The sequence below is a fragment of the Anguilla rostrata genome, chromosome 6 (assembly GCF_018555375.3).
Source record: "Anguilla rostrata isolate EN2019 chromosome 6, ASM1855537v3, whole genome shotgun sequence".
Lineage (NCBI taxonomy): Eukaryota > Metazoa > Chordata > Actinopteri > Anguilliformes > Anguillidae > Anguilla > Anguilla rostrata.
Window position 1 is genome coordinate 24407963 of NC_057938.1, and position 72089 is coordinate 24480051.

The 72089-nt window shown below is 39.3% G+C and overlaps 3 protein-coding genes across 4 annotated transcripts in view; 2 read left to right on the forward strand and 1 right to left on the reverse strand.

Moving 5' to 3' along the window:
- Positions 1-8270, forward strand: part of ccnc (cyclin C) — a 10506-nt gene extending 2236 nt beyond the window's left edge. The window contains exons 3-12 of the mRNA XM_064339145.1: positions 638-722; positions 1308-1377; positions 1764-1815; positions 2190-2245; positions 3452-3487; positions 4737-4828; positions 4923-4990; positions 5502-5581; positions 5679-5797; positions 6365-8270. Coding sequence (XP_064195215.1) covers positions 638-722; positions 1308-1377; positions 1764-1815; positions 2190-2245; positions 3452-3487; positions 4737-4828; positions 4923-4990; positions 5502-5581; positions 5679-5797; positions 6365-6419 — 713 coding nt within the window. The 3' untranslated portion in view covers positions 6420-8270. The remainder of the gene's footprint in view (positions 1-637; positions 723-1307; positions 1378-1763; positions 1816-2189; positions 2246-3451; positions 3488-4736; positions 4829-4922; positions 4991-5501; positions 5582-5678; positions 5798-6364) is intronic.
- A 5012-nt stretch (positions 8271-13282) lies between these two features.
- faxca (failed axon connections homolog, metaxin like GST domain containing a) lies at positions 13283-27555 on the forward strand. Of its 2 annotated transcripts, XR_010330543.1 has the most exons (7): positions 13283-13818; positions 16689-16824; positions 17480-17676; positions 22186-22403; positions 23292-23408; positions 24261-26209; positions 26641-27555. XR_010330543.1 is itself a non-coding variant. In XM_064339146.1 (6 exons), the coding sequence occupies exons 1-6, from the start codon at positions 13559-13561 to the stop codon at positions 24548-24550; spliced, it is 1218 nt and encodes a 405-aa protein (XP_064195216.1). In that variant the 5' UTR covers positions 13283-13558; the 3' UTR covers positions 24551-27555. The 2 variants fall into 2 exon arrangements, 1 of the variants encoding a protein (XP_064195216.1); XM_064339146.1 differs by having other exon boundaries at positions 24261-27555.
- Positions 27556-30689: 3134 nt separating this feature from the next.
- On the reverse strand, positions 30690-38296 carry LOC135256896 (POU domain, class 3, transcription factor 2-like). The gene is made up of 2 exons (XM_064339148.1): positions 37359-38296; positions 30690-30905 (listed from the first exon to the last, which is right to left on the reverse strand). Exons 1-2 carry the CDS (start codon positions 38259-38261, stop codon positions 30894-30896), a joined length of 915 nt encoding a protein of 304 aa, XP_064195218.1. The 5' UTR covers positions 38262-38296; the 3' UTR covers positions 30690-30893.
- Positions 38297-72089: the final 33793 nt, after the last annotated feature.

Sequence of the window (72089 nt, forward strand, 5' to 3'; positions counted from 1 at the left end):
TGTGTTCCACACTTGTAGCTGGTCGTAACTGATCGGTGGCTGGTCAAAGCTGGTTATGGTGATACAGGAGGCTGGTGGTCAAACTGGTGAACTAGCTGACCATATAGACTGGTCAGCTGGCAAGCAGCTGATTGACCAAATAAAAGTGTTGAAAACACATCTTAAAACAGCCTGACCAGTTTAGGCTGGTTTAAGATGGAATTTTCAGCAGGGAGGATTTCCACATTGAAGAGTTTGGTTTTAAACTTATAGACACATTATGTTTTGTCCATTGTAGATTACACAAATAATAGCCTACATTATTTTGTTGATTTGTTTTAGAATATCAAATCATTTGCAAGAGGGACATTTGCAAATAGGTCTTGTTTATCAAATTAAGTAGGCTATAAGTTAAAGTATTTGGTGGGCTGCTGGCATTATTCATAAATTACATTCTTTATTTCTGCTTGAAGACAGTTTTGAAATTTCAGTTAAAGCCAACTCATTTAACTCACAAAAAGGGTACATGTTTTCAAATTGCTAATCACAAAAGTTTTTCACAGAATTGCAAAGCTCAAAAGGCACTCGCATACCTGTAGAGGCTTGCTTATGCATTTAGTTTGAGAAGTGTGTAGTTTGACTTGTCTTCCTGCTACAGTAATACAGGCCTTGGGGGAACACCTGAAGCTCAGGCAGCAAGTAATTGCCACAGCAACAGTATATTTCAAGCGCTTCTATGCCAGGTAAGTGATCAGTGTTATGACTGCAGACCAGTGTCAAGTGCACATTTTAAATAATTTATCTCACTATGTGGTGATAGAAATTGTACATTTTGCATACCCCTGAGAATTTTCTGCAAAGCATGGCACTAACCAAAATGTAAAATCTTGGGAAAGTAGAATTGTGTTTTACATGGGCCTGTGCATAAAATGAATGGAGTTTACAGGCATGGTTTCAGGTTTCCACTGTCAACAAATGCAGCTGATTTCAGTTTGTAATTGACTCAGTTAAAAATTAAACGTTTTTCAATATAAATTATTTTCCATGTAGCACATATAGCACTGTACATGAAGTAATAAGTTTATTTGATCTAAATTCCTGGGATTTGAATAAGGAGCATTTTTTAGGGCATACACGGTGATTGTTGGCCTAATGTGGCTTTAAGATACTAAATCATCCATCGAAAGACTAAAAGTGTCTAAGAGCAATTAGTAGCTTGTTACAAAAAAGAGTTGACTATTTGGTTGGAACTAAAACCATTTGCACAGTGGGCCCCCAGGTCCAGGGTTTGCCAAGCCCTGATGTATTGGCTTGTGATTTGCCCGCAGGTACTCGCTGAAGAGCATAGACCCGGTCCTCATGGCCCCTACCTGCGTATTCCTGGCATCCAAAGTGGAGGTGAGAGAGGCGTGTGTCTTCACTCCAAACAGCTTTATTCTACTGCAGGGGTTCACGACTGCCAATCTGTTTAGGGAGCTTATGGCAACTTGTGCTATTAATTATGTGATTATCCCCAAATGCCTTTGATAAAGTCATTATGTGTCCATGGAAAAAAATCTTTTTCTGTGGTCCAGCATAGGAGCGACTGAGCTTTGACATATAGAATAAAAAAAAAAAAAAAAAAATCCAGAATAATTGTGTTTGAATATAACCCAACATACACAGCATCCATTCAGGAATGGGTAATTGTACTGCTCTACCATCAATTCAGAATTGGAGTTTGTACTCTATTTATTTAATGTTCTTTCTGCTGATGAAAGATGCTGGCTTTTCATTCTCTCCAGGAATTTGGTGTGGTCTCCAATACTCGGCTGATCTCAGCGGCTACATCTGTGTGTAAGTTATGACACCGCATTTTATGTCGTCATCATTTCAGTGTAAACCAATTACATTTTTTAATTGAAGAAAATTTACATCAGCTTCATGAGTATTCAAAAAATAATCCACCTGAGGAGCTCTTTGAAATCAGGGGAACGTGTAAATGGAAAAAGAAATTTAAGGAACTCGCTTACGGTTTTATTTGAAGTAGTTTTTGTTTTGATGAAAGCTTTCAGAAGTCAAAATGTTTTTTTATTTAATAAAAAAGGGAACTTTTGATTGTAATGTGAAGCTGTCCTGATATAACTAGGGCAATTGTGGTCTGATTTCCAAACCATATGAATGCGCACTTTTGTGTGTACCCATTTTAAATCATGACTTTTTCTTTTCAGTGAAAACAAGATTCTCCTATGCTTTCCCCAAGGAATTTCCTTATAGAATGAACCATGTAAGTATACACCCCAAAGACTGTCTGTGTCCATGTATTTTGAAATCAGTTTGTGTTTTGATTTTGTTTGTTGTATTTTTTCATCTGATCAAATTAAAATGTTTTGCTTTTCGTTGTGAAGCACTTTGAGTTGCTTGTTTCACTGCATGAAATGAGCTCTACAGATTATTACTATGTGAAATGCACACTGCATGTAAAAAGCAAACATGCACACAGACTGTGATGTACAACCTGCACTGGGGTTAAACTGGTAATGTGCGTTAGATTTGACTCGTAGATAATAATGGGAGATATTACTGTATGCTTAAATTAAGTAACAATGAGTCTCTGTACAGTATGCTCATTAGCACTTCCATCAAGCTTGTATGGATGGAAAGTACTGTAAATTCCGGAATCGTTACCTTAGACACTCATATTAGTTATTAATATAATTATCGTAATTAGGGCCTTGTGACTCACAAGTAGAGCCGAGCCTACAGGAACAGACACGTACGTGACAGTTTCCACAGTGTCAGTGTCCATAATGCGACGGTCCGCTGTGTCAGTGTAACACAGGCGTGTTAAACTGCTATCCCAGAGGGCAATGGTGCCTGGGGCTTTCAGTCAGAAGCCACTTTGGGCCTTGGAAGCAAGCTGTGGACTCCAGCCAATCAGGGACTTAATTTAATCTCTCGAATGTGAAAAACCAGCACGTACTTCAGCCCAACGGTAGTCTGATGCCCTTGGGCTGGCGCGTCGGTCACAGTGTGTGGGTGTGGAAGAGATGGGGTTTTGGGGTCTAGAGGGCGGCCATTTGGGCTCCGGTGCCCCGCGTTGTTTACAGGGTGCTGAGAGAGTCTCAGGGCTGTGGGAAGTGATGTGCAGACAGGATGCCAGCTCTCCCCTTCACGGGCTGAATTTTTGTCATCTTTTTGCGAAGCAATTTGCTGTCCGGGGAGACGTGAGAGAGGCCGGCGTGCTGTTTATTTTTGGTTTCCATTAAGGCAGTTGAACCGCGTTGGTAGGTTGGCATGACATCACTGTGCTAGTTGTGTTGCCCGTTATTCATAGCCTGCGGTGGACGTAGAACAGTTAAAGAAGATTCTCCCTGGAGCTCCCCATGTAGAAAAACATTCTGCTCTGACATCCACACCTACTTTTCTGTACAGGAGGTGAGGGAAGGGGTGTCTTACAAGTTGAGAGCTAACCTACAATTTTTGTTTTCAGATATTAGAGTGCGAGTTCTACTTGTTGGAGCTCATGGTGAGTACAGCAAGAGTTGGAACTGTTTTGTCCTCTGTCTTCGCTCAGAGAACAAAATGGACTGAACTCATTTCGTGCTATAGGCTCTCTGTATGCCTGAGTTTGCCTTCTGTCAGTTTATACAGGTCGTGGGCTTTTCAATATCGGGTTACCACATTTTTCCATGCATACTGACCTGTCCTCTGTGGAAATTGCACAGGGCCTAATTGAAGTCATGTCACTGCGACTGCTCATTCACACATATAATTGACCAGTAATTGTGATCCAACCTGACTGGATAATAACAAATCTCCTGATGATATTTAAGTCTGCAGAAGTTCTTCTGCTAACCAGTGCTGTTCATACTTTGGCTAGAGTGTCACCATTTGAAAGTGGTATGGGCCCAGTATGAAGTCTGGGATCCTAGGCATTCCAGGTACCACCCATTTGAAAGGGAATTTATCCCATGTTTATAGTCTATCACCATTCAGGTTGTCTTGCTTGTAACAGTGTAGAAAGCATTGCTTTCTGGGAAAATGAGGCAGTGATGTTAAGAAAATAATGGGTCACCATGTGTGTTGTGTAAAATGTAGCTTGATGTTGTCTTTGTGGTATAAAGGGCTTAAAGCAGGGGTCCCCAGTCTCATCTGATAAAAGGGCCAGTGTGAATGCAGGTTTTTGTTTTAGCCCAGCACTACGATACCCGATTAAACTAATCGTGGTCTTCAATCATGACCTTGGTGAATAGTATCGAGTGTCTTCGTGCTGGGTTAATACAAAACCCTGCTCTCACACCTGCTATTTTCAGGTAAGATTGGGGACCCCTGGCTTAAGGCATTGGTACTCAAATCTGCCCCTAGAATTCAGATCTGGCCCTGGTATTCTTTTCTCACATAATTAACTGAACAATTAGTGCTACTGGTTGGCCAGACTGTCTTCACCCCTGACTCCCAGGTGAAGGGAGGGTGGAAAACCAGCAGTTCTTGGCCCTTGAGGTCTGTGATTTGACTAACAATGCCTTAAGGTATCTCAGGCAGTATGATTTTAGTAGAGTGCAAATGCAGCTATTCATGCCTTTTTCCATAGCTCCTCATGTTATGTTATGTTATAAGTTCACAGACCTCGGCTGCTTCAGAATGATGTCTGATAATTTTTTTACGTCTGATAAAGTATCACTACTTGCAGAAAAATGGCTTAAAGATGAAATGTTGAGGGGTTGCATTGGTCTCTTGAAGTTGACTGACTGACTGGTTGTGTTGCCCTCTCGCAGGACTGCTGCTTGATCGTGTACCACCCCTACAGACCGCTGCTGCAGTACGTGCAGGACATGGGGCAGGAGGACATGCTGCTGCCACTGGCATGGTGCGGTAACGTTGCGGCGCTTCCGCACGTCGCGTGATGTCATCAGCGCGCGCCGCCGGTCGCCTCACGCCTGTCCGTTTGTCTCTCTCTGCAGGAGGATTGTGAACGACACGTACAGGACCGACCTGTGCTTGCTCTACCCGCCCTTCATGATAGCCCTCGGTAAGATCCCTGTCCGTTTGCACAGTCTGTGTGTTTTATGGGGTTTGTTCAGCGAATGCGCAAAGTCTAGTAGAAGTGTAAATCAGAAAAAAAGGATGCTACCTTGCATTCATTAACCATTATTCTCCCTTAATTATTCAGGCCTTTGACTGAGCTCCACTATTACTGTTTTGCACTTTATTTTAAATTGTCTGCCCTCTTGACCTTATCTTGTTTTTCATTTTACGTGTTATTTTATTTCTACCCTGTTTTATCTTTGCACTATTTTTAATATATTTATACTGTCTAATTGCTTTTTATCTTGCACTATTTTAATATACTTATACTGTTTAATTATTTTTAATTGTCTTGTTGTCCACTGTTTATTGATGTAAAGCACATTGAACTGCATTTAGTTGTATGAACTGTGCTATATAAATAAACTTGACTTGACTTAATCTCGAGACTGTGCTTTACCATGCCTATATAAGACTGTGTGATCATTTTTCTCCCAACTCGCCCTCCCCTCCAGCCTGCCTCCACGTAGCCTGTGTCGTACAGCAGAAGGACGCCAGGCAGTGGTTCGCCGAGCTTTCCGTGGACATGGAGAAGGTAAGACCGTGACATGGGATTCAAACCATTTGATTGGCTGCGTTTGAAGCGCCCGTGGAATGCGGAATGATGTTGACCCAGAGCCTTGTGGATGCAGATCCTGGAGATCATCCGCGTCATCCTGAAGCTCTACGACCAGTGGAAGAACTTTGACGACAGGAAGGAGATGGCGGCTGTCCTCAACAAGATGCCAAAGCCCAAACCTCCGCCAAACAGGTGGGGATTCTCCATTGCTTTACATTTAGCCTGGTACACCCTTATCTGCAGGGACTTCCAAAAGTACATGCAAAAAGAGATGGCGCTAAGCTGCTCGCTTCACAACCGTAGTAGCGGTCATTACATAAAGCTACGAGATGTTAATTGTTGGAGATTGAGAATGCAATGCCGTTCATGGTAAATGGACAGAAGCTTTGTCCCTGCAGGTTACAGCGCTCATCTATGTTGTTGCTTTTCTGTTTTTCAGAATCATTTTATCATGTTTTTACTTTTTCTCACAATTTTGAGTGGCCTGTCGCAATCAACAAGTGCAGCCAGCCACTGCTTATTTCATGCCTATTTACTGTGGTCTAAAATACAAAAATCCTGCTAACCTGTTGTCTCTGGCCTATGGTACTCTATGTTCACTGAGATTAGATTCACAGTTCGCATTCACATATTGAAATCCCGCCCCCAAAGTTTTAACTCCAGTTCCATTGGTCGATCTGCGATTGTGGGGAAAATCGGGGGTCCATGCTGAAATTCCGCTCTCACTGACGGGCCGTTTGTGATTATTCACGTTCGCAGCGAGAACGACCAGAGCTCCAACGGGACCCAGAACTCCTCCTACAGCCAATCGTAGGCGCCGCAGGGCTGGAAGCACAGGGACGGCGGGGCTGCGGACCGCTGGACACGCCCTTTTCCCAGAGGCCTCCTCCTGTGTGCACACCTGACCACGCCCCACCGTCTCCGCTTCAAAGCGCTGTAGCACGTGCACAATCCACGGGAGGCCACCCGACTCTCAGGCGACAGCCACTGACCAATGGGAAGCCCTCCGCCTCTGTGTGTTGCCAGGCTACTGCCAACGGAAGTCCTCTGACTCTGTGTTGCCTGGTTACCCATGTGCATTGGGAGGAAGTCGCAGTACACTGTGCAATGCTTTCGCAGGGGAGCACCTGTCTATGATCCTGACCTCCTTGAAAAGCCCCACAGAGCTGTAATTAGAGATCTTGGTTGATGGTGTGAATCTTTGTGCTAATGATGTTGAGGCAGTGTGTGGATTTGAAGTTGTGGGGTGGGTGTTATTGGTGGGGTGGGGCAAAGCTGTGTATGTGTGTGTGTGTGTGAGTTAGTCTGTCAATGAGTAAGTGAGTCAGTCAGTTAGTGAATAACGGGTTGGTTGTTGTGACTGCCTGTGTTATGATGTAAGTAGACATGCCTGTCCAGTCATGTGCGTGCGTGTGTGCATGGGTGGGGATTCATTGTGCTCTCAAGCCATGTGATTTTGACCATGGATTTCTGAGGTAAAGTGTAGTTTTAAAACAAAAATCTTTATTTACCGTCATAGCAAACTATTTTCCTTTTCCTCTGTTTGTAAATAGGTGTATTTTGATTGCTTTATTACTTTGTCCTCTATTGCATCTTGTTTTCAGAGCACAGTGCTAAAGAATCCAAAGTGTCCAGCTCAAGTGATCCCACAAATCATGAATTACAAGGTTTACCCACTGGACTCAAATGTTTTATCATGATTTTGGCTCCCCTTTTGGGCCACTACAGTGTTTATTTGATTTTATTTTAGTTAGAAAAAAATACCATAATGGAAATGTAATTATGGTAATCACTTTTACCAGTCGGAAGCAAAAAGGTGTTGAGTGCAACATAACAGTATGAGTGTCGCCTCTATCCAGTGTCAGCTGTCACTGTTGCCATGGCACTGGCCTATACCCCCCCCCCCCCCACCCTAATCCGACTGTAGAGAGAGAGCACATAGGTGCCGGCACAGGATAGCTGGCAGTATATGTTACTGTGACAGGTGTTTCCATGGCTCCCAAAGCAGCCTTAGTAATGACGTCTGCTGCCGATTATAAAACGATGAACTGTATTTTCACTTGCGACTGGCCATGCGCAGCAATGCGAATACAATGCTAAAATGGCGGCATTTGGGCCTATTCCAGTTTTCAGGCCTTTGCCACTGTTGGGAGAAGAGCCAGTCGCACGGCGCTTGCGTACCCCTGTCTGTGTGTACCAGGCGTTGCGCTGCTTTAGCGCGTAGGCTACGTTTCCCCGTACGCGTTTGAGATTTACGCGAGATGCAGGCAGGAATGGGTTTAAGTTACTCTCAAGTACTCTGATGTAAGAGGGAGTGCTTGAATGCCTTAACGAATAAAGCTGCTGGTTTTAAAAAACAAAAAAACAAAACTTGACAACGCTTGGCCTGCCCTGCCTCCGACAGGCAGACCCAGCGGGAATTGAGTACAGTCACGGACGGGAAGATTGTCACAAAAAACTTTGTTCTTCGTTGGGTTATTTTTGCGTTGCTTTTCAGTTTATCGACATCTTGGTTTCTCTCACGCACTTTTGCTTCTCTACAGTTTCATTTTAATTTGTGTGCACTCGTTCCAAGTACCACTTAAACATGAATTTAAGTATTACTTGAATTATTATTATTTTTTAATCTATGGTAATAAATGACCATTGTGGTAATTGAATGGCTGCTTGTGGGTTGGGTCCTTCATTTTGCTGACACCCACCTGGGTGTTAATTGGGTTTGCTATCCGCCCGTCAGCCGGGATGGAGACGAGGGGAGATATTGGACTTAAATAAACTTGGGGATGATTAAGCGGTAAGTGGAGAGTAAGTGTTACGGAAACTAACAACCGGCAAGTCACAACCTCATTTGAACTCCTTGCCCGAAAGATGACTTCAGTGTTGCATGATTAGATAATTGTTCCCACCTGTGTTTAAATGCACAGAGGCGCTGTTTCCCAAGATAGTCCAGTGCAGCGTCTCTAATGGCAGCTCGTTGTGCAACAGCCGCTATAATGAGGAGGCGGGAATTGTTGCTAAGGTAGGTAATCGGAAATGTAGCGATGACTGTGCCTGCTGGGAAATTTGGGAGCCTTTTAGAATTCCACTACTTTGTTTTTTTGCATTATTTATATCTTAAAGTCAATGAATGAAGCATCAGGGTTGCTGCCAGTAACCCCTGCAACTACACTTTAATGTAATGCAACAGATAACACTTGAGGTTTTAAAGGGAGGTGTGGGGAGAGAAGAGGTAGTGTTAAAGGATGCAGATACAGTCAATTCGCAACAAAAAAATTATTAGTGGTCTGACGTCAAATATGCGGGCGTCAATGTGTCATTTGATTACAATTCTTTGAAGTGCAAGTACAGGTTTTTATCTTCTATATTTATTTTTTACTATTTACATTTCCAGAATAACTTCGTTTCATAAGTACTTATGATTTTGTGTTTTATGTGTTATTGGTATTATGTTTTAGAGTGGCTATGTGAAAGCTAAATCATTCTTAATTGAGCTGCAAACTTTCTGAAGTTTGGCTTGCATGGAATTTCTAATTAGAAGTGTGGGTTTGCAGAAGCTATTCCCAATCAAGTGGCAGTCATATTTTGTCTTGAGATGGATCTCGATCAGTGAGACCTCCCTGGGGATAGGCTTGGGAATTCTGACCTTCCTTGAAGCCGAATCAGTCTTGTTGAGGTGTTCAGCATACCGGCCATTCAGTCACCATGGAGTTTCAACACCAGGGTCCACTCAGTCGTCAGGCCGTTTACCACCACAGGCAAATGTAGGGAAACCAATTGCATGAAATACAACATATAACATTGTAGGCAAAAGTGAGGATGCCCAAAAAGGCTCAAAAACATACGTAGTATGCCAGTCTCTCGAAGTGTGAGAAGTCAGCATGTGCGCCAATGTGTCCACACTGTCCGCTGCACATTTTCAATGAAAAAAAAAGATAAGAATTCATCTGTGTTCACTTTGTGCACATGCTTATACTCAGGAGGGCCTGCATGATTCATTTCGAGCAGCTGTGTGTGCAGCTGCATCAGGAAAGCGAATTCTTCCCTGTGAGCATGGTGATCTTTTACATCACCCCATAAAAACTATATCTGGTTGATTAGGACAGTCAGGTGATGGAGTAGAGTGCAGTACAGTGAACTGAAATGGTACACATTGATGTTGGCTGGTATCTCCGGGGAGGAGAAAAATGAACTTCCATATGTGCATGCTCAGTTTTCAGTAATAGGAAGGGAGACACACTCAAATGGAGGCTAGAAAAAACTAGATTGGAAGAAATTTTGGGAGGAACCCGGCCCCAACCTGAATTTATGTTGTAACCATGCAGCCATACATATATATATATATATATAAAACCCACAGCATATATTCATTGACTAGGCTAAGCTACCTTCCTTCCTCTGTGCCATAGCTCTGGAAAATGCCCTGGGCTGGGCTGATAAGCAAACATCTGGTCATGCTGGAAGTTATATTACTGCTATGAATAATAATAATAATAATAGTTGCGAACAGCACAATTGTTGCTGTCGTAATAGTGCCTCTGTGGGACCAAGTTGTGAAAGTGTCGGACTTCGGATGAAACAGCAGTGATCAGAAGAAAGTGCCACGCCAAGAAATGTCCCAAACACATTTTACAGCTAAAGGTGCACTAATTTGGCGAAAGTAGGTAAAGACAGAGATTGCCATTGCATCACAGATATTTCTTAGAATGGCTAATGTATAATATTTTCAAGGTAAAAATCCTGCATAGTATGCCTTTAATTAGCCCGAAAATGTACACCATCTGACGTGTTAGCTACATTTCTTGTTAAGCACATAAATGTCACTGTATGAAACATTTTATTATGACCTACAAGTGAACCAGTTTGGTGTGTACAGCCAATGAGCTAATTTAGCCGGAGTAACAGAGTAACTTTTGATAAACTGATAAACTAAAAAATCTGCAAACACACAGGCCCTCTAGGACTGGAATTAACCACCCCTGATTTATCCGATTTGCATGTTCTTAAAGATGATGAACCTCGATCAAATTCCGGGTCACATGAGGACCGAAAAGACGAGGACAGATAAAATAAGCAATTGGAATGAACCCTATTGGTCAGTCCCATTGGGATAGAAAGACACATCATATTGTTCTAGTTTGATGACGGTGTCAGAGATATGCACAGCTGATGATTGCAGTGTTCATTCTGTACAAACAAGTGGGCATAGCCTCAGAGTGTATGCCTGAACTGACGATAATCGGACAAAGTGTTTAGGACATACGCCTACTTCCTGTTTTTAGGGTGGTGTTTGCTGCTACATTTGAGTCTGTGTTGGCCATATTGGTTTAACTTTTTCAGGTTTTTAGAAATTATTTATAGGGTCACTGTCTGAGGAACAACAAACACTGTCCAGCAAAGCAAATTTTGTGCGAATTGAACAAAAAACCCAGAACTAGTTCACAAAAGTAGGTTTTCCAGAAAATTCAAACATGGTGGAAAATCCATCATGGAAGAAGTTTTGGGTTCTTGCAGCAAATTTATTTTCATGACTGTATGTCACATGGCATGGGAGGACCAGCCTTTTGAAAACAGCAAATTTGCCCTGATGGTGATGCACAGACTGATCAACCTGAAATTGGGGGAAAGGGATTAAGGCTTGGCCCTCTATTAGTATACCAACTTACACAACAACAAAAAAGAAGAAATCAGCCAAAATGGGTGCTGCCATAGACACCTACAACAGATGAATAATAATAAAACAATAACAACAGGATGCCACCCAGAATAAGAAGTAGAAAAAAATCTTGGCATGTGCAGTAAAATAGAAAAGACAGCGGTAGGAGGTTGGTGCCCTCTTGTGTTCATCTCACATCATGTCCGTCATCATACACTATTTGAGCTGGCCACAATAGGCTTGGAGGAGCGCACATATATGCTTATCAATTTCTTAGGAGGCCCCATGGTTATTTTACTGCCCTTAAAGTATCTGTATTCTGTATGTCAGTAACCGCCCTGCATAGAGCTACCAAATTTGGTAGATTGTAAATGTCACCCTCTAAGTCACCAAATCCCGTCCATGTTGTCATGTCCATGTTCTTAAAACCTTTCTTAAATTATTTTTAGTTTTGTTCTTAAAAATATTCAGATGAAAAACCAATATGGGATTCACGACAATGTGCAGACCTTTGTTCTTGTGCATATCTCAGGTGTATGAGGTGATGAATGCTGACTGCTTGTAAATTTTATGCGCAATCCTATTCGTGTGATTAAGGAAACAGGAATGAACAAATAAAGATAAATAAAAAAATATATGAATGCTGAAATGGAAAAGTTCTTACACACAGTTTACGATCATACACGTTTCGTGAATGAGCCCCATGATCTTCTCAGGTATTTTTTTTAGTCACGCAGAATCCAGTCCCATTAATTATTTACAATTTCTGCCAAGTGAGGCGTAGCTCCTGAACGCTGCATGTGATGTGAATGAGACAAAACTTTCACCAATGTATTTGGCTGATGGCCACGAGGGATTTTGACCACATTGTTTATGATCTATAGCGCAATCTTAAGGTAACACACATTTGTGTATTTATTTTGACCTAATTTTGGCAGTCTTTGGCTAAAATGTTGGGTCAACAGGGCTGAACTAGATGTACACAGTTGTTTAATGTCTGCCATAGTCGTTTTCCATGAATTAAAACAGTGCTTCCCAAACCTCTTCTCAGGTACCCCCAGCCGGATCCAGGTTTTTAATGTGTTCCACATCAAGTACACATGATGTGACTAATCAAACCCGTAATTAGCGGTATCAGGTGTGCTTGAAGAGGAACACACATCAAATACCTGGATCTGGTTGGGGGCACTCAAGGAGTGGTGTGGGAACCCCTGATTTAAAATAGCGCATTCCATGGCCAAAATAAACTCCGGTGGGGTAATATTCACGAAATATGACTTTGGAGTATGCTGCTGTAAACTATACTTCGGTCGGCCACAATGCACTTTTAAAAATTGTGGCAAACAACCTATGGGTAAAAAAGGATGTGAGGCATAGCCACTGAATAACGCGTGTCCTCTGGATTAAACTTACATTCTCATGTTTGTATGAACCCCACAAAGCATATCGAGTACACATAGTTGTTCTTTACAGTGCCACTATCAGATAAAGCATGTATTTTTCATAATATTCACCTCCTCACCTACTTGGCCTACATTCAAAATCGTCGCATTCCAAGATTGATCAGAGTCAGGGGTTTGGTGTTATTCATTACATCCTGACAAATGATACATAAGACTGCAGTTGTATAACATTTGCTCAATGCTGCTTAGACCCTTTTCATTGACTGATTTTGTTATCCTCCATTGCACTTACGCTGCTCAGTTGTTATCGTTATTTAAATTTACAGCATGACAGGTTAAATTGGTATAATATCAGTATCCATTGTGAACTTGCAGGAAAGGTTAGCGCTTTAGTATAATAACTACATCACCACCACCAACAACAACAGCAATAATAATAATAATAATAATAATAATAACGAGGTATTATGATTATTGGGCCTACATGTTACTATTATTATAGTTACTGTGTTTGATATTGCAATAGCATATTAGGCCTATAACAATGCGTTGTTCGAATAGGTAAATCCAAGATTGGTATTAAAATCCTGCAATTACGCTTGGTGTTCACACTGTGTTCCTGTTGTTTTCTTGCGCTTCCAGGGGGAGGAGAACGCTCACCGGTAGCTACAGCGTTCGTGACATCACTCGTCGCCATTGGGATAGACAAAGCGGCGGCGAGCAGCAGCGAAGGATGCCGAGTCCTACACCGGGACCACCACCGGCAAAAATGTTCCCTTTTCCTATTTTGCACCTAAAATTACCGATCGTCCTGCATTAGGCTAACACCCGGTTCAGCCATTTTGATGAAGCCGAAAAAGACCAGAGCGCGGAAGCAGGTGGCGATTCAGAGGGAGAATGTACTGGGGTGTTGGCTTCGCCTCCTCCCGGTCATGTGTGGTTGATCTTGGCCGGAATCAGAGCTTCTCCTTCGGGCTCTGTGGCTCCAATGAGCACTACTCCTTTTATGGGTACATTGTCGCCTTCCCTCTGCAGGACTACGGCGGGATCATGTCGGGTCTCGGGTCCGACTCCTGGTGGAAGAAAACCCTCTATCTGACCGGTGGGGCTCTGCTCGCCGCCGCTGCCTATCTACTGCACGAACTGCTAGCTATCAGGTAATATTAAAACGGAGGGGGTTCACAAACACTCCACCACTTATGTTTCTTAATGTTTTATATTGTTATAATTTGTCATATTACTAGGCTATGTCTGATAGCTTAATGTCTTTCTTGTCTTCTTATGGGCAGAAAACACAGACGACATTATCTTTGCGGACATTAAAAAAAAAAAAAAAAAACTCTGTAGGCCTACTGCTGTTTTTATGATGGTTTGTTACCTAATCAGAGAATATTGGGCGGGGTGTAGTCTACCAATGCAAATGCGAAAATGTCTGGGAATATAGGCTCGTGAGTGAATTGTGATGTAACTGCCCATATGAAGGAGCCCCTAGGATGGCATCACATATTGTGCAAGCTTCATGGCCGTCCATATTCTATGTTGCTGCTACCGAATGTGCAGGAATCGTTTTCCTAAACAGTGGTTTGGTTTCAGATATATAAATTGCGTTTATGTACATTTTCAGAGTAGTTTCAAAAAGTCCCGTTTGTATGATATATTTTCCAAGGGATGCATGAGTCATGTTAATATTCGAGTCGTTTGTTTTGTTTCAGCTTTCAAGGGCACGTCAACCGCTACCTTAGGTGTTTATGTGCAACCAGGCATCAGTGTGTGGCCTGCCGAATGACCGTAGAGTCTTTGAAGGCAGGTAGATATAGAAAATACTGCGGTTGTAATAGAATGACCTTTATTTAGCACGTGAAGTATGATAAAAACCTAAATATGAATGAGCTCAGATAAGACCTAAAGAGAGAAGAAAAGCAGTTGAAGGGAGTAGATGGCTGTAGGCTATACATCAGTGTGCTAGTTAATGATGAGCAATGTTGCCATCTCGTAATGTAACCTAATAATGTCAGTGACCTCAAATAAACATTTTCCGTGATACCTATGTTTTGAATCCCGTGTTAGATTATAGACAGAGTGGGCAGTTCATTCTGATTGTGATCTGGCACAATCTATAAACATGTCATCACAGTAGACCAAATATATTGGTATTTTGAAAATATGCATGTAGACCAGGCATGGACAATATTTATTTTTGTAATCGCTAATGCCTGCATTTGTGATGATTCGTTAAAATCCCGATAACCCGATAAGATGTGTTTCTTCGTATTGAGTTTTGGGAAAGCAGTGTTAACATTAATACATCTAAAATAATTAGAAAAGCGAAAAACTAGCGCTGGCTTTGCCAGTGTGAACAAAAAGATTGTTGTCGTAATATTTTTCTATTGAATAAAATTTTTGAGAGTTCTCACATTTTTGTCCGATTGAAATTTTGAATGGAACATTATAAGTGATAATTCCATCTTTGTATATTTTGCTTGTGTTGCTGACTTCGCCATGCTATCTGTTTTTTATAGTGTAGCACCAAACGTCTGAACTTGATATTTAAGACGTGTAGGCTACTATAGACGAACCTTGTACATAACAGTTCAGTACCATTGTGGAGTGGATAGCGCCGCCATGTCATATTATTTCAGTCGGACGGCAGCGTGGGCCTCTTGTAGCCTATATATTTCAGCATACTGTCTATGTGAATTGTCAGTAGCGTGTTCCTTTTTTGTTGAATTACCTTGTGTTACTGGAATGCTTCTACGGTGATTATTGATGCAGCAACTAAGGTTTTCATGTTGATAAAGTAGTAAACTGCAACATTGATTCCCAAGCTGTGGTCTAACAACAGTTTTATAGATAGTCCATTACAGAGTAGAAAGAGTGAAATATATGAGGTATGAATGTATAGCTGTTGAGTAGATTTTAGAGCAATAATGCACCCATGATCCTGGAGAGCCACAAGCTCTGCCTGTTTTTGTTTTCACCTCAAAGTCAGCACCCAGTTCAGATCCAAGTAACCAAGTGAAGTAAGTTAATTGTGTAATCAACTTCTCTACTTGATTAAGTACAGAATAACAACAAAAGGCAGTAGAGCATGTGGCTCTTTGGGACCAGGGTTGTAGAGCCCATTTCTATTTGTATAGGCTATTTGTCCCATTGTGGAGTAGACAGACCTGTAGTATGTTTGTTTAACTGTAGCGTAAGCAGAGAGGAGAATATTTATCCCCTTGATGTAGTGTACATTTGTCTCACTGTAGAGTAGACTTGGTTTATCTCACTGTGGGTTGAAGTGCATACAATGCGTTACTGCCAATTTTGTGTGGGTCCTTCTGTAAGTAGATGAACAATGTGCAAAATGACTTTACCACAAGACCCATTAAGTGCTAAACCTCAGCATTGTTATCACTGGCAAACACCATATTTCTTTTACTGTGGAGCTGACTTTGTTCCTGTGGGCCTCAGTTAAAGGGTAGCTCCTTCACTTTAAGTGTGAAAGGCGAGGGAGTCCTGTAATAGGAAAGTACTGAAGAAGTACTGACAGAAGCTGGGACTGTCAGCAGGAAGTTGGTTTTATGATGCCTGGAATGAGGAAAGCACATTTTTGAATGCTCCCATTTGATGTTGGATATTAATATCTCTGCTATATTACTACACTGCTGTCAGTGATTATGCAAGAGAAGCACCTCATTCAACAATTTGTGATGTAGTAAATGGAAATATTACTACACCATGTGGAAATTACATGCAGTAGTAATATAACATAATTCTAGAGGCTTATGGCAATTATTGAAGGTCACTTTCTTTAGAACTAGCATTGAATGTTTAATTGCTAAATTCTAGCATGTCCTCAAGCACAAACTCTTTGCTTTTTCTGTTCCAAATCAATTGTACCTTTTTAAGTGTTGGAGAATGGCTTGGCCTGAGTTTGAGTTGGAAATGGGATGGTATAATATGGCTGCTTAGCAGACCCAAAGGAATGATCCTCCTTGAATCTTGGGTCAATCAAGAGTTAACTCTTGGCTTGCTTCCCCAGGAAAGAGCAGGAGATGGACTCCAAAGATGCTATCATTCTTCACCAGTTCTCTCGGCCCAAAAGTGGGGTTCCCAGCCTCTCCCCTTTCTGTTTGAAGTTGGAGACCTACCTGCGCATGGTTGACCTACCCTACCAGGTGTGCTTCCATCTTTATATGTTCTGCATTGCATTGGTATGGTGGTGTATAAGATGTGTGTTTATGTGTGCATTTGGTAGCATAGGTACTGGGTGCACTTCCTGCATGGTTTTATTAGATCTATGGGACTTAGCATAAACGTTATGTGTGAAATATTTAGATTTGCAATTACTATGTTTTACTTTTGTATGATTAGGGTCACCAACTTTAATGTTATTTGTGACTGCTGAAACTATATTAAACCCATAAACTAACTTACTTTAACCTCTTGAGACCCAGTAGGAAAAAAAGTTAAAATATTTTATTTATTTAATTTGTTTAAGGGTATTGGACGACAAAACATTTTGCAGTAAAACTATTTTTAAAACATTTTTTTCCCCTTTTTTAATATTTTTAAATATATTTTATTTAATGTAGGTTTCAGCAAAGTAGTATGTGGTTCTTGAGATTCACCGAGACTCATATCCTCTACAGCGGACAAAAATTAATTGCCTGATCTGAGGAGGTTAAAGCACATTGAATGTGACAGTATTCTAGCACATCGGTGACCACAATGAATGCAATGTGATTATACTGAAGATTATGATAGCCTTAAAGTGCATATGCGACTGTGGTGCTGAAGTAAATGTAACCAGTTGTTTTGCTTCCTTTGCAGAATTACTTTGATGGGAAGCTGTCTCCGCAGGGCAAGATGCCCTGGATCGAGTACAACAATGAGCAGGTGTCCGGGACGGAGTTCATCATCGACTTCCTGGAGGAGAAGCTGGGAGTCAACCTCAACAAGAGCCTGAGTCCACAGGAGAAGGCTGTGTCCCGCGCCGTCACCAAGATGGTGGAGGAGCACTTCTACTGGTGAGACATGCGCTTACAGTAACAACTAACAGAGAACAATAATCACCAATCAGTAAAATAAAGCATGAATGGATGTGGAGATGGGGGGGATTTCAGGAAACAGCTGACAATGGGGGAGTAGACGCATGTGATGATATATATTTATTGGGAGAACCAATTTAGCGGGTAAAAAAAATTAATGAGAGCTTGTTTGAAAATGTATCTTCCATAGTAGCACTAGTTATAACTGCAGAGCTAAAGTAAGACCTTCTGCAATCCAGAGTTACTGTGTATGAGTATTTTTATTGCTATTCTAGGTGTGGTTTATGGAGTTTTCGGGCTTAAGTTTAATTGCTAATTGATTTTTAAAATTATTATTATTATTATTATTATTATTATTAATAATAATAATAATAATAATAATAATAATAATAATAATAATAATAACATATTAATAATAATAATAATAATAATAATAATAATAATAATAATAATAATAATTTAAATGTCAGATTTGTGCACCTATGATTAGGTTGGAATATAGTTCAATGGAAACTATAAGATTGCTTTGGTGCATTATTGCCTGCTGCCAATGTGGGTTTTCATTTAAGGTTAACCGCTCTTTCACTGGCCGTTGCTGTGTTCCTGGCTTTTATCTGTATCTGTCTCCTTTCTCTCTCCGTCTCTGAGTGATGTGGTTTGCAATCCCATATGCGGCTATTGATTGAATTATTTATAGCGGTTACATGCTGCTTTTTGTAGAAGAGGCTGCAAATTAGCATCCTGTGTGCCCTGAGCCAAGACTGTAAGAAAATTAGTAAAATGTACCTAACATGGATGACATGCAGATACCATTGTGTATCACTCTGGTCTGTTGAAAAACTGCATGTTCACTAAATTATGTTTACTAAATTAACTTGATTTTTATTTATGCTTTATTTATATTTTACCAGGAAAGCCCCACTGATTGACAATGTACACAGTTATAGTGACAATATTACATTTATTTGGCAGACTGTTGCACTCCTCAGTTGTCTCTGGTTTTAAATTAAGCATCTGAAATGGGAGAATATGTGTGTATGCCCTGCCCCTAAATTACATATGTTCCAGTCATATTTCTTTCCCTTAAATCTCATGCAATCTCCCTAAATCTGAAATTGTATGTATTTTCTGTAAACCATATGTGTTGCTTAAAAGCTATCGATATTCCCAATGTTATACATGTTCTCTTAATATTACCGATCTTCCTTAAATTATATGCATGTCCCTAAATTGTATGCTTGTTTCTATGTCCCCAAGATCATACGTGTCTCCACTAAACCATATATGTGTTGTATGCTTGTTCTTTAAATCAAATACATGTTCCAAAAATCGTGCACCTGTTCCCTAAATCATACATATAAGGTTTAAGGTTTATTTTATTTAAGAAAGGGACAGCACACATTAATAAACATGAGAACTTCGATACACCATGTAAATGTGCCAGATTTAGCCATACAGGCTAATTTTCATCTGTAATCCCTGGGCAGGTTGATGGTTTAAGGAACATAAAAGAACATACATAACACATAAGCACAGACAAGTGAGTAAAACTATTGAGCATTAAAGAGATGCATTACGAGCAGCATAAAAGAACGTACAAGACACGTAAGCACAGACAAACGAGCATCAACAAGTAGCATCACGAGCAGCCACAAGCACATGGGAGCACACAGAGACAAGGAGCTCGGCACCCATGTGCCTATGGCTGCTCGCAACGCCAACCGCCAATGCCCGCCCGTCCGCACCTACCAGCAATCCAACATGCTCCCAGAAAAGTATGGTGGGAGGAACAACCCATGGAACCGCTTTCCACGTCATGTCGTAGTGGCAGAGGCCCATAGAGTGTTTACGTTCAGACTCGATGCAGTGCTGGATACTCTCTAGGCTGCTGGTAAATGGCGAGCCTAGATTGAATGGCTGAATGGCTTGTTCAGGGGGGTACTTCACAAAGCAGGATTACTGTGTTAGCTGGATAACTGCCCTGAGTAAAACCCAGAACAGCTCTTTTTGCTTCAGTCCATGTTTCAGACTTGAGGGATTTTCGGGATTTACTCAGCGCAGTTATCCAGGTAATTCAGCAATCCTGCCTTGTGAAACAGGACCCCGGTCTTAATAATAATAATAATAATAATAATAATAATAATAATAATCGTCATCATCATCATAATCATAACAACACCCATTGCTCAGCCTGCCATTGTACCTGGCATAGGATCATTTATGACTCATGATTGGATATGATCTACCACAGCTTCTGGAAGTGTTAACTTCTGTTTATGTAAATAGAACTGAATAACACTGCTGGCGCTGCTGGTAATATGTGCCTCTTATACACCAGTTATTCTTGTGTTTATTAAGATAACTGTTTTACTCTCCTAGCTACAAATCAGTTGTGATTGAGTAAGACAGGTAGAATTTTAATGATCTTTAAATCCTTTATTATATTAAACAGTAGTACCTTTCTTTAAATATACCTGTCCAGTAGAGCATATCATCAATAACTTTCATAATGGGAAAGGATGCATTGCTTTTTACTTTGGATCTCATCTGGATACTTAGTGGAAGAGTGAGAAGCCATAGGATTGAAAATACTCCTTTGTTTCAGCATACCTATATGTGAAAAAGCCCCCCCAAAAATTATTATTATTATTGTTATTATTATTATGTAAAAATAAATTGTATGATTTATTGTCATCATTAGTATTATTGTAAACATAATTTTTTATGCTCTTGTCCTTTATGTAGCCAATTATGTGTTTGTTTGTTTTATTTAGACAGGAAGGAAGGGAGAAACAGGATAGATACAGCAGTACCAAAGGAAGGAAAGAGCAGAGTTTTATTGATAAATCCATACAAAATGCATTTGTGAAGGCTAATGCTGCTAATGTGCTTAACTTTTGAAAGTAGGAATATCATATCAAAATGGGGACCTTCTGTACTCTGGAAGGAATTTATTTAGCAGTGTAGTTTAATGCTTAGGGACTGGGCTTGTAAGACAAAGGTTGTAGGTTCAGTTCCCAGCTGAGGTGCTGTGGTTGTATCCTTGAGCAAGTTCTTTGACCTGAAATGGTCCAGTAAAAATGTCCATTGTATAAATGCAATGTATGCAAAAATGTAACCTGTATAAGTCACGCTAGAGGACAGTCTGCTAAAGGTGAAAATATAAAGTATAGAAAAGTTGGCTTCCATGAGTTGGTGTTCCATGGCTCAGGGTCACAAACAAAACAAGGAGAACGAGCAAAATGGATTTCTCTCAATTTAACGGTAAATTACAATGTATTACAAAAACTTGCTTTGTCAAATGGAAAAAAAGCACTGCAACTGTCTATTCAGAGGAAGGAAATTCCACAGTATTGAAAGGTAAGATTTCTCAGTATGACAGGTCATATGCCTTGGGAAAAATAGCAGACAGAAAGGTTCTCCAGAGTGCCAGGAAGCAAGTGCAATGGTGTTGATTCTGCGTTTCTGAACTGAGAAAAGGTGCATGGGAATAACGTCATTGTGTGGCATGAATTCTTCATAGAAGATGTGATATCCACGCTAATCTTCCATAAAAATAGTAAGATGGATAAATCATCAGTGGTTGGTACACTGGTACATCAGTAAATTAAGTTACCTTCTCAGGACTGCTGCTGTTTAGTCGTGTTTGTGGTTGGTCTCCTTTGAGCTGCTTCTGCATTTTTGTCTCAGTTGCACTGTAAGATTTAGCCTTGCAATAATAAAATATTAAGTATGTGATCAATCCTTCCTTCCTCATTTCCTCAGGTTTCTTGTTCCTGTTTCTCCAGAATATTGATGAAGTAATGACATATGAAGCTGTGTTTTGGCAGTTTTAAAAATGTTTTTTGTGGGTCGGGCTCCAGATTGCACAGTGAAGCCCGAAATAATGACAGCTTGATATTTTGGCAGTGTTTAATTATTTGATTCCATCTTCAGTGTCGAGAATGAAAAGGAATACTTGTTTGCATTTCAGTCCGTCCGAGATACTGTGTGTGATTAAATGCGTACTTCCAAGTGGACGTGACCCTTGCACCCTGCAGCATATAGACACCGTCGGTCCTACTGAGGATGATGTGCTGGCGCCTGAAAAGGGCACATAGGTTACAGTGATCTAAATGTTACCCGCTGCATCCAAATTTAATTATCATTTGCTGGAGAAGATTGCCTCTCTCTGTTGTATTAATGGGGTTGAGAGGTGCTTGAGCAGCTCAGAACTAAGTGTTTTTTTGTCAATTATTATTATTATTATTATTATTATTATTATTATTATGATTATTATTATTATCACTTGTTTTTATTATTCTTATTAATTACAGCAGCAACAACAAACTAGGCTGTTTCTATCAATGAAAAGTAACATTATGTGTGTGTGTGTGTGTGCATGTGTGTACGCGTGTGTGTGTGTGTGTGTGTGTGTGCATGTGCACGTGTATGTGTGTGTGTGTGTGTGTGTGTGTGTGTGTTTGTCTGTATGTCTGTGTGTCGCAGGACCATAGCGTACTGTCAGTGGGTGGATAACCTGGAGGAGACTCAGAAGATGCTGGCGGTGAGCGGGCCCCTGAGTGACCTTCTCAAGTGGATCCTGAGTCACCTGACCGGCGGCATCGTGAAGCGCGAGATGTACGGTCACGGCATCGGACGCTTCTCCAAGGAGGAGGTGTACGCCCTGATGGAGAAAGACATGCGGACGCTGGCCACCCTGCTGGGTATGCTGAGGCATCCGGGCTGCTACTAAAATTCACACATGCAGCCAAAATATTCTCTTTACATTTCAACAGTGGAACCTCCAAATTATGAATGCATTGGAAATGGAGGTTGTTCAGAACAGAAATTTTCTAACTTTGTAAAGTCACCTGGAGCAGGGGATTAAAAAAAGAAAGAAAGCTTGAATCCCTAGAATATACTTACACTATGGTATCCTTCTCGTTTAAAGAGTCTAAAAACTAATAATCAAACCACCAGTCATTTCATTCGAACATTCATTTGTTTTTCTACATGCATCATATACATTTCAGTGACCCACTGCCATTGATTCTAACTATTTGATTCTGTTTCCCCCCTTCTTTTGATAATATTGTTAATTTTGATAATATTTTGATAATATATATGTTTTCATCAGTGGAATGCGATGTTTTGGTATATTTTTACATTGTAGTGTCAATAATAGTAAGGAGCTCTATCAGGTATGATTGTGCATGATATTTCCAATTTCATAACCATTCGGTTGACTGGCCAGTCGACAACTGTGAGATTCACATCACTGATGTTCTACAGTAGTTAAAATACACTGCCCTATAATGCTCCTTCAGGACTGCATTGTGTTTTTAAGAAAATGGAAACACCATAGATGTGAACAGGACCTGTCTATGTAGAAACTGCCCTCTTTTGGTTAAATTGTTGTACTGCAGACAGTATTTCACAGCATTAACAGTTTCACTGCTGTGGTGACTTCAAGGAAGAGATGATGCATTGTAACTATAGCTGTGTACAGTCTAGAATTGTCAGTTCAGTTGATTCAGTTTATGAGTACCAGCATAGATGTTCTGCATTACTCGTTTTTGACATTGTTTTCTCATATCAATATACAACTGCAGGTGATAAGAAGTATATCATGGGTCCGAAGATGTCGACTGTGGACGCCACAGTGTTCGGTCACCTTGCCCAGGCCATGTGGACGCTGCCAGGCACCCGGCCTGAACAGCTCATCAAAGGTGAGGTCACTCGCACTTCCTGTCTGCCAGTGATGTCACTCCATCTCTCACTGGTATAACTCCACTGCACTTCTATTCATGTTTCACTGATTGGATCTTACGGTTACCGTCTATGACTGCCTGCTGTTTTCACTGTCCTATAACAAATTTGATGACTGTTTGACTGTCAGAGTTGACTGTGACCTCTGACCTGACATCAAATCATACAAATTTCATGAATAAAATCAGCCGAATTACTACGACTGAACCACTGCAAATAATCACAAAATAAATCACTAAAATGAAGAAGCACAGCACAGCTTACTGCACAGCTCATTACAAACTTCATCGACTTCAACTCTTTAAAAAAAAATCTTAAATGGATTACGTATATTCCCATTTAGCAAAAAGAAATGGAATAATGTAATCAAACGATTCAAGTACAAGTTCTGAATTTTCATTATAGTGTATTTTTATACACTTTGGTTTCAGCACTTTTCATGCATAGCCCCCCCCCATTGGGAGCCATAATGTTTGGGACATATTAATGTTATGTACTTAAAAGTACCCATGCTAGGTACTTTATTTACCACCTGGTGATGTCTATGAGTCACAGGCTTCAAGCAGTCATTGTATGAAAAGGATATGCAACATTTTATTTACTTATTTCATATGTAATATGGGTTGCTTGCCCATTTTTATGGTTTATATCTCATTGTCATCTGCAAAGCAACCAATGTCTCAACTGTTTTGATTTCAGCGTATACATACATTCATTTTGGAGTTTTTTTTTTTTTTTTTTCATTTTGTGGTAGGACACAGACTTTGATTTGTTAATTTAAAGATGGCCACCTTTGCCTGTGAACCATGCAGGTGAGCTGATCAACCTGGCCATGTACTGCGAGCGGATCCGCAGGAAATTCTGGCCCGAGTGGTACGTGGACATCGACGACTTCTACTACGACGGCTCGAGCGAGAGCAGCGGCACGCCGTCGCGCCCGCTGGAGTTCGGCCTGTACTCGCGGACGGAGACGTTCGAGGAGGACGCGACGGGGAACAGCCTCTCGTACTCGCGCACGCCGGACTCCGAGTGCACCGCGCACTCGCTGATGGACTCCGACCTGGACATGGAGGGCTCCGACCCGGAGTCGCTCAAGTGTTAACCCCTCAGCGGCACCCCCAGCGCCCCCCCCCTGCACACCGGGGAAGAGGAAGGAGAGCGCGCGCCTCGGTGGGCGTGCCCGGGCGTGACGTCGTCGCGGGGCGTGGCCCCTTGCCGCAGCACCGCGTGCGCGCCCTTCCATCCGCACGCGCCCCATCTCTCCACAGATACCAACGTTACAAATATTATATTAATATACTACTGCAGAGGAAGTGTGGAGATGTACAATATGGATCCTCATCAGAATACAGCTGTGAAATAATTCCTCTGCTTAATATATTGATGTTGTAATGAAATGCGTAAAGGCAGTGAAAATGTGGATGAAAGGCGGCTGTGTATGATCAGGCTCACAGACGGGCTCAGTGGTTTGATTCCTGTAACTTCACTCTTCTGCCCATCAGTCCACTCTCGACATTCCCTGTAGGGGCTGATTGACATGTGTCTCTCCCATCATCCCTTCAGCTACAGGACTGTGCGAACAGGACTGAGAGAGCGCTACGTTTCGCTAGTCAGCACTAATAATACACGTGTTCTAAAAAGTGACTAAATAATGACCCGACAGCTCTTTTTAATAGTCATTTTGAAATGAAAGGAGGAAGATAATATCCTGAAGAAGATTCTTCACTTGTAGGGTGTGAAGCCTTCTGACAGAAACAGTTTGTGTGTGTCAGTGTTTGCAATGGCTTGTAATTCTCTGAGGCCAGAGTGGTGTTCTTTAGGATCTTGCACGAGGCCAGGTCTGAAGAATCGCACAAATATGTGGCAGAGCAAAGCACACTGGCCTTTTTTAAAAAAAAAGCAAAAACATTTTTTCAAATATTTTTTTTTTTGGACAAGTGATTAGCTAACAAATAATCTTTGTTAGCTAATGGTGTCATGATTGAGTCGAATGCGATCCGGAGCGGTTCAGAAGTCCTGCAGCTCAGAGAGAGTTTATCACAGCGCCGCTGGTTCCACACAGAATCTCTCAGACTCAGTGAGAAGAACAGCCACACAGCGGTAGCTGATTCCTACAGAACTCTGCAGAGGACAGGGGCCATGAGGATTATTTGCCTGCTGTCTGAGACTTCCCCACCCGACCTTCTAAATAACCTGGTTCGATGTGCGTCCTACTTATTCCCGACAGAGAAGCTATGTTAAAATCATTCGTTATTGAGTTTCAATCACCTGACTGCATAAAGGTCCACTGTGTTGTCATTAGTATGCAGAAGCTGCAATATGGTGCAGCAGAACAGTTGATCCTTTCGCCATGGAAACAACGGAGCTGTGTCTGGAAGCAGTCGGAGCTCGGCATCACTCAGCTTCCCGCTTCTGCCCTGCAGAAGCAAGAAAGCTCTCTGGAGCATGAGCGCTAGCCTTAATTAAAACTACCGTAAATGAGAACCTGAAATGTGAAGAAATGATGGCTATTCAAAGAAACCCCCTGCAGTGCTTTGATTGCTCCTTCTGGGAGGGATTCGGTGGTCTGATCTCATGAATAATAAGAGTACCTGCAATTCCAGTTCCTGATCAGGCTGCCAGTGGCAGAATCAGCACACTGCGGAGGTCCCTGTCCGTGTGCTGAGGACTTGCGCTGTTTTCCAGCTTCAGCTCATGTGCTCCTGCAGATTAACCTTGTTTCTAACGGTAACAGACCCGTGATGCGTCTGCTGCCCCAACGGTGAGCGGCTGTATTCACTTTAATGGTCGACTGTGCGGCGACATTATCGGTGTGCGGTGTGGCTGTATAAACCCTCTCTGTAGCTGTCTGAGTGTACAGTGTGGCTTTACAAACCCTCTGTGGCTGTGTGTCCAAAACAGTGAGATATCTTCCCAGCATGAGACCAGCCAACTTCACTCGCATGTGTTTGCCTTAGATCAGAAATCGCTGAGATGACTCTATGGACCGCCTTATGATTATGATTTGTGTTTACGTTATGCCTGAGCCAGTACTTTATGCTATTTTAAATTAATTGTTCATCTTCCGTTGATAAAATTATTGTTGAATTATTTTTGACAAATGAAATGAACTTCAAAAACAGATGTTTTTTTTCCTAATGCATTTTTCCAGCCATTAACCAACAGAGTGAGACTCGGTGTGTTTTCTTCCAGTGCTAAGAACGCCTGACCGCACGTGCTCTCTGCACACCAGTATGCAAGTAGAAGGAGCTACCGCCTCTGAAACATTCGCCACCGCTCAGAAACAACCAAATAAACGAGGAGAAGAGTGTGTGCTAGACTGTGCCAGAGCAGGATTCACACCCCTCCCCTCACTTTCCAGTGTGTGCATGTTTAAGGGGGAGGGCCACCATTGTCTGTCCGTGTCTGTCTCTCTGTCTGTCTGTGTAATCATGGTCCTTAGCTTAGCTAGGTTTTCCTGACTGAGAGAGGCAGCGGGGTGAGTATTGCCCTCATGCAGCCATCTCTGAGTAAAGGCTGAAGCATGAGTAAAGAGCAGAACCGCATGAACCAGACCTGGTCCACTTACACACAGGCACTCGAAAAGTTGCAAACTAGCGTTTAAACGTGAGCACCCAGTAGCGTGGCCGTTTCAATGTTTGTGGTCCCCATCGTGAAAGTGACCCAAAGCAGCGAGAGGTAAATGGAAAACTAAAATGGAAAGATTTTGTGTTATCATACCTCATAACTTGGCTTTGTTCTGTCTGGGCTGTGCTGTGGAAATCTGCTGAGGAGGGTATTCTGGAGTGTCCTTTTGCTCACACCTGACAAAAATGGCAGTCTGGGTCCAGAGAGGGACCCCACTGTGTCATTTCCTTGTACAAATCAGTACCACTAGTTTATGAAGCCATATTACAGAATCAATGTTGTGTATGTTTAGACAGTTGTGGACTATACTGGGTAATGTACATAGGAGTGTAAAACTGTACATGAACAAAATCACTGTAAGATACCATGTACTAATTGACTTCCTATGAATGTACCATAACCAGAGATGAGTGGCTGTATGGAAATGATTACTCTATGATACTAACTAATATTTAATTAAATATAGCTGTTATAATTTTACCCCGAATTGTGTGTTTTAATATGTACTATGTTGCATTTGTTACTGTTTTGGTCATTTTGTGCTCGATTTTAACATCATTAGCTAATTATACTGAGGAACCCCTTTCAGAGAAATTTTCTGGAACCTCAAATTACCATGAGTGTTGAGAGAAACGTAAAATGCACCCACACGTTTTATTCACTGGCATACTCACTAAAAGTAAATGGAAATTAACCCAGCTGAAAGTTTAAATTTTACTACTACTCCGCTCATGTTGCGCATGTAGTAATAGAACTCCATTAGAGGGCTATCATTGTGAGGGTCAGCTCCACCATAGACTTGAATGAGCCATACTTAAAGTAATCCTGAATTTGCTAAACTAACTTAATGTGCTAGAGAAAGTACCAAATGAAACCCACACAGAGGGGTGAACAGTTGACCTGTGCTGACAATGGAATACCTACTTACACAAGGTAGGTGCTACACATTGGTTGTGGGTGAGGGGCGTTCCCACTCATCACTGTAAAGCACTTTGAGCGTTCGGAAAAGTGCTATATAAATGCAATGATTCATTCATTCATTCATTCATTCATTCACAAGCTTCTACACAACTATATTGTGCTTTTAATAAAAATCTGAAGGCATTAAATGGTAAACAAAAAGTACACAGGATTAATGAATAAATCTAAAAAAGTTTTGGTGATTTTTTCACTTTACAAGCACCTATGACGGTCATGATCAGACAGCCTTTTTTTTCAGGGACATTCTGTGTTCATTAGGACCAAAAATTCCTTGGTCTCTGAAATTTTCCACAAGGAAGCTTACTGTGAAGGAAGGATATTTGAAATGTGGATCACAAATACTTTTCTTGAAACTTACAATCAAACTGCAAACTTTTTGGCCCTTTAAAACCCTGTCTTGGTCTTGGTAATTTTATAACCTTTATAAATTCTAAATCATAAATGTAATAGCAATTCTGTTTGTTGACCAGTAAATTAGTAATTTTGAAAATGATAAATATTAGTATTTTAAAGTATTATTTTTATTTTTCCCATCTGTGAATTAGTTGTTCCCTTAATTACATTGTAGGAACACAGAAATATAGACTGGAATCTCTGGTACTTTTGGAGTACTTTTTGGACTGGGAACTCTTGGAGGGGAGTGGTTTAGCTGGCCAGCAGTTGCAGCTGTGGGCAGTTACGTGATTAGTTCTAACCTATATCTGTGCTACCTTCAGTGAGACTGGGGTTGACCAGGGATGCACACGATCACGTACAAGAACCACAACAGCATCCGCATCAGCAGCAACAACAATGGCGACGACGACTACAATGACAGTGATGGTGACAGTGTTGTGGTTCGCTGAATCAATAAGCGTGTGCATCGTACCCTGTCCCTGCCTGTGTAGTTCTGTGGGACTTGTTACAGTAACCTTTGATTTATACTCATTGCTATACATCTAAAGAACAGTGCCTACATCCTGATTGACTTTGATGAACTACTACTCCCAAGTCTTTTTCAAAATGAACACATTTAATTATGTTTCTTGCATAAAACACTCATATCTCTTTTTTTTACCCCACATGCAGAACTTCACATTTGATTTATATGGACTTTAACTGGCCAGGTTTAAATCTTGGATTACTGTAGTACAGGCCCTGATTCTGGAGGACTGCACAATGGGTGCTGGTTTGTACTTAAATATAATTATAGCTCTACAATTACCAAACAGTTCAGACAAAAGAAACCACGTGAGGTCAGTTCACAGTGTCATCAGCTTTAATTAATGTGTTGAATGACAATAAAAAGCAGCCTACCCTGTGGCCATTCAGGACCAGATTTTAAACCGTCTACTAAACCTCCCAGTCCTGTAACATTGATTTACTATTAAAGGTAACCATTCCAGAATGCTGCTGCCCACTTAGTCTTCAGCCTGCCTTCATTCATAGATGCCATGCCACTTTTAAACACTCTTTACTGGCTTCCATTCACCGCCTACATTCAAATCAAATCATTCACATTGGCATACTAAGCTGACAGTGATTGCACCGTACACTCCAACCAGATCTCTTATTCAGCATCCTATTTCCAGCTGACTATCTTCTAGCATGCAGCAGCCACTCCTTGCGGTCTGGCTCTTCTCTGCCCTCATCCACTTATGGTGGAACATCCATCCTCAGTCTGTCAGGAAGGCAGATGCAGTGGCTATTTTCTGCAAACATCAAAAAACTTGTTTGGTTGGTTGAGATGCAATGGCTTTGGCATGTATGGCTGCTACTGGAAGTGGCTGACTTGCCTATATTGATTATGAGACTGCTGACAGGAGCAAGATGAATTCTCATGTGTACAGAAACATATTATCTGCTCTGATCCAGCCGAATGCCTCAAAACTCATTGGGTGGCTCTTCACCTTGCAGTAGGGCAATGACCCCAAACACACAGCTAAAGCAATAAAGAAGTTTTTCTGGGCCAAAAACTGTTATGTTATCGACTGATTAAGTCAATCACTAACCTGAATACAATTGAACAAGCATTTCACTCGCTGAAGATAAGACTGAAGGTAAAGACTGAATGCTTGGACAGCAGAAAATGGTCTACTATCAGCTATTACATCTGTCTTTATTAGTGACTGAATAATAAACAAGTAGATATTTGTATAGGTATTCGAAGCAAGCCTTCAACCATAAGCAATCTAAATGCAGTATGAGAATGTGAATGACCTGGTCAGCAATGTGAGCTAGCTAGCAATTGGTACAGTACTTACCTCTGTAATTGTACAATTGTACAGTACAATTTACAGTCTTTCTCCTTTTTACTTCCTGGAATTGTTGATGAGGCCCTTCTAATTCGGTGGACATCGTTAACAGGCTGTCATTTTGATGGTATCCAGTGTCTGAATTTCAAGTTGTCACAACATACATACTTTTCCCCTTTGTGATAACCGTGTTGGTATACTGTGGTATTTCATATAAATTGCAAGGTTAAATATGTGTTGCTCCAAGATTTTATTGACATATTTATTTTCCTAGATTGCAATGACACTGCATACCTCTGAGTCACATCTTCATTATGAGTGCAACTTAGTTGTAACCTCGGTTAGACTGCTGGACTTGCTCTTGAATGAAGTTCCATACAACTGTTAACATGAAGCCAGTGTTGTTCATTCATTTATTTTGCTTATGTGGCCAAATTAAATAGTGAACAACTTTCACTATTTAATTTAGAAAAAAAATGGGTAAAGAAGTAATGCATCTGGTCTCTCCTCACTCTCCTTTTACTTCTTTCAAGGCTCACCACTGGGATTTCTCTTGCTTCTGGGATGCTCTTCGTGATTTTTGGCCTTCCACTTCTCTTTCCACTATTTGCAAAGCTACAGAAAAAAGTGGTGTTTATTCCTGAATGCAAATAACAAACAAAAGCAGACATATTCAAGTTTCACTGTTTTCCTGAGGAAGAAAACGGTCAATTGGATATTCATTGGACATTGTTGCCAAGAGACAAGGATGTTTTTTTGGGTATCAAATGTATCATACAGTGCACTCCATAATGTCTGGGACAAAGACATATTTTTTTCTTGAATTGGTTCTGTACTACCACATGTTTAGATTTGTAATCGGTAATCAAACAATTCACATGTGGTTAAAATGCTAATTCTCAACTTTCACTGAATTGTATTTTATGCATATTTGTTTCACCATGTAGAAATTACAACATTTTTGATACATGGTACAATATTTTTTTATATTTTAATATTGATTTATTTGTATATTAAAAGATTTTTGTAATTTTTATCTCTGCACTTGTATATGTATTTATACATTCAACCCCCCCCCCCCCCCTTTTGGTATTTATTATTATAATTTATTATTGGTTTTAATTAGTAAATGTGGACTGTTATGTGCTATGAGAAAAATGTCCCCATGGGGATAATGAAATATTCTATATATGTATCTGTGTAAACTATTTAATTTACAATCAGCTTTTATATAGCAAATATACAGTAACTTTTTGTAACATACATTTTGTAAAATTAACTTGACAACCAAGTATAAACATATCATTTCAGAAGTGTAAGTTTTTAGCAGCTGTTTAAAACATTCATTTAAATGGCTTCTTCCATGAGACTATTTTTGTGTTGACATTTTGGTGTGACAAACATTTGAATGACCAAATTCTCTTCAGATGTTAAGATGGAAAAACACAGGGCCAAGTTACTTGAAATAATTTGGGAAAAACTGGCTAGCATTGCTTTGGAATAGAGTTTGTTTCATTTGTATGTGCTAAGGTAACCAATATTGTTTATTGTAACTTGGTCTCATTTTGATATCAGAATTTTTAGTGGAGGCCTAGATTTTACCATTTGTAGGTTAGCTAGATCCTAGTTAATAAGAAATTAAGAGTAGAAATGCCACAGCACTTAATTTAACCATTATCACTTTGAATTGATAAATCTGCCATCATGAAAACAAACATCAACTGTTTGTTGAACTGTTTAAATAAATTGCAAAAAAAGGTTTCTATGTTCAATGACGGCAAAACTACAGCCAACCATATTTCAGTACATGAAAATTAGCATACAATGCTAAGTCACAGGACTAATTCTTGGTATAATTAATTCCAGGCTAGGTCTTTGGCCTTTGGTCATGTTTTGAATACAAGGGCATATTCTTCTGAATTTTTTTGAATCTTGCCAATAGCATGAACAACATTGTCGCTAATAAGGTTTTCACATTCAATGAAAAAATGTAATATTCTGCATAATATTTCAAAATATTCCTATCCTGAAGCATAAGTCTCTGATCACATGACATTTGGAACATGACCTCTTTGTTCAGCAGTCATGACCATGGATGATTGCATGTAGCGTCATTTTGCACTTGCTGTTCGGCCCCCGGAATCGTTTTTTGCTTCTTATCTTCTGTAAAGCATATTGTATTTGCACTAGATTGTTTGAAATAAAGTTTATAATAATACTAATAATAGTAGTAGTAATAATAATAATAATAATAATAATAATTATTATTATTATTATTATTATTATTATTACATAATCAGTGAAGACAATGAGCCAGTACCTGTGGCAGCCATGCATGCCCAAACCATAACACCAGCACCGTTTTACAGATGAGGTGGTATGCTTTCGATCGTCGGCAGTTCCTTTTGGCCTCCACACTTTGCTCTTGTCTCTAATACAAGTGAACCTTCCTCTCATCTGTCCAAAAGACCTTTCTCCAGAACTCTGCCAATTCTTTTATTTTCTTAGGGAAACTGTAACCTGGCCATCCTGTTTTTGTGGCCCACTAGTGGTTTGCGTCTTGCAGTGTAACGTCTTTTGCACCAGACAGTAGTCACTGACACATCCACACTTGCCTTATGAAGAGTGCTTCTGATCTGTCGAACAGGTGTTTGGGGTTTTTTCGTCATTATGGTGAGAATTATTTGGTCACCAACTGTGGAGGTCTTCCATGGCCTACTAGACCCTTTACAATTACTAAGCTCACTAGTGCTCTCTTTCTTAATGATGTTCCAAACAGTTGATTTTGGAAAAACTAAGGTTTGGCCTATGTTTCTGACAGTTTTTTTCTTCTTATTTCTCAGCTTCATAATGGCTTCCTTAACTTTCATTGGCACAACTCTGGTCCTCATGTTGACAAACGCAAATTACAGACTCCAAAGGCAAAAGTCTAGAATCAAAATTACATACTGAAAGCTCTCTTATACCTGCATTAAGGAAGCAACTGAACACACCTGACTAATCAGTAATCAGAAACACCTGTGAATCCATTTGTTCCCAACATTATGGTGGAAAGGATATATATATATATGTATATATTTGGTCAAGACATTTTACAGAAATACAAAATTGTATTACATTTTAATTTAAAAAACTCAATAGAGGTCTGTTCAAAACGTGGTAATACCACTGACTCAATGCCCCGGAAAGCTATTAGTCAAAACGTATCAAGAAACTACAGTTTCTACTGAAGCAGCAGCCTCGTTGAAGTGGAGTTAATCCAGTTTTGAATCAATTGCATTTTATCAGCGAACTCAAGGTGAATTGCTTGTGAAGTTAACGCGGTCTAGCATGGGGGCAAACATGTCAGCTACCTCAGTAAGGTTATCTCTGGATGCTGCAGCTGCTGCAGTCAGCCTCTCCTACCGACTCCTTTGAAGAGGCTGTGAGCAGCCCGAGCAGCCTTGTTTCTGTCTGGGGTTCCGGTTCCGTCCTTTTTTGGTTGAAAAGAATTCAGTTATCCACCGCTTTGCGACGCCATTGTGTAAGGCATTCGAGAGTCTATGAGAATTCCAGTCAGATATGCAGGTGCCCGTGGGATTTAAAAAAAAAAATCCACTGGTTTAAATGATTGGCGCAACCGTGGTGTGTGTGTATGCGTGTGTTTGCATGTTTAATCGTGCAGTCGGTCTTGTCGTTGACACAAATCGCTGTTTTTTCGCCCAGCTCTTTATGCAACAGACCGTGTGCAGATGAAAAACCGTCTTGTGATACATTTTCAGAGGATTAGAATAGGCTACCAAGTGAACGGCAATTCAGATTAAAAAAACATCTGGTGACACGACTGTTAGGCTATAGCATGGTTTCAAAGGAAAATTTATTGCGTGTGTATGCTACTTCTCAATTTTAGAAATTTGCTGATGCTGATGCTGATGTGGATTCAGCATGTCAAATCTTGAATAGGCTACAGAGATAATACAATAGAGATCTGTTCTACTGACCCATGACGGAAGCATTTCTATGATTTGTCAACCGTCATTTCGATGACTATGTAGCCATTGCCCATATAGCACAATTGAAAATGTTAACTTATTTAATTTCTGCAATAACTTCACGTTTATTTATGCAACACACAAAATTTGTAAAGCTCAGGTTAAATTTAATAAATATATTTTTAAAAATTATTCTTCTAGGTAACACTGAAGAGGTAGATAATTGTCTTCCACGCAAGATAAAATGTAGCCTATAGGCTAATAAACCCATGTGTAGCCTATGTATTAACTATTATTATTATTATTATTATTGCATAACGACACATACAAATAAATAATAAGAAGAAAATAAAAGGCTACGCAGTAAAGCACATTCATTCTATGCTCAGATAGATAGAGAGCCATTTACATTTATTGATCTAGCCTACTAATCAGAGTATCGAAGGCAGCTGAACTGCAAAATGTCAATTCAGCCATGTGTAGAGCGCGGAGACTGTACTTTTTTGTATGAAAAATGTGACATGAGACGCAGCTTATGATCATTGAATCTAATTTTAGTTATTAAACAGATGAGAAAAATCGACACTACACTTCGATTAACGAAAGCAGACATTTAATGACAAAATTGCACTTAAAACGTTTTGTGCGGATTAATGCATTACCATTACAAAACTGTGTTATGACCTCTGTGCATGAAGCACGTTCATATGTTGGTTACTTATAGGCTACTGTCATGCCCAAATACGACAGAAAAGTGTCAGTTTCACAAATATACTGGAGTCTGTGGTGTATATGTGTGTGTGTGTGTGTGTGGGTGGGTGGGTGTGTGTGAGTGTGTGTGTGAAATGTACACACTTTCTTGTACGTAATTCACTTAACACTGACATGGCCTATGTGCTGTGTACTTATCTTATTTTGCACGATAAATAATCACGAGACTTCAGAAGCTCAGGTGGCTTTCTTTTGTTTCTTAACAGCTTTCCCTGTTGTTTAACCTTTCCATAATTTTACCTTGTATTCAAGTGCAGCAAAATACAACGGGGACGATGATAATCGATTTAATGCGCACAAGAATGCGTGTACATAAAACCTTAACAATTTGTGAAAGAAACACACTTTTCTGTTTGAGCCAAACCGGTCTATGTCACACGTGGGCATAATATTGAGTTCACTTACAGAGATACTCACGAACAAAACAGTATACGATCATGAAATGTAGGCTACTTTGTGGAAAACCAATGCCTGTTGCCTTTCACATTTTCTGTTTTAAGAAACAGCACAAAACTTAAATGAAATGAAAATATATAGGCGTTCGGCAGGAAACTGAAAGTACATACCATAATAAAAAATAATACATACTATACTGTGTTGGCGGTGCATCATATATTTCCCTCATTAGGCCTATTCCTCTGAGTGTCAGTCCATTTCCGTTAGAGTCAGCAGGTGTTACTGCAAAATGTCAGTTTAGGACATGTTTCTCCCTTGGCCCACACGCAATTAAAAAGTAAAAAAGGCTTGATAATAATGATAATAATAATAATAATAATAATAATAATAATAACAATAATCATCATCATCATCATCATCATCATCATCATCCTGTAAAGTGAAACGTATTATAAAGTCAAAAAGGAATATTAACTTTGACTTCTCCAATTTTAATGTAGTTAATATTTAATTTTGTGAAGGAATCGCTGGCACATTGCATTTCAATATAATATAAGATCGTTCTGCTGTCATATGTAAGATTAAAAAAAACATCACCCCATCAAAAAATAAATCCACTTTGATCATAATACCTATAGAAGATGAAATGACAAGGTAGTGAAACAACTGTGCCATTCCGTTTTCTCGCCAAAAAAGCATATGATATGAAGGGTGCAGCTCCGGCGACATATTGTACAACAAACTACAAGCTTTCATTCCGGTTTAAAATCACTGTAAATTGCGCCATCAATCCTAAAATTAAATAACGTTAAAATATTTGGATAAAGAAATATTCAGTAACTTTAAAAAACTACGGTGTGAAAGGGACAAAACAAACAAACAAACAAAAAACATTTTAGAGGCTATACAATCTTTGGCCAAGCTGCGTCAGAGGGCTGAACCTTGCCAAAAGTGAGAAGTGCCAGGTTTCTGTCGCCGCCCTGCCATGACCTGTTGGCACGTGTTGTCGGCTGCCTTTGTGTAATGCATTTGCCCTGCCGAAAGTCTGCTATTGCCATTAATTAATTCTTATCGCGCAACAAATACCATGGCACGAATAATAGTAATAATAATAATAATAATAATAATAATAATAATAATACCATGTGTAACAATAAAATACAGGGCAATAAACACATAATCTTTACCCATCTGTAAGGCTAATCGAATTGTCACTGGAGACAAATGACTGGCAGGTGAATGCGCCCGAACCAGGTGATGTTCAACCCCAGCCTCCCCTTTCATACCATAAAGATGGCGTTTATTTACCTCGTTGCTGCTTTACAACGTGCAATCGTCTCTTGCAGATAAAGCGTATGCGTGTGTTGAATTCATAAATGGGGTGACAGAATATCGAGGTTATTTCTTTAATTACAACAACCAGCCTATATTAATCTGGTCCGTGTCACAGTGCTTAGCATATTTACATACATGACATAGGCTACACTCTCTTCGTTCTTCAGTGAATCCATTTTCTCTCAGTTTCGGATATATTGTTATGATACTCACGGCGTTGCCTCCATCCTCCCCTTGAAGTTCAAACAAAATTACTACATCCGTTATCGCTCAGGGTATCCCCGTAAATGATTTCATCACATAAATAAAAAAGACACAAAACCGTTACAGTGGTTCGTGTTTTTTTTCCCACTGTATAGATTGCTCATGGTGTCTGGACCCCATGGTGGGGCGGTGTGTCCTCATATGCATCCTCGGTCCCAGGGAGCGGTCCGCCGGCAGGCGTCATTCGTTTCTCTTTCTGTCTTCTATTACAAAACCAAACCCTAACCACCTCTTTTTCTAGTTGAAGACTGTCCGCGAGTGAATGTATCTCCTGAGCCCCTGGTTTGGGACACTTTAGGAAATGGCTTTCCAGAGCACCTTTCACACTCACCTCGATGGAAGTCCGCTTTTTCCTTCTCCTCCCCTGTGCAGCGATCTTGTCCAAGCTGGTGGGGCTCCCGGAGGTAGAGTCCGCTTCTTCCAACCACTTGTTCAACAAAGGCTTGAGCTTACACATGTTTTTAAAGCTGAGTTGAAGGGCCTCGAACCTGCAGATCGTTGTCTGGGAGAAAACATTTCCATATAGAGTGCCTAAAGCGAGTCCGACGTCCGCCTGCGTGAAACCAAGTTTAATTCTTCGCTGTTTAAATTGCTTAGCAAACTGTTCCAAGTCGTCCGAAGTCGGTGTATCCTCGTCGGATTGGTCGTGGTGTCCCAGGCGTTGCTGATGCGAAGGTTGGAGACCTTGGTCACTGAGATGTGGGCTGTGCTGGTCGTCGTTCGTGTCTCCGAGTGTGTGATGTCCGCTTCCCGGATTCACACCATTCGCACCGAAATCCGGTTGAGAATAAATAAGGGTCTGCCCGTTTGATGTCGACATGTTCGGTATGTGAGCAGCTGTTGTGGTTCTCCATGCTGCAGCATCCTGATGTGTCCCGTGTGACTCTTGCGGCAGATGAGGTGCTCGCTGCTGGTGCTGCAAACTGTTAGAGTTGTGAATCTCTTCTCTGCCGCTCTGCACCGTGGGCTTTATGTCTTGTTCGCTGAGGGGACTGGAGGGCCATGGAGCCCCCTCTCCATGGGACAGTGCTGTTATCCACTGGTGCGCGTGGCTGAGCGGGTGGCTATTGCCCTGCAGTGTGTAGTCGCTTTGCAACAAGGTCTGTGAGTCTCTGTACACTGTTGCTTGCTGCATGCCCCCAGGCTCCGAGTGCGCAATGGATGAGCTTGAAGTGAGGGCACTGTAACGATTAGATGCTGTGGTCGCCATGACTCTCGGAGCTGGTCTGATCATTCTTATTAAAGGAGCCGCACATTTTGAGTTACACATCCCCGTCGGCGTCTCACAGCCTCCTTGTCAAGCGGGCACCATGCCCGCACCAGAGCTCCGCCTTGCTCCATATTTTATTGGCTAGAAATGGTTGACAGACGTGTTGATATCTGAGAGAACAGCGCTCATTGGACATTCTTTTCAAACCGCCTCTATTCTTGTGAACGGTACACAGGGTTACAGGATCTTAAGGATCAGTCGAAGACGCAGGAAGGTACTGTATGAGCTGCAGGGAAACGTGTGTAGCTGCGTAACCGCAGAAAATAGGCTAACCGCTCTGCCTTGAGAATATCCTAATATGACGTTATTAAATATAACCCGCAGACTTCATGGATGTGCACGATTATTTGGATTAGTGACTTAACGTTTATTACAGCATTCATTGGAAAATAAAAGTATCTTTGGTTGAAGGTTTATATGATGTTGTAACATGAACAAACTGAAAACAGGTTTTTTTATTTCTGCATACGGGTCAAGTATTTACTTTGACATGCAATGGGCTTTTGGTTGAGGTGGAAAATTGAAACAGATTTCGTTTTTGTGGTATCACTCAAACTTGACGTTAAATGCCTTCATGTCTAAGATTGGCAACAGTGGTTCACCACGTTTTCAGCTAAAACAGGTGTATATTTAACACGTGGAGATTTGTAACATTGGGTTTTATCGATGGATTGTTTCAAGATGAATTCAATAAAATGTTATAAATCATATATTTTGTTCTCTAAAAGCGGGTATGAGAGAACCTGTACGAAATATTTTAAGATGGTACCATGGCTCAATTTGCAATTTGTTTCCCATTGGCTAGTATTGATTTAGCCAAACACAAGTTGGCTATAGCCTTTAGCTTATATATTGTTAATGTAATATTTGACGAAACTAATAAAATATGACGTCATCAGTGTATATGCAAAATTCTCATTTGTCGCTTTTGTTGACATGACGGCCATTGCACAAATGTGTAAATGCCCAACCCCAACAGGCCGGTGACCTGTGGCGGCCAATCACCAGATTTTCATGCAACATATTTTATTTGTTTACTTAGCCTACTTATTTCATTGGAAATTGTGCTAAATGTCGTTTTAGTAAATAAAAAGTAAATGAATACTTTTTAAGTAGGCCTGAAAGTGCTTAATTCCAATAGAAATAGGCTAATACATTTAATTACGACATAGCCGATTTATGTTTTTTAAAAATATGTTAACCAAATTTAACAATTCAATCAGCTGCGATAGCTACAGTCAAAGCAGGAATGTCCAGATCAGGCTAAATCTAATCGCAACGCGTTTTTCCCTTACAATTAAATTTCAGCAATATTTATTTTCCGATACCACACAGCACCACAAAGCAAAATGTTGTGTCAAACAAATTTTGATAAAGTTCTAGAAATGTAACATTTACATTAAATTATATTTAATTCGTCTTTTAGACGTGTGACCTCAAATTAACTCTGAACCTTTTCCTGTGCTTTAATCAGTCATTGGTAGGCCTAAAACAACAACAATAAGAACACCATCAACAACAATAATAATAATAATAATAATAATTATTATTATTATTATTAGTGTTATTATTATTATTATTATTAAGTTAGAATCGACAAAGTGTAGGCCTGCTCAGTTGTCGTTTTTTCCCCCAGAAAATATCACACTTTAGTGATATTACATATCATCTGAATTGGAAGCACCGCTTGAACAAACAAACTTTTTTTTACCGGCTAAAATAATTATAAAATAATGGACCTTCCTTAAATCCGTTGTTTTTGAAAGCATTACGCTGGCTAATGGATTTACGGTTAAATGAATGGATACATTTGTATTTAGCCTCAGAGTTTGAATAAGATATAAACAAGCAAATAAATAATTCAATAAATAATTGGCACTACGTGATATTTTCATTTTTCCTTACTTAAGATTTTATTATTTTTGGCCTACTATTTCTGAAAATATTTGTAAGCGACATCACAGGTTATTAAGGGCGAAGCCAACTATTTTTGCATTCCAGTGACTGGGCGTTATCTCCACGGTAGATTGAAACGACCCCTCTCTTCTTTGAGGGCATGCAACCTTTATTTAGGCCATACATCGTGGCGAAAGTTTTCTCAAACGTGAATTAAATAATTAACCAGGCCTACACAATATCTGAGAATTATTACCCAAATGGATTTGTTTCTAGCCGAAATATATTTTCTTTAAAAAACACCAGCAATCAATGGCATCAAGGAAGCATATGCATATGGCTTGCGGGAGCGTACGTGAATACTGCAGCTGCGAGTTGCTCTGAAGGATCCGACATTGTCCACAGAAAGGGGATTCTTCCTGGGCCGCTGCCGGTTGCTATAGAGAGGAGTAAATGCACCAGCGTCACAGCTGGTTTCGTCCCTTCTTTATACCTAAAGACTCTTTTAAACGGCTCGCTGACCGAACAAAGCTCAAAGCAAAGGCCATTAGGAGCTGAGAGGTCGGGGTTAGTAAATAGTTTTCCAACCGCTCACCCTCAGCCTCAGGAGAGGCCTATGTGAGTATTTTAGGCAGCTGAATTCACCAGAATGTGGGGTTCCTATGTTTTAAGGACGCATTTTCCAAAAATAGGCTGCACAAAGAAGTGCCGTTTAATATGCAGGTATAATTCTTATGTAAAGCCAGCATCAATAAATAACTATTTAAATATTTATGCTGCCAGAATTTTTTCTGAAATAAGCTAATTAAAAAAAATAAAATCTTGAATCTCACTTGAATCACGGAGGCTATAAACGAAAAACACACATTTGTTAGGTTTTAAGCCTATATGATTCCATATGATGGATTTATGTAATAAAAAGCATACATTTAAAAATAAAAATAATTTAAGAGATCTTTACGCCTTACAATAAAATCACCCAATTGAAAATAGGCTACTATTTGTGGCAGACCTAATTAGGCTGTAATCCGAATAGCCTAATTACCAAATTTGCCACAAAGGCTTAAACAGTCGTGTACAGGGAAACGCAAAATACATTATTTTAATAGAGTAATATGCAAACTCTCGGTCGTTCAATTACATGGCTTAATAATGCATCAATGATGCGAGTCTTGTTATTTGGCCCGTGAGGTCTGTGCTAATTCATTCACATGGCCAGAAAGTTCTCACGTAGGCTACACCATCATCTATTTCCGTCGTCCAGCAACCAAAGTACTTTTGAAAGAGTAAAAATCAATGACGGGGAATCTGAGCGTTAAATTAACAGTAATTATAAGACCCACATGCTATAAAGATCCAATTTCTTACGGTGTAATTGGGCAACGGTCTACCCTCACTCTATTCCGCCCACCTGCAAATTTTCATACAAAACATGGTCATGTTAAATGGGCGAAAATAATTGCTCTTTATGAAGACAGGGTACGCTTTATAACGCAGATAATCAAATGTCACAAATTTGCTTTGAGACCAGAGACAATTGGCTTAATCTTCTTTCAACAGGCGAAATGATGCTGCTACATCAGTCAAAATAAGATAGCAGACTAAATAATTCTATTCTATTCTATTCTATTCTATTCTATTCTATTCGATTATCCTCCATCTTTTCTGGCAACATACTTATATTCGAGAGTCCGCATTGCTGTATTACACCATTTACCTGATTTCTAGCATTGATATGACAGTAACTACAGTCTTCTTGATGTAATGGCATTTGCCGTTTTAGAATAATAGTGGCTGATACACTTCCATTCATTGTTGGCCTTTATTTTAATTGCGATTATATATCTGGTTTTTATTATGCCCTTTTGGACACAAACAAGACTAGCATGCTTTAATTTGAATGCAATAACTTCTCTGTAAGAGAGTCGCGTTCCACAGCATCACTGCATAAGCGTCCAAGCCGGGCTGAAGCTTCCTGTCAGCTGATGAACGTCATGGTTATGTGAGTCACAGCTGATGAACACCATAGTTATGCAGGTCACCGAGTGGTAGCAGCCCCCAGCCCAGATGATAGGGTCCATTTAACCGCGGAGCCAAAGCTATAGTTGCATTTAACCGCAGAGCAATAACCAAAATGAATTTCAAGCAGCATTACCCTTGACAAAAATAACGTTAACACATCCATGACTGGAGTGAAATCCAACAGGTCTAAGCTCTTGGGCCAATAAAAAAAAAAAAAAACCATACATATTTATAATCAGTTATGATCTTTTTCACTGTTAGTTGTACCTATACAATGCACATATGGACGGCATTTTGTAATTATTTTAACAAAAAGTTTATGATGCAATGATATTTGTTCCATGTTCTTGGTAATTAACTTAGCATCTGTAGGTTAGGATAGTAACAGGATAACACCAGAAGTACACACTCAACAGTCATAGAAAGAACATTGGGTACCAAACTCAGCATACAGTGTGCTCCAGAATGTTTGGACAAAGACATGTTTTTTTTTTATTTTGTTTTTTATTGAAAGTGTGGAGGCCAAAGGGAACTGCCCAAGATCCCAAAAAAAAAAAAAATCTTTAGTGTTAAACAAGCTCTTGCCGAGTACATATGGTCCCTATTGGACTCATACTCTGTTAGAGTTAACACTGGACATTTTCCTGCGTACAGTGTGTGTTCATTGATATAGTATAATTTTAATTAATTAATTACTGGAACACACAGTCACTGTAGGAATAACAGTTTGTTTAACAATATATATAATTACATATAATTAATTAATTAATTAATTAATTACGTATCATTACATTTCCAAATGGATCTGAATCCAATGGTCAAACTGTGTATGTTTATGTGTGTGTGTTTGTCTGTGTATGAGAGAGAGAGGTGGGGGGTTATTCTGTGTTTCTGTTCATGTATCCACAAATGTGTGTGAGTGCAGATAAGTGTTTATAGATTTCATAGATTTACAGATTTTCGTAGGCTACTGCTGTGTATCTGCTTGTGTGTGTTTGCACTGTCATTTTGCTCCCCCTTCGTAGTAAAAGCAGACTTCCATTTCAGCAGCGCGAGCTCTGAATCCTGCATTCTGCTGCAATTAGGCCACACAAAGACCTTGTTAAAGCTGTCGTCCTCAGAAAGCTGTCCTTTGCTTGCTTTCTCTCCCACTGTGGTGAAATGTGCCGCTCCTCCCTCCACAGAAGCACATAAAGGGCCCGAGCAAAAGCTCCGCTCTCTCAGGGGGGTCCCCCTGGCGCGATAAATTAAGGGGGTTCATTTCAGAGGCGACGCTCCAAAACATTCACGCCTCGAATGAAAACCTAAAGTAACCCTCCCGGCACCGTGATTAAAAATCAAGCGCATAGTTTCGAGTCACAGGGAGCGCTTCGGCCCGTCCGTTGCCACCCAGAATGACTGCACACCGTGTTTCCCCTAACAAAGGGAGCCTTTTTTTAAAATACATTTTTAGTAGATTTCTTTTTCTCTCAATTTGGAACGTCCATTTACGTCTGTAAACCCAACTCGCCAACTGCATTGTCCTCTTTTAATTGAGGGGAGTGCAGATGAGTCTGCTTTCCTCGCTAAAGCATTGGCGGTTCTTTTCACCTCGCAGTCCACAAATTGAGCACACGGGTCTCACATCAGTGGAGCACACTTCATGACCTGCCAGCACAGGCAGCCTGCAGACCTCTGATTGACCAGAGGGGTCACTCTTGAGTGAAGAAATTTGGACAACCTCACCAATTAAACCCCTCACTCCCTGGGGCCCTGCTGGCAGGAATTGGACATGTCCGTACTTTCGAAAATCTGAACTGGAGGAGGCCCCGCCCCCCCAGCCTTTATCAAAGGGCCAATTTCAGGCAGATTATAACAGATTATAACTACCACACCAATAGGTGAAATGAATCTTAAATGGCATAAGATTGTCCAATCAGCTGCATCTCTGATCCTGTGATTGAAATGAGTCTAAATGTGCAGTATTCTGAGTTCATTCATTTTAAGTCTGCCAGTGTTCATTCATTGACTCCTCCCTAGGCTGCTTGGGTTCTGCCACCTGTCCTACATGCCCTTGGCCTGATAAGCACATGCGTACATACCTGAGTATATGACCGTGTGTGTGTGTGTGTGTGTGTGTGGGTGTGTGTGACTGTGTGTGAGTTTTCAGTTTAAGTAGAGTGCTACATGTTCATGCATTAGTATCTGGGAGATCCCACAACCTGTATAGCAAAATAATCAGGAGTCATCCAGCAGGATTTCTGTCAGTGTGGGAATTCATTTTCATAAGCTGGTGAGGCGATTGTAGGTAATCAGAGAACTACAGTTTTTGATGTTACTATGACTGTTTATGTGAAAATTGTTGGCCGCTGACGCAAAAACATTTTGTTCAAGTGATGGTGTCTCCACTGAGCCAAATCACATTGTCTGGCAGAAATCAAGCAACAGAAACAAAATAACTTGAAATAAAGTACACCAGTCATGAGGTGGTTTGAGTGTGACTCTCCTGAAATCCAACTACAGATTTATTGTAATGCTGTGTGTGCAATATTATTACTAAACGCGTAAGTGGCTTTGAGTCTAAATCAAAAAAGATCCCATAACAAACCAGTTTACAGACTATATGAAAAATGTACCAAACAGACAGTTCAGGGACTGTTATACAGCCCCCAATAATCAATAGTGTGTTAGTGGTGCAGTTGGACTTTCAGTTGTTCTCATACAAACTCTTGAGACCTGGAAGAAAGTATCTTAATTTTTTGATGCAATCAAGTGTCTTGGATGACAAAAGCACATTGCAGTGAAATTATTTTCAAAAATATTCATTTTATTTTTATTGAATACCCCTTGTAGTATAGGGTTCTGCATAGTAAAATTCATGTTTCTTGAGATTAAGACCAGAGACTCATCCCCTACAGGGGACAAAAATGAATTGCTGGGTTTTAGGAGGATATAAAGTGCACTTTTTGTGTCCTGTCTGAGACACCTGACAGCTACACCATTATACTCTGTATTGCCAAGCTGATAAATTTGTAAACATTTCTGTAAACAGAGATCTTGTCACCCTTATCCTGTCATTGTTAATGCATCCCCTTCACACCCTTTCCAGACCTAACAGCCATACAGCCATTAAACCCTTCAGCCCTCACAAATCAATAGACGCTGGCAACATGGATTACAGCAGTCTAAGGAAATTTTCAGGGAAAAGCACTCAGGGTATACTGTGATGAAAAAAGCAAAGCTGGTTTCAGAGGACAATGTAGACCTGCACGGAAAGCACAAGCACATGTTTCCATAAATTTCTATCAAGTGTTTTATTGAACACATAAGAAACCTCTCAGAGAGACTTAGACCTATCTGTGAATTAATTTAAAACCACATACGTTGGTTGAATTGCCAACAGAAATGCATTCAACTATATAATTTTGCTACAGTCTAACAAGCACTTGCATACACAACTGTATCCAGATTCAATTCTAATTTAGTATTCCAGTGATGCAGGCAACGACTTTGTAGAATAATTATCTTACATGGTACTCAAAGCTGTTAAACATGGGAAGCCAAGCACAATATAAAACATTCATTCGATTTGTATTCTTATACTTGGAAACTACTGATTTTTAAGGTGTATTTTAAAGAAGAAATATACAGTACTGTCCATACTGTGCAGTCTTTGGTACCAGAAACTACTTTCCATCGAGGTACAACCAAGCGTTCAGGTTCACACCTTTTGTGGCCTGCAGGGACAAAGAAAAATATGCTCATCTGTCACCCACTCACACAGCATCGTGTCATTGTGAAAGTGAGAGCACTGTACTGATAGGCAGTGACGGCAGTCATTTTTAGTAAGACAGTAAAGAAGATGATTCTTGTTCTGTGAAATCCTCCAACAATGAATTCCATGTTGCTGTGTCTCATCATATAAAAATGGATCTTTTCTGAGTCATCAACACCCCATTTACAATTTAATCACATCTGTTATTGTAAGCGTGTCCAAAACAAACAAAGCAATAATTCTGAATGAAAATAACTTCACATTTTCTTGCCTGCATTAAAAAATATAAAGGTAGCCTATTTCGGACTTTGGGTCCAATTTTTATGAACATATTGACAAGGCGCATGTGGAATTGTTAATTTCGTCCCACACAACCAAATATTTTTTTCCTCTACCCAGTTTGGTGATCTGCAATGAAGTAATTTGTAATAACCTGGGTTGGAAGGCACAATAATAGATTTGACAATAGAAACATTTGGTGCTGTGCCAACTCAGTGTTGAGTAATTTGTTTGCTTTTCATATCACCCAGTCCACCAATTAACTCAAACACACACACTCTGTAAAAATAAGGCATATGGGGCAGATGCCATCTACTCTGTTTTATGTGTTGAAAAGCATTCAAAGAGTTTTTTATTTGCCGTTTTTCTATTGCCTATATTTGCATCTGTCTACTATGTAACAGTTTGGGCACCAGTGTTTGCACCTAAGAAATTCCCCAATATTTGAGATTATGTATGAAGTTCTTCAGGACAGTCTGGTAAAATGAAGAGGGCTATCTTTAGCAATAGGTGAAGAGGTCAGATTACAATGTAAAAAGGTAAATAGCAGTAGATGAATCAGTGGACATATCACTATGATAGTATTTTGTGCAAGTGTGATCCAATGGCATTCAGATACGAAGCTTTTTTGCACTGGTTTTAGCACTGACCACAGCAATTCTTAATGACCCAACCCCTCTTTTAACTCAACTCAAGGACCCAGACTTTTGTGTTATAATGGGGTTCCAATTTAAATTAATAAATTATAATACCACAAGTCATGATGATAAATTAAAAATACAAACAACAATTCCAAAGTATATAAACTAAAATATATAAACTAAACTGATGCATGCTTGTCACACGCCGTGACCACCGTGGTAGGGACAGAAGAGCTGGACACATGGAGACGCGTGATTTCTGGATAACTCCAGTGTTTTTGTTTAGAATCGCAAGAGAGAGCATAAGCACCCACGATCTCAAACAAAGGCAAAAACCTTTGCCTGTCACTCTCACGGAATCTGGACAAAAACAATAAACTAAAACAACAAAGACAAAACAAATGAAATCATACAAGGTCACTTTTCAGCCTTGTCTCTGTCTGTACGTGCTCTTGCTCGCCGTCATGGGCAATCTTGGTCTCAGACACCTACTGTGGAAAGAAGCACACTTTTTAAATCCTCCCGCAAACTGAGCCTTGCCACAATGCCATATCTTCATCCTGTAGTTTTGATGGTTGTCTTGCCAACATAATTTCCTGAGGCTTTTTCACTAAATTTGTGTAAATATAAAAATAGTATAAAATCTGATTCAGCCTTTATTTCCAATGCATTTATGTTTTAGAGCTTCTACTGTACCTACAGTATATATACTTATATATTATCGTAGATAATTTGTCATGAGTATAGAAGGTCTTTCAACAGCCATCAAATAAAATGTTGTCTGACCATTTGTCTGCCCCATGTGTTCATAATTATGTGGTCATTGGCCATGCCACCAAATTAACAGAGAGCATCTGTATTTTAGTTAAAAGGTGGTATGTATGGGTTAAACATGAAAATGAATTATTCCACAACAAATTAGCATATGGCTAATTTTTATTTATTTATAAACTTTCCATTGTGCCATTCTCACCTATGTTGGGCAATTATACCGAACTTGGTGGAGACAAAAATACTGCATTAATGGTTAGTGTTGTTTGCTCTACTGTCATCATGAAAATATCTGTATGATATTACATATCATATTCAATTGCTATTTTCCAGGGGTTTTTATAGGAATTTGAACAGTGCAATCAAGTGATGAATTATATAACTGAGTCACCAGAGACTCTACAAAAACAACTAGCTGATTTGATATTAGGACAGTGAATGACAGAAAAGTGATCATGGATGGACTGTGAAATGCACACATTAGGCTTAAGCATGTCTTTAAGTGTAGCAGTGTCCTCCTGTACAGATTAAATTTGCACAACGCGCTACTTTACAATAAACGACACAAAAAAAGATAGCAATTGACTGACAAACAAAAGCAAACAAATGCCAATTAAGGTTTAAGATATGCACCGAGGGGGTTCATCTGTTTGCAGAGGAAAAGACAACCTTGGCTGGTGGCTGAATATCATTTAAAATTTAACAGATGGGTTCATGAAAGCAAATATCCCACTTGAAAAAGTGGATTATCTCAAATTTTGCGACTTTTAAACAAGCAATAAATTGCAGGATGATTCCATCAATTGTACTTTGCCAGAAGTAAATGCTCTAGGCTGTTGATTTGCATACAATCAAAATGAAAGAACTCATCAAAACAGCTGACAGTATTTTTGTGGTCACAGACGAATCAACAGTTTGAGCTGACAATTATGATTTACATATTTTATTTGTTCTTCGAAGAACATCTATGGCAACTGATACGAAAATTTTATTTGCCAATACGCTGTACCTTACTGTTGTGAGTTACTTCACAGTTGGAGATGGAAAATGAATATTACATACTGGGTCAACAGATGCACAGCACAGGCAAAAAAACAGCCACCAATTTGTCAAAACAGTCAACGAAGTTGCAGAGAAACTCACAGTGCATTAGCAGCACTGATCTGAAAAATACACCACACTTCTGTCAAGCAGCTCATAAATTTCTCAAGGCTGCCAGGAATTTTGAAATTTTGATCTCAAGAAAGTGTTCAGACTTGACATGACAACCCTCCCGCTAAACTCAATTCCACATTCCAACAAGAAGTACAGATCTCATCTGAGATGTTACAAATTATTTACAAAGAAATTTCCTCTGCAGTGTCACTGAGTGAAGTCTAGGACACAACTGAAATTTTTCCAAAGCTTACTGAAATGATAAAATGATGAGTGAGAATTTCAATCGGCTTAAAACAAAAACTAACATTGCATGTTCATCATTTCAAAATACTGCTGCGTGTCATTGGTCCTAAATAATTGGACTGAATTTACCCTTTAAAGGTGTCACTTGTAGACATTACTATCAATTATCATTTGCGCTAAATTAGTGGTAATTACTTTATCAAGTTACTGAGGTGCAGTTGGGATAACTGACAAAATGGCTGTCGAACTCTTATTGGTGGAGAACATTTAAGTACATGAGAGAAATCAAGTGGAGACAAACTGGTGACCGCATACTCCTGCACACAAGCAGGGAAACGCTCAAAGATCTTTCACCGGTCATTGACTGACCACAGCATGTGGTCTTTGGTCCATGCAAATCTGCTACATCTGCTACCAGAATATAGCCTGGCATTTCTGCTCTTCAGTGTACCAATCTGCAGTTTAATTCTCCCTTTTATCTGTTATTTTAAGCCCTCCCCCCAAAATCCAAACACAGACACACACACACACACACACACACACACAGAAAAAGAGAAAAAATGATGGTCCTATTTTGTTCATTTACAGCTTAGGTCGAGGAATCCTATTTCATTTTGTCCTTTCGTGACTTTACCTGGATCACATGCTGTATTCTTTGTCAGAACAGCTGTTAGAGACAGCGTCCCATGAAACAAACGCTAATGGCTCAGTGAACAGCATCAGTGTCGGAGCCCTGCACTACTACTCTTATCAGTTCCATCGCTGATTCCACATGGAGAAGTCTGTCTGCCAGAATGGCCTTTTAAGGACTGATAAATACAGTCTTTTTCTTCTTCAGTGACTACACCCTCATGTGATACAGTGCTCAGTAATGGCTAGTGAACGTGAAATAAAAGAAATGTTACCTTTAAACTTATCAATGGTCTCAGTCTGTTTTCTTATTTTGTTTCATTAACAAATATGACAATATATGAATAATTCATTGGCGAGTAAATCCCGCAGAATTGGTCATCATGATAACAACTTATATTGGTTATTTAGAAAATCAATATTTTATTATTGCAGATGGTAGAGAGAGATGATCTGTTTGGGGTGAAAGGTAAAGTTCATGCTTCCAGTGTTTTTCCTTTTCTTGGGGGGTTACAATGCAGCAAAAAGGATGCCATCTGTCCCTGATTCTAAAAGGGCACTAAACCCTTATGTGGTACCAACAAGCACTAATTAATCAGAAGGGAAGGTGCAGGCTATCTGCAAGCTGATTGGTTCCTCTGTTCTACAGTCCTGCAACTGTCAAGATGAATCCCTGTGTGGCCAAAGTGGGGTCTGACCTCTCTTTAGCTGCTGAACACAGAGGTGAAATACAACTTTAACTAGACAGCTCTCAGTCATGATTGCATATGTACTTTACAGAATCAAACAAATTTTCAAATTTATACCAGACTGAGAAGATAGTTCTAAGGGGACATATGACACTGTTACGACCTCTGTACTTTCGAGTTTCGTGTTTACATCTGTAGTATGTGTGTATCATGTTCTTCTAGTTCATCATCAAATTGGCTGTTTCCATCTCTGGTTACTTAGTTTGAAAAAGGCACCATTTGCCATTCACCAGGGGAGACTAGCTCTTTGAATTTGTGCTCTGTACTTGTGGAAAGTGATTATTTATTGACTTGTTTGACTGTATTTTGTTCGACTTTCGATTCTAATTGAGTCCTTCTGATTTGTTTGCTGACTGGATTTCATGTTTGACCATCGACTCATTCTATTCGATTCTGATTCTCATCTAGTCCTTCTGATTTATCTGCTGATTGGATTTTGTGTTTGACCATTGACTCATTCTGTTTAACTTCAACTCTTGTTTTGCCTCTCTGCTCACCATATAGTGACTCTGGTTAGTTAGAAAAAACCTTCCATCAGAACACTATTTTGTTATTTTACTTATTTTTAAAGGTGACTCCCAGTGGAATTTAAAATCTCCTTTGGGGGTATGCTATTTGGACTCTTGGTTTCAGCCTGCACATTAAATGTCCCAAATTTCAATATTCAAAGTCGCCCTGTACCCAGAAAGTCATTGAAGATGAGCCAGGCTAGTTAGTTCTGGAGAGGCAGATAGGGACTGAAGTTGCTCGTCGGTCTGCAGTCATCACTCCCATTACCCATTCCCTACACACTTGCCTTATATTTTTCCTGTTATGGTCTGACCTAGACCGGGTTATTAGTCGCAACAACCTCACTTAGGAGTACACAACCTTTTTTTTTTTTTTTTCTGCTAGTACAGTCATACTTGAGGGATAGAATAATTACACAATGGAGATATGAATTAAATACTGAATTTACAGTTGAGGCCAAACGTTTACATACACCTAGGCTAAATATTTAGCAAGTCAATTAGGGCATCTACTTTGTTCACATCAGAGGTCATTTTAAAACAATCGATTAGAGACAAATTTATTTCAGACTTCTAGTTTATAGTGCCATGCGCATGTTCATGGCCTCCAGTGCGAGAAGCTATGTACAAAGCATCCCACATAATATCTAATCAGGCTTTCTTGTGTCTCTTTAGCAATGCAGCCTTCCTGGGCGTTCAACCATATAAGCCTTCTTGATTCAGTGCCTGGCGGATAGTGCGAGGTGAAACCACTCTTCCAGCTCTCTCCAGGTCAACCTTAAAGACTAATTAAACCCTAGATCACTTTTTTAAACTGTAAACGTTTTTGTATGCCTACTTTATAGTGACACATTTTAATCCATGCTGTTATTTCCACATTTCTGAAATAATATCATTTGATCAGAAAAAACAGTAAAAAAAAAAAAAAAAACCTCATGGTGCTGCCCTCCAACATTTGAAAAATGCTTTCTCTATTCCACTCATGCCCTGTCCCAGTCGTGATATCTGAGCACCTCTTTGGAGATACCTCTACTCCTAGATATTCAGTTGTAAAATTGTTGCCACCCACAAATGTGTCCATTTACTTTTTATTATGCTGGAGCACTGCTGACACCTGATTGGCTAGATTGGTTTTGGCCCAAAGCTTTTCAAACTGGAGAAACATGGTGGCCTGTTCATAAACTCTCTCATACTCCACCTAAATAGTCCACTAAACTATGTTTATGAAAACCTTTGAGGTGAGCAATATAATTACTGAGTCTTGGTTCATACTTGATCTGTAACACCTTGTTTGACAGTTTGACATGATCCATGTATCACGAGTCTACACTGTACTAATTATTTGCATATAGAATATTTTAGGCAAATAAGATGGACTCACCTACTCCAAGCCACCCCGAGACACATTTTTCAGAACTGTGTAGTAGATGGGGCCAGGTTGAGACAATGAGTCCAATTGCTCTTTAAGCTCTTTGGAAGTTGTTTTTGGAACTCTTTTGATCATTCGAACCAACCAGGATCATTTTTTATCTTTCTCTTTGTATGCTCATTGATAATCTTATTTTAGATGCCAACCTAACACAGCTGAGCTGAGGTTCACAGGCAATGACAATCAACTTTCTCCAATCAGATTTATTTGAATTCCTCTGAGGGATGCCAATTATTTTGTCCAGCCGATTGTTTATATTTTGAGGAGAAAAGCTAAACTTAAGTTTCAGTTTTTTTTTCTTTTTTGACAGTTTTCAATCAAGCCAACAAAGGCTTGAAGATCAAAACATTTCTCACGTGCAACATATTTTGGGTAAAATAGTGAAACATGTTTGGGTGTCAATAATTTTGACCACCACTGTATAATGTATAATATTTAAGTTTACAGGGGAGGGGTTTTTAGTATTTCAAGAATGGAAAATAATGGACAGCAACATCTGTACATTATATTCTATTCATATTATTCTAGCTATTAGTATTTTAAATACTTAAAATTTACTAAAATTTATGTGTTTATTATTCTTTCCCAGTTTGCTTATAGTGTAACTCTATGGTGTCTTTGAATGTGCATTAACAGAAAAATATTGCATCGTCATTAAATTGCCCTTTAAAGGTGGTTCTTATAGGCAAAAGTCATTTGTGTCAGGTCAGATTAAACTAGCACTTTGTCAGGTTATTTTCATAAACACACATGAGTCCTCTGGCTTTCTGTCCACAGTCAACAACTGATCTCTATGGCAAGACAAAAATTCTAATCCCAACTTCATTCCAAAAGGAATTCGGGATTTTTTTGTCGTTCATTGCGGCCTTCTTCCAAAGACCATTCTGGCTGTATTTCAAGTGTCAGTTTGGCTCTGTTTCCTCTTCTGTTCTTGGCTCATTTTCAAGCTCCATTCTGGCTCTATTTCCTTCTCCATTCTGGCTCTCGTTCAAGCCCTGGGTGACTGGCACATTTCCAGGATAAAGAATGGAGCTGTGCTGGATATCAGTTCAGCTGCTGTTCATGTAGTGCCCTTCCTATTGGGGTTCCTATTCATGCTTGTGCATAAAGTTCCTAATACATAGGAATTTAAACTGGTTTTATTACAGCTCACCATAGTAACATGTTTTACTGGATATTTGTGCATCACACCATGTGGTGAGGTCACAGGTGTAAATCTGTGGTGATGAGCGCATCACAGGGGACCATATTGTTTTCCTTCCTTCTGGTGTATTCCTTCACCCTGATAGTTATGGAGGCATGATGCATACACCCACTGTTCCTGTACACACATATGCATGTGTACATAAAACTCCGTCCAACTATCTACATCCCCAGCATAAACACAGCATCTGTTAATGTACATTTGTAATTCAAATTGTATATGATGAAAATACAAAAAAAAGTCATATTGTGGGAGCTTGCCAGAATTTGCACATCACTAGCAATCATTACCCAGTGTTTCAGCAATCATTTCCAGTGTTTCATTTCCAATGTTTCTCTTCCATATTTCAGTGTCCACTATATTTCTGCTACCCACCACTCCATTGGGAAATTATATGCTACACTGCTCAGCACATAATATATATGTCTCTCTGGATAAGAGCATCTGCTAAATTTATATAATATAGTACTACACTGCTCAACACATTCTGTTGAGAACATTCCATACAGCTCAACACATTCACCACTGCTCACCACCTTCCGTTTGGCTCAACACATTCCACACTGCTCAATACATTTCTTACTGCTCAACACATTCTGCATGGTTGAACACATACCATACTGCTAAATTGTGGAACACACTCTGAATTGCTCAAAACAATCCATATTTCTCAACACATTCTACACTGCTCATAGATTTTATTTATTTTTTATTTTATTTTGCTACAGTAAAAAATTCAAACCTGGGGCCAGGAATGGCAGTGGTATGAATATGAGTGTGGGATGGATGCATGTATCTGTGTTTCATCTGTCAATGTATGTTATGACCAAACTGGAACCACATACACACACACACACTTTACCATTTTGATGAAATGTGGCCACTTTAAAAGCATATTCATGAAAATCCATCTAAATACTTCAGTTTTTTAATTTTTTATTTGACACATTCTCGGATTTTTATCCAATAACTAATTTCTACTTTATTACTTAAACATTAAACATACCATTAAACATTCCATTTTGCTAAACACATTCCACACACTCAAAAAACACTTTATATTAAGTGCCCAATGTTTATCTGAATATCAGTTGAGTGTAGGGTTGGATCTTGGGATCCAGGATCACAGGATTCCCAGGGTCAATTTTACTCTGTTGTTAACAAATGCACCGACAAGATATATATATATATATATATATATATATATATATTAGATTAGGGCTGTCAAATTAATGCGTTAATTTCGTTAATTAATTCATTATAAAATAACGTGTTAAAAAAATAACGCAAATTAACGCATATAATATTATTTAATGTTTTTGTTAATTCATTGATGTACTGATGTTACTGTAAGTTGCTGCGTGTTGAATAACACTACCTATATTGCCAAATAACCCAACCGTCGCATTTTGCCACACTGTCAGCCATTATGGGGTTCAGACACTCTGACAAACCGGCCCTTCAGCTGGAGCGGTCGGTGTGGCTCCGAGCCTCTGAGAGCAGCTCTAATTTCTATAAACGACAAGAGAGCACTCAGGGTGCCACTGACACCACCGGAGTGAATTTACGAACACACCCCTCTGACACCATGCGTCGCACAATTCCAACCGGTCAGTGCGTTAAGGCCAGTTCAGATCAATAATTCGCAATGAGACTGGATGCAACTTGCAAAATTCCAAGACGTCTGATTGTAAACGTTCTAAAACTGCACTTGGTGATTTGACAAGGTGGGTCTTTTGAGACCCCAGGCAACGGCTTCAGACGCTCTGCAACTAACCAGTTCACACTGCTGCTATTTTCTCGGCAACATTCTAAAACTGTTTCGTCTCGTTGCGAATCATTGATCAGAACTAGCCTTTAGTTGCGCATGTAAATAGTATGTTAAATAGTTTAAAAAGACTGTTATAGCCACATTGGTGCTTAAGTGATAAGCTTATGTTAATTTTTTTTTTTAAAACTGTTATGGCCACATTTTAGGCTAAGTGATAGGCTTATGTTCAATGATAAAAAGACATGTATTTTGAAAAATGATTTGAAATAAAACAATTTACTAATTTCTAATGTCCCCTTTTGATATTTCTATTCAATGCTTTACTCATATGCCACAATAATGTAATGTTTTTGAGTTGAAATATCTTCATTTGGGGGCTTTTCCAAGCAAATATTGATACATTTAATTAATTGCTATTAATTCGATTCATTAATTACATACTGATTCAAATTAATTAATGTGATAAAAAATTTTAATCGACTGACAGCCCTAATATATATATATGCATTGATTTGACAATAAAATAGGCTGGTTTTTGTTCTTAACAGAAGAAGGGACAGAATTAGCCATTCATACAGGTAGCACAGTTAGCAAGCAGACTACAGGACGTACAAAGATGAAATTGGTATCAATCAAAAACTGAACACAAGCGATATTGTGTGCTAGAGCCTGTTTCCACTTGAAACTGGAACTGGTTCTAAAAATTGAGATTTCAACTATCCTCAACACCATTATCTATATAGACATTGAAATTTTCACTCAGTCATTTAATGTCACAGATTGCATTCAAACCTAAAGGGAAATGTTAGGGATGTAGCCATGCAGGGTCTCTGACCCCCGATATGGTGTCCTGTGTCTTCTGGTTTGTCTCTTCTAAGACAAACTGCAGGAGATGAGACCCATAGAGGGTCTGTCTATGGTATCAGAAGATTTTAAATTGCCCCAATCATATTGTGGAGGGGAGGGCAAGCCATATTCTTAGAAACAATATAATATTGTATCAAATTCACTGTTAATGAATGAATTTTGCCATTTTTGTCTTGACTAAAATGAATGGAGAAGGCATGTCTGAAATGCATTTTAGTCAAAAGACTTAGACCATGACTAAATCAAAAACAACACTGGCTATACATGCCTATTTATTATCTGGCTTGTTACAGACTTAGTTTCACAATACGTTTTATTTTTTTTTAAAGAAATGTGCCTTCTGATCGGCCTATTGTTTTTTGTGGGGGAAAAAAAAATCCTACCAGAAAAACTGTTCTGGTTGCAGAGATGCTTATTATGCGTGTATTCAACCACAATAAAGTAGAAGATACTTTTTCGTTTTCACAGAAATCTTGGGATTCCCTAGAGGGCATGCAAAATCATTGAGAATTGAAAATGGTCCACATTCAGGAAAATGGTCTAACCCTAGTTGAGTGTCAATTCAATTCAATTACATGTCAGGTGATTCTCCACAAACGTTTGTCAAGAAGGAAACACTGCATTGACGCCCAACGCTTTTGTCAAGAAACATTCTATTGTTGCTAAAAAAAAGTATTACCTGATTGTTTGCTGTATCTCAACTCTCTCTCCACTAAGTGAGCAGACATCAGTTCAGCATCAAATATTCAGCCAAATATCCGCTTACTATCTACTGCACATAAATGGCCTGTTGGTGAGTATTTCAAGTAGCCCGTGAATTTCAATAACAGTCAACTAAATATGATATGACTGTTGGCATACTGTCATTTACTGTACCTATGTTTCATCCTCAAGTGTCATCATAAAAATGCCTTGCAACAAGGTTTAGGGTCATCTATTGATTGTCAATGGGAGTCAAAATGGGTTGTTACTTAGAATTGACACTGAACTGACATTCAGTTGATATAAAGTTGAGTGTTAACATTGGACTCTCAAAATGAAGTGTTACTTAACATTCTTCTATTGTGTATAAATCCAAAGACTTTTATCAGCACACTGTATTCCCTGCTATTGCCATTACAGTCCATTAGAGTGCTAGTTGTGTTCAGAGTGTGAAATACTAAAATTGAACCAAAACCCATTTTTACCCCAGACCATGAAAATGAAAGATTGAAACTGGCTCCCTGACTTCTTGAACATTTATTTAGCTCTCCCCATGCAGAATGTTCTTATAAAAAGACCATTGGTCTACTATTTGTAGGCTAATTATGCAAATGATGTGGGAGCATTTTAATATTATTGAACTCTGTATACAGGTTCCTCCTTCATAAGCAATCACCAGTTGACAAAATATACAAGCATAAAGTGTATGAAAAGTAATAGAGAACTTTCTGACTGTCCACTCCTACCACAGTCCCAATAAAAAATGTACTCTTTCTTTGACTATTTTCTTTCTAGCCAGGTGAGCATGTCTCCCACGGGTAGGGCCCATTGCCCACAATGTTGCCTTCATGCTAGGGAAGTAGAGAATGCTATTTGTAAGCCGTGTCTCTGTGGTATTAGTTCAATATGTTTCTGTGAGTCTGGAATCAAAAAATGTCTCTAAGATCCCACTGCCTTGTCTTTGTTGTACCATTGCTATTTAGAAAGATTCTATGGTTTTTTCCCTGCAGCATATCAGTGCTGTTCAGTGAGATTGTACAGGTCTGGTCTCAGCAGTACTGTATCAGGGGTGTCCTGAAATATTTTTCCTGCTATTTTCCCAGTGGCAACAGTGCCGGTCTTTGATAACATCCTGCTCTTGCCCAAACAGTATCAGTGCTGCTCTCTGATATTCCCTTAGCTTTCCTTGTCGCTGCAGTCAGCCTATTTTGCAGGAATGGCAATTTATGAGCCACTAAAGTGGGGATATGTGGGCAGTCCATCAGATGGCTGTGCAGCTGCCAGGTGAAGTAAAGAGTCCACAGTAAAGCACACACAGTAAACCAAATGCAGTAAACCTCACTCTGTATACTTTAATTTGTGTTCTCTCTGCAAAGAGGGATGGTTAGAGCCAAATAATATTTTATGGTTGGGGTTGGCTGTTTACGCTATGATAAAGATAGCTTTTGTGGCAGCGCTGACGATAGAAGGACGAAAGGGAACTCGTTCAGCATAACGTGTATGTGACTCCAAACTGTTTGGCAGGATGCGTAAGTGACTCCAACCTGTCCCCAACTGTGATGTTTGAAATAAATATCTTTTTTTAGTAAAATATCTCATTTCCCCATCCCCAGTTCCCCACCTGCTCTCTGTAGTACTCACCAGCAAATCGCTATGTAAAGACTGTACGGTCACACAATTTTACACTGGATATAGAATAACTTCAACTTCCATCTAATGGTACTTAAATATCCTTCAAACTAACATTAGTCAATAAACAACTTTACTGAGGCTATTGACCATCATTAAATGCATTGTTTTCATTCATGTGCACAGCCTGGAGTGATTTTTTCAACTTTTACCACAGCTACTTGCCACTAACAGACATAATGTAACACTAAAGTACAGTTAAACAAATCTGTTGTAGTACAATGTACTTGCCGTTAACTTGTTACTATTTGTCGCTATTTCTGTGTGCAAAAAGACTGTTCATTTTCAACAGAATGCTGAACAGGCTTGTGTATTAATTTGGAATTCTTATAAGTCCACTTTCGCCCAACCTCTTAATAGCAGTGATTATACTGTTTGCTCAATGCATAAAAATAATGAACCCCCTCTTGGCCAATTAGAATGGAGTATTTAACCGAGTCAGTATATAATGAACATTCATATAAAGCATTAGCACCCTTTGTGATAAGAATTCCCAGAGATTTAACTTCTTTTTTAATATGTATGCCCTGTACTAAAACAAATGGATGAAGAAGAGAAGAGAGAGAGAGAGTAAGGAGATAGTTTAAATTGCTACAGGGAATTGTTTCATTAAGATAAAGAGAGGTGTCATCCGCTGACTAACGATAAATGTTCGCAAAACCATTCAATCTCTAAATGTCTTTATTGGTTACAATTTGGCCAACATTTCAGCAGCTATTGCGTATAAAATGTGAGAAAGTATATGGCCCTTCACTTTATATTAACTGTGCCGACTTTTAATACAGATGGAATACTAAGCTGTTGATATTGTTGTATGGGTATTTTCACTCCCTATTTGTATCCACTACATCCAATAAAAGAATAATAAATAGGAAAATCATCTCAAAAGTTGTGTATAATTTCAAAATATAACAAAACCATAAACTTCCATTTCTGTACATGCCCATCCCAAATTAGATCCTAAACCAAGTGCATATTATTATGAACAGATTTACCTTTTCAGACGCTTGATTGAGAGTAAACTTACAATACAGTATTTGACATACCATACTACTTCATGGGCAACCACATGTACAAAGAGTATATACAGTTAATGAACCTCATTGACCTTAAATTCTGTAGATATTTATTCTTTTCCTGGTTTAGGAATGAGATTATTCTTCGACCAATGCTGGTCTCATAGTTTGGAACAGTATTTTGAAAACAAAAATAAATCTAAAAAAGCTAATACATCTCCCTAAAATAATTGACGGGCAAACTAATGACCCATAAGACATAAACCATCACAATTTTCTTCAGAACAGGAATACAGCCATTAATAGTCCCATTTCATGTATATCCTCTTCATTACGTAACAATAAACAATAAACCTTTTTTACAGTTAGGCTATTGTAAAACAATCATTTTGCAGCTTCTTTTAGCTTTTGTCAAGTGGTTTTATGTGTCATGTGTGTCTCTGTCCTCTTGTTAATTCATACTGTTACCATACTGTTTTTATCATACATATCGTACTGTTTTTATCATATATATCATACTGATTTTAACTATATCACATTGATGTATTATTCTGTTTTATGTAGTGTATTTGTTGTTTTGTGGTTGTCATTTGTATACCTGCCCAGGGACAACAGATGTAAATTAGCTGCTAGCTAACTCTGGTGCAATTACTTTTTAAATGTGCACTGTCCCTAAATGTGCAATGTTTCTGCTGTGTGCTGCACTGCATACTAAGCTAATGACTACTGACATGTGTCTGTTGTTACATATAAACCAGGATATTGACAGGAGTGATACTGACAGTTAACAATGATTGTGAGAGTGGCTCCACTCTGAGTTGTTGAAGTGCACTGCTGAGGGTGAATGGATGCGCTCTTCATTCTCATTGCTTTCATCAACTAACTTGAAGCCAATCAGATGATAAGAATGCGATGATTCTTAGACCCCATTGGATGTAAATAGCCAGAAAATGGCCAGCAGGTTAGTTAGCATAATTGTTAGTTCATATGGTAGCTTGAGCAGTTTTAATGTAGTTTTTTTCTTTATTTTTCTGCTTGGCCTGAAATGTCTGGACATTTCAAAATATCTGTACAGCCATGCATGTCAACAGCTTAGCGAGAACATTGATAACAGGTATATGTCATGCCATGCCAGCAACACTTTGAAGAAGGCTTTATGCATATGGTCCCAAAAATCTACTGTATTACACTGGCAAAAGCACATCTGATTGTATACACTGACAAAATAAAGGTCAGTCAATTGTTATACACTGCCAATTAGCTGTGGCTGTGTTTCAGCTGTGTCAGTCTCTCGTGTAAAAGGCAAGAGTGTATAGCCAATTTTTGGAGGGTACAAAATACTGGTATGCCTGGTCTCATTAGATGTTCAATTGGTTAAGGGAAGAGAAAGGGGCTCCTGAGTTTAGACACTAGAAAATATATGAACCTGATTTGATAATTTAAACTAAAACCAATATAATCCAAGACACAGCTACATTGTACAGTAATATGACTGAAATGTATAATTATAATTTGTTGTGCTATATACAAACAATACATCCTGTTGAAAAGTACCATTTCCAAGTTGAATTATCATAACTGATCCTCAGCATATTAACTGAAAAGCCGTTGCTGTTATCCCAGCATATTTGTTATTAATAAATCCAGATCAGACAAAACATTGGGTTGTGTAACGTGGATCCATTAGCCCAATAGCACCCTACTTTTTGTGCAGTGTGAGGTTTTCATACAAATCTGTCACAAGGCGATGAAATCGTGAGCCAGTTAAAACAGCATGCTACAGTGTTTTAATGCCTGCAGGGTCACAGGGGGTCACTATGGAAGATGGGAAAGTATTGGCAGAGATGACAGAGTGAGTCAGATAATGAGGAGGGAAAGAGAGATGGCAGGCTCTATTACCTCCCTTTTTTATAAAATAAAAAAGTAAATAAAAAACTAATTTTTTTATAAAAATAAATTTTTGCCACTGAACTGTTCAATATAAAGAGATGTTTTGTTTATTTAGATTGAGTGGATGGATAATACGCAAATTACACAAGTGGTTCTAAAATGTACTGAGCTCGCAACTTGCTTAGAGAGTAAATACATTGTATCTAACCCACCCCTTATTAAAATGTAACCTAAAATATGTTCAAATATGTCAAACTGACTGCATGGCAGCTATGACTAATGCAGTACATGTAGCAAGTATTTGACAAGTGTTTAATTTGTCTGGTGTGAATATTAATGAAAGCATATTATATAAGTGATTTATTAATTTTTTATCTTGCAATCCACCTCAAACCCTTCTACAATTCAACAGTGGGTCCCAACCCACAGAGAACCACCGTGTTGCACAACCAGCAAAATTACAATGATAGAGATTATGTATCTTTTAAGGCAGGGGCTTTTAACCTTTTCTGATCCAGGGAACCCCACCCAAAGTCAAATGCATCCCCCACTCCAGTCACAAAATTAAGATAGCTATATTTTATAAAACTTTTACATTTTGAAACAATTCCCAAATCTGTATATAATTATTACGCATCAAGTCTGGCCAGGGACACCCTTCAGTACCTTCAAAGACCCCCAGGGGTCCACAGACCCCCTGTTGAAACCCCAGGTTTTTAGGGAATTGGAAGCTACAGTTTATGCAATTTGTTTCCTGAAATCTGTTCGAACACATTTTAGCCAATAATATGTTATAGGTCAGTGGTTAAGTTGGCTTGAATCATTCCTTCCAGTTGGAGCCCCACCTACACAAGATACAATTTGTCAGAAGAAACTCACCATTATTTTTATTTTTTCTGCAAATGACCTCACTAGAAATTGAATAGACATATTGGGATGGCAGGCATGCAATCCCACCAACTTATGGCTTGATTGGACTGCATGCACCATACCAATACAGCAGAGTTTGACACTTTTTATCTCATATTACTGTCAACATTTTCGGGCTCATAGCGCTGTAATCTTATGAGCCTCATGAACAAGGCTACATACATCCTTAAAATAACATCATCAACAAAACAGATGCTATAACTGAATAGTCAATTGGATTTATAAATAGGATTTGTCAATGTATTAACATATCAAATAAAGAATATATTGATTAATATATAACATTTTTATCTGCTGACAGCCATTTCAACATTTTGCTTGACTAGTTCTACAGAATGGTAAATATACATTTTGACAACACTCTCTGTATAATACCCAGATAGAACCAGGATCTCAGCCTCTCCAAACTCCCAGTTATTCGAGGGTTCTGTCTCAGTTCTGAGTGAGCACTAAACCCTGGAAAGCACTAAATAATGCACTGAAAACTGAGACATAAGGACATAATTAAATATACAGTGCAGTCCATATATATTTGGTCAGTGATATAATTTTTGTTGTTCTGGCTCTGTACTCCAGCACATTGGATTTGAAATTAACATGAGGACAAAGCTCAGGCTTTAATTTGTTCAGGTTCGGATTCTAGGACCTTCTATGCAGGCTGCACAGACAGAAGCCATGCATGTGGCTGCCATTTCTCGCTTGCCATGGCGGTGTTCTTCTTCAAATATACATGAACCCTGATCTTAAATCTAACTCACATGCTGTGTTGAATTGTATTAGTATTATCTTTTGGGAAACACTACTGGGAATCTGCTTTTCACACAAGAACCGTGAAGCAATTTTTATCTGGAAATTAGAACTCGTATCCAATTTTCATTTCAAGACTAACAAGGCACTGGTTTAGTGTACTGTTTGCGCAACTCTGCTTGCTGCTCCCTCATTATTGGTAGTCCTGTCCCCTGTTTCTGTCAGGTCCCGCTGTCAGGAGCTGTGATAGTCTCAGAAACCCCCTTGTGACTGCATTTTCTATCATTCTCACCTTCTCTGTGTGCTGCCATATAAGACATTCACACTCACAGGCTGAGGAACAGGAGCAGGGGAGAGGTGTGAACACTTTCATAACTACACGTCTCGGTTTCGCTTCACCTTGTGCATGCTGCCAGAGTCTCTGGAGAGGCGACTGTCATGCTGCCCATCACATAACATAATCAGTTTCCTTGCCCTCTTTTTCTGACCACTGCTTTCTCTTTGTCCCTCCTTCCAGCCGGTCATCCATAGTCTGAGCAAATGCATTTCAATTTTTTAAAATAGTAAATAATTTTATGTCATCAAGTTTTTCTTATGTATATATACTTTTTGTCATTGTTGATACTATAAGAAATATATTGATTATGTATAATATGCAGTGCAGGCAGAATGCATATCTTACAGTTTTTCTCTTCACTTTGATGCATTTCCCAAAACTCTAACCTCATTCTCAAAACTCTTAATTCCCAAAAGAGTAAAACAATTTCTCATAACACTATCCCACCCATGCAAAAGAACCTACTGTACAACACTCAATATGTTAACGACATGCATTGAAACACACAAAGTCATTTGTGTGCAATGCATTGCGCCTTTTTATCATTGTGTAAACCCTGACACTAAAAATTCTAGGCATTTGCATCAGTGGACTGGACAACTAGTGTTCTTGTCAGTACAAAAGATTTCCTGAACACACAAATATGAAGAAAAAAATGTTTATTACAACAACTTTCTTTGTCTCATTGGGCATCCAGTTTCTTCTCCCTGTTAAGCCAGAAAACTTCATCAACATCACACCTGATATCTTGCCTTTCAAGGCACAGAGGGAAACTACCATTCTACCATATCACAGCAATCCTCAGCTGTGATGTCCTCACAACCAGCATCCTTTGCCTTCAGTAATGACAATTGGTTATGGGGCAAGCGATCATGCATCTTGCACCTCCATGCTTAGAAGACTTCCTCATATGGATTGAGAAAGGATGAATAGGGTGGTAGGAACTACATCAACATCTGTTAGTGGGCAGCAAACCATTCCCTGACAAGACTGGAGAAAACCATCTTGTCCCAAATGACCACACACAGTAATTTAGCAAGTTAGGCCTCACTACTCCCCTCTCATTCTCTGGGATGAGTACATTGTAAAGACCCCCAAGAAATCAATAAGGTGGGCTGTGTTATAGGGTCCAATGGTCAAAACATGGTGGATTGCACCATTCTGAAAGATTGCAGCACACATTGTTATGTTACCCCCACACTGGTCCGGCACATCCACTGCAGCTGTGATGTAGGAAATTTCTGTCCACTTGTATTTTGTATGCTTAAATTTAAGTTCTGAATTTAAGTTTAACGTTTTGTATGTAAACATTTGCAAAGTGGGGTGTAGATACATACAGTTTTGCTGGTGGTTGAGTTTGCGTGAGAAAATAATGCAAGAATTTTGAAAGGTGTGGCCATTGAAGGCATTTTGTGTCAAAGCAATGAATAATCATTCATAGTTTGGTCCACATAGACTGCTGTTGTTCTGTCTGTGTGAAGGGTTTTGTAAAATTGAACTCAGTTTTGAGAAATGCTCATAAAGCCAATTGAAAATAATAATATTCAAAATAATTTGACTTATTGGCAAGCATACGCTGTCCTCCAAAATGACTAGTGATGCCAGTCCATGGCTTCTTTTTACTTTGCAATCCGCCAGTCAAGCTTGCACACTGGGTTGGAGGAGAATATTTAACGTGCAGCTTGTGCAGGTGGACTGTGGATGACCAACTCAACAGAGTGCTTCTTGCATGGCAGGTGAAACAAGGACATCCTGCCAACAGAAATCTGTCCCTCCTTGAACAACACTATGGCCAGTTAAATACTCCACTGACCCGATCAAACCTAATGCAATGCATTAACAGAATGCGCCACCCAGCCGACCCTGAAACCCCATTGGTATGCAATTGTTGTTACAAAACAGCCTGTACAATCTACAATGAATGCAGTGCAGGTAAATAAAGTGGGTGTTAATGTGTGTGTGTGTGTGTGTGTGTGTTTGTGTTTGTATGTATGAAAAACTAATGGAGGAAAGATATAGAAATAAAAAAGATTTAGCAGGTTTCTGCTAAAATTAGGTTTTCCACTTCACACTTGTCTTCCGTGCTTGTAATTTAGCAGTTTTGTGCCTGTCCTTGAGACGTTCTGAGGGTAAACTGAGAAATGTTCGGAGACTTAACACCTTTACTTTTCATTTTCAGACTGTCATACTAACAAATTCAAACAGCATATGTTTCTGTGGGCAGAAAGAAACTTTATTTTAGCTGGTTTGTTGGAGAAGACACACGTGTTCTGTGATCCTATATTATATATTATACAATATCTTACATGAGGCCACAAGACTTTGGGTATGCTATGATATAAGTTACACATTTCAAGTGACTGCCTTTTATTAGACATGTATTGTGCTTATACATTATTATTATTATTATTATTATTATTATTATTATTATTATTATTATTAAATCAATTGCTATTATCACATGGCATTAATGCATTAATAGATTTAGCATTCTGTAAATATTTATAATGCTGACAGAGCTAAAAATAACTCTTAATAATGGAGTACTTTATTACAGTAATATAGATCTGTGTTCATCATATCAAATATATCAGCATGGCTAGGAGGTGCTGTTAGGCCCAATGAGAACAGAACAAATATTAATTTGGAATTCAAACCCAGGCTTACATCCATGCACATATACTGTATAAAGTTCAGAAAGGTAAACCAGACTGTTTTAGGAAAACGGTAAATGGACTACACATGTTATTTTCTGCAAGCTAAAATGAATTGGTCATTAAGAAACACAAGTTCCATTTCTGAACTTAGCGAGCGCTCACATAGAAATACATTTGTTTTGCCATTCGCCATTGTCTTGATGTTAACGTCCGTTTTCTTCTCCACAAACCAATAACACCAGACAGCCCACATTTAAGCTCTGTACATTGAACCGAGGAGGCTTAATGAGATTTCGAAAGTCTCATTTTTTACAACAGTCCACTGTTTACGATGCTTCGATATCTAGGATCTTTATGTCAGTGGAAGGACATTAGTGGGCAGTAAAATGATGTTTGAATGTTCTATTTAGCCATGCTATATCTTGAGTATTGACACTGCTAGAAAGGCTGGTTGGCCAATCAGCATCCAGAACTGCAAATATCAATTTTGCAATATTACATACAACAAATTTAAACAGCATTCAAATAGGAATTCCATCCCATGGAATCCCATCACTATATTCAGCTAAGTCTGATGTATACTATACTTACAAGGAGGTTCCACTATCCATAGAAAAGAAGGCCTTCCACATCAATGCAGAGAATCTCATCCCTATACTGTAGGTGTAGAAGTTGGGAGCAGCTTTTGTCCTCAACAGGTGACCTGGGATGTTACTATGGTGACAAATTGTATTCAAACGGAGAATGGCTGTGTTCTTCTGGAAGGAACAACAGTGGAATTGCTAGCTTTGCCCATTAGCAGTCCAAGCACAATCATGGAAATGACAGTAGTTCTGGCAACAACAGCGATTATTCATTTGCATTCAGGTGAGCAACCGGAGGTGTGCTGCTGCCACAGCAACAGCTCATTCTGTTAATAAAATCTGTGATGAAAGTACTTCTCAACTAAGGTGTTTTTAATTCAGTCAATAATGATGATTACGAGGAAAAAATGTTTCACAAGAACATTAAGAAGTGAGACATTTCTGGTAATTTATTTGTCGGAAAAAATGATTAAAAGAAAATGATGCTGCTCATCTAGCTAGTTTGCCATCTGCTCCTGTGCTTTGTGCTTCATAACCCGAGTTCAAAGTAGTGAGGGCAGACAAGATGAGACAAAATGAGACAGGCAAGTAAAAGAAAAATAATGTTACTTAGTAAAGACTATGCAGTCCACATGATTATTTCCATAACAAGTTATAATTTGGTTGAAAGAATCCATCTCATCTTCAGCTCTGGCCACATAGGCTAATTTGAATCACTAGGGCTAAAGTATACATTCTAAAACTCAGCAGCTCACACTGAATAAACTTTGAAAATGTTCCCAGGCGTTTCTGGTGGTGGACAACTTTTTAATCTGAACTGGCCTTTACAACTTAATCTCCTCAATGCATAACTTTGATATTGAGGTCAGGAAATTTCCTGTTGAATGTTGGATACATCAGCTGTTTCAGATTTGAGTGCAAATTAGCTGTAAATATCTTCATATGTTTTAATTGGTTTGAAATGGGTTTGTACTAAACTTCAGTCACTAAAATAGCAATTTAAAATCAATTTAATAATGTAACCTGTAGAAATATTGTACATACAATAAGACCCCCGTATTGTTTTCAAAAACATTTATTTGCATTTATTAAGTACTGAAAATAAATGTCACAAAATAAATGTCATGCATACATATTTTCTGTCATCCAAAAGTATCAACACAAAACTCTTGTTTCCTATGTTCTGCTGAAATGTATATTACTTATATTCAAAACTCAATTCAATATTCAATATTTTTTTAAAAGTAATCAAAGGTTAGTGATTTATGCATATGGACCCAAATTTAGGAAAAACAGTTAGCACTGAAAAGTCCAAAAAGATAGGAATGTGTATTTTAATACAGTTTACCTGCATACACCACATTGCTTTCTATAAGCTTTTCTTCAGAGTCAAAAGCTATAGAGAAGTTCCAAAAGAACAGACCACAACAATGCCACTTGTAGCAGCCATCCACATTGTCTGTCTCATACATGGAGTCTGCTCTCAGCACATGCGATCAGGTCGTCCATGTTCCTTTTCCCACAGGATCTAGGCTTCATGCGATCCAAGGCATTGTGCATAGCCATAATTGACTGAGACTGCAATTGCGTCATTGCAGCCCCGACATGTTGCAGCATCGGGAGACGTGATGCAAGTGTCACTATAAAGTGTAGGAAGCAAGGAAAAGCTACTGTCCTGTACTCATAAGCCCAAATAACACGGCTGACAGGAACAGATTATATTACATGTTCTTGTGTTGCTTCTCTCCTGTCCTCACAGTGCTGGTTTTGTTTACAGTACTGTTGTACACATGAGCACAGGTTCTTACTGTCCATTTTTTTGTTTTCTTGGACTTTGTCTTTGGGGAAACCTTTGTCTTTGTAAGACAGTATATCAGTACAACATCCTTTGTCAATTAGGGAAAGCTCAGACAAGAACACATCCTTCAGCAAAGCATGAGCTGCTGTCCTACAGACATGGGTGGGGAGTATTACATACATGTACTTGAAGCACATATTTGCATGCAAGTATTTCATTTGTGATTTGTGAAAGCAACTCCACCATTTCCAATTGCATTTTATATACACACTTCTTTGAAAGGTATTTTGTATTTTGTAACAACCCAACCGTCAATATACAGATTTCAGATTTAACTAACATATTTGAAATTAATTCTGCTATTTAACATTTTTGTTAGAAACAATTACAAACTGAATCCGATCTGAGCAATGCTGTTCTGGTTACATCAGGATTTTTGTACTAAACCAGACACCCCAAGACAAAACTGTGAACAACAAGCAATTTGACTTTTGTGAACGTGACATCTTCTGTCGTTTCTGCTGTGAATATTATATTTGTTGCCCAGCTAATGATGAATATTACTCCTCCTGTCTAATTGTCTTCGAGCATTACTCCCTGGTTTTGCATTAAAGATCTTTTCCTGCCCTCTCAAACAGTAATGAGGGTAAATGGCTGGGTGTGATGAGCAACACAGAAAGACTGATTACCACAGTAAATATTTGCTTTGCCCGGGGATGGAAGGATGTGGCAGTCCTGCTCATTTCCATGTTTCACAGCTTTATCAGTGGCTCTAATTGCACCCGCAGCTCTGTTTATATTCGGTAGTTAATAGAGAAACAACGATGCACTGGTGCATGTGTGTTTATGCCGTAATTACACACCCTCGGATTAACTGCCGATGTGAGGATGAGCAGCTGGCGAGAGACCAAGACCAGAGGTCCTTTCGCACCCTGGGGACACCCCACACTCAGCTGGCATGCGAGGGGACCATTAAGAGATTTCACCATGGCAACGTGGGATCAGACGTGACACAGAGGGAGAAGAAAGAGTGCGAAGCTCTGGAGGAATATTGTATTTAACATGTAATGGATTGACATAGTAGTTAGTATGCAGGACTTAGGAGAAGGCACACTCCGAGTGCCAGGGAAAAAGGAACATGAGGTACAGGAAAATAAGCAGTGACTAAATCTGAGGCAGACTGTAGTACCTAATCCCTTCCCCCCATCCCACCCCCCTCCAAGAAGAGTGCGATATAGATGCTGGTCTCTCTAATTCTCCACGTCTATCAGAATCTTCTGAAGGGACAGGAAAAACAGAAAGCTCCAGCACCTGCCAAAAAGACTTGGAGGGGCTCACCATGCAGGACTGCCCTTCAGAAATACCCCTGAAGTTCATAAGCCCTCAGTTTGAGAGTCATAGGCACCAGAGCCACTGGGCTAAGGGTATTAAGGGTTGTTCCACATTGAGATCACTCAAATCAGCCCTCTGATAATAATCATAATCTGTTTAGTGAAGAGGAATTAGACTTCAGGCTAGTTTCCAATGATAGTAACAAGAGAAAGTTGCAACATTTGAATGTGAGAGAGTGGGGGGGGAGGGGGGGGGACTCAGAGTCATGAGGGGTGGGAGAAACCTGTGAATAATTCAATAAATTCAACAGAATGGTATAATCTTAGTTAAAAATAGATTCCACATTGCCAGCTGTTTCTATAAAATGGTTAAATGTATGTGCATGTAAATACCATTAAATAAAAGCTGATTGTCTGTACTTTGCCTCATATTCAGCTTTTGACCTAAAATCCAAATGCTTTAAGTACATAACAAAATAACAAATTTCACTCTACTCTTACCATACTTTTGGAGGGCACAGTATGTGTCATTAATGCAATACACACACACACACACACACACAGGTATATGTATGTGCAGGTAATGTTTCTATTTTTTGTTCCATTCAAGCTTCATATGCAAGAATATGATGGATTATTAAGAGCCTGACCATGAATATTCAGAGCCTGAATGATGAACCACAGAGGACATGGTAACCTGCATTCATTCAGCCTAATAATTAATACAATTAGGTTTTGATGGAGCAAAAACCATGAGCACTGGCACACCAAAACCAGAGTTGCCTACCCAGGGTCTGCCTTCTAATTCAATGATCTGCTAATGACCAGCCTGACCCGGAATAAAATCTCAGACTACTAATTTCCATAAAGTTATATTAATCCCCCTAAAAGTTTGCCTTGCACATTCTTGTTGCCAATGACAAAAATGGTGTCGCAGAGTGCTTGCTATGACATTTCCCATGGTAGGATAATAATAATAGAATAATAGGATGATAATGATAAACAGGTCTCACTGAGATAGTATTGTTATGCAGAAAGAAGGACATTACTACAGTTTTTCACACATATAATCATATTTAAGTGGTTCATGACATTTCACCAGACAGCAGTATATGTGATAGCAGTGCTGAAAGCCTTAGGGGGCGAAAGTGACACACACGCCATGAATTAAATAATTACATTAATCAAATCATTGACCATGTTTCCAAGCAAAATTAATTGTGACTCCCAAGTAAACACAGGACACCATAGACAGTCAACAGGATCACTGAGATATGAAAATAGATGAGCCTAGCTGTATATATTCTCGATGCACTATCAACAAACACATTCAATGCGCACACACTATAGGCAGAAATATGTAACAGTTGGTATCTTAATTATCTTGCCAACACAGAACGTACTGCTAGTGGAATGACTGTTAGCCCAAGCTCTCTGTGTAATGTGTTTGGGAACATCTATTTGCTTCACTGCTGGCTGCCACAGGCTAATCACAAACATCCACCACACCAATATTAATGAGCACCCACCCCACTGAGCACGATTGTATCATTCAGCATAGATAACTGTGACACCCCTGGGTATTATGTTTTGGCAGTACATGTGTTTTCAGACCATCATACCTTCCTTGGAAAATCTTAGGGTACACAGAAATATTGTTTTTCTTTCAGAAATTTGTGAATAAACGAATTATCCAGTGTTGGGGAAAACTGCTCAGAAAGCATTGTTGTAAAAACTACCAATTACTTCACACTGAAAGTAGTTGAACTACAGCCAACCACCCTAAAGACAAATGTAGCTTACGAAACTACCATTACTCAAAAACATGTGCAGTTCAGACTACATGGTTTGTATTTTTGGCATGCAAAGCTTGTGAAAATATTTTTTTTCTGTAGAGTTAGTATGTATGATATATTTGCATAATTAGGTCCATTGTTGTTCCCCATGTGGAGAACCAGCAATGTGTGGTAATTGGCAGTTGACCATTGGCAACTATAGAGGGTATGCACATGACGTCACGGTAGGTGGAAGTCACTGTGGTTACACCCACTGAGTGGCAGAAAGACTATTGAGTGATAGCGTTAGCGTTGAGCTTGAATGCCGTGAAAAAACACAAAAAACACATATAAAATGGGAAAGAGCTGTTGTGCGATTGACTGTACAAATAGATTCAACAAGAAATCGGAGC

Excerpts from the sequence above, each read along its gene's own strand:
- faxca (XM_064339146.1), top strand. The coding sequence starts at position 13,559 with ATGTACTGGGGTGTTGGCTTCGCCTCCTCCCGGTCATGTGTGGTTGAT. Across the intron at positions 17,677-22,185 it reads GTGGAGGAGCACTTCTACTG|GACCATAGCGTACTGTCAGT; the intron begins GTGAGACATGCG and ends TGTGTGTCGCAG. Across the intron at positions 23,409-24,260 it reads GCCTGAACAGCTCATCAAAG|GTGAGCTGATCAACCTGGCC; the intron begins GTGAGGTCACTC and ends TGAACCATGCAG.
- LOC135256896 (XM_064339148.1), bottom strand. The coding sequence starts at position 38,261 with ATGATCAGACCAGCTCCGAGAGTCATGGCGACCACAGCATCTAATCGT.